We start from the raw sequence: 72,089 nt of genomic DNA, 5'->3' as shown, positions 1-72,089 counted from the left end.
GTGCAGGATGGGGTTGGTACATGGGGGGGCGTGGTGGCACCGGTGGGTATCCCAGACAGCGTGAGTGGGCCCCCCATCTCACCAGGGCCCCGGCACTTGCCTGGGTGCGCCGGGTGCTACGCCGGCCCTGCGTCTGTGATGGAGCCACCGTGCCAAAGTAAACCACTAAGGAGGAAAAGAGAGTCCTATCCGAAAAAACCCGTAAAAAGAGTTCTTCGTTAAGACCAGATGGTAAAATGGAGTTCACTCGAAAGATCCATCTTGCTTCATGTTGCAAAAGTAGTCTACGTCGATCACCGCCTCTTTCATTGCCCGTCACTTTTTGTAGACCAAAAAGTTGAACATTAGTGGTTTTGCCTCCATGTGTAGTAAGAAAGTGCGATGCAACAGGCGGATACTGGAGGATACTGTGTGCTTTGTACTGTGTGGGTTGTTTGGACATTAAACACATTTGCTGTGAACTTTTCTGTGGTCCCTGCCTAGCTGTCACACTGCACCAACCCAGCTGCACTACATATGGTGGATAATGCAGGCAGTGTGAAATGAGACATAACCCAAAGCGTGCAGCATGTCAGTGATCAGGCCTGTAACGCTGCAGCCCAAGCCTGCTGACAAGATGGAGGAAATACTAAGACAGTTGTCACTTTCTCAAGCGCAACAGCAGAAGTTGCAGGAGTTTCAGCTGCAGCAGCTACAGCAGCAGCAAACCAACAATATGATTCTGCAATAGATTGCGGCTCTGCGTGAGACGTCCTTCCCAGTGACAACAGTCCGTACTAAGGCAACAGTACAAAGTCCGATCAGTGCTGAGGAAGATGGGTCCTGAGAAAGACATGAAGGCCTTACTCACGCTGCAGAGCGGGAGAGCTTGGCGTGTTCCCAGTGGGCTGAAGTGGTAGCCCCCTTTCTGACAGGAGATGCCCAGAAAGCCTACCTGGACTTCAGTCGGGATGATGCTCTGGACTATGAGAAACTGAAAAGTGAGATCCTTGCCAGACTGGGGGGTTAACACATATGTACGTGCACAACGTGTATTCCAAAGGTCTTTTGTAGAGTCTCGTCCTGCTAAGTCTCAGGCATATGACTTACTGCAGCTGGTAAAAAAATGGCTCCAGCCTTAGACCTTAACTCCTTTCCAGATGGTAGAGAGGGTGATGGTCAACTGGCTGGTGAGGGCTCTGACAGCAGCCATACAACGTTGCATGGGACAAGGGGACCCAGGCACTCTGGACCTGGTGGTTGGACTGGTTGAGAGGAATACGGCCATTCAGGACATTATACGGGACACTGCTCCACTTCGGCTGTCATGTTGCACCGTGCCAGCCCAGGAGCCAGGGAAAAGTCCATGACCCTCTACTGGGGCTAATCAGAACCAAGCCCGTACTGAGGGGGTATCCCGAAGTGAGTGAGAATGACAACAGACCCGTTTCCCCTAAATCGGCCCCAAGGTCCAGTCGTGCCGCAGCTATTAAGTGTTGGTGGTGCCAAGGGCTCAGACATGTGGTTTCCAACTGCCCCCTAACAACTGAACCCACGGACTGCGGGAATACTCTCTGAATGTCTATGTACGCCCACCCGGTCTGCACCGCAACTACAGGCACGGCCGTCAGCGAACCTCAATTGTGCCAGGTACTTGTCAATGAATGCCAAATGGAGGCTCTCTTGGACTTGGGGAGCTTAGTGACTCTTGTCTATGGGTCCCTTGTTGCTGGGGACAATTCCAATGAACGGAAAGGCAGGAGAGGTCGAGGAGACCCCACTGATCCCCGAGTTGAAAGTGTCCCCTGGTAAGTTTGGGATAGCTCAGCTCCAGGATCCCACTCTGCCCCACGCATGGGAAAATGCTATCGAAGTAAATGTGGTGGCTCAGTAACCTATGCCACATAAGAGTGTCATTGAGCACATGGCCAATATGTAGGACGGAATTACAGCACTCATGCCTATAGTAAAAGAGCATTTGGTGGATGCTCAGGCAGCGCAGGGCCGTGTATATAACAAAAAGGCCACGGTCCGCTCCTTTAAAGCAGGAGATTGGGTATTGTTTTTTGTGTCCACCACCAAAAGCAAGCTTATGGCCAAGTGGTAAGGGTCGTAGGAAGTGTGGGAAAAAGTGAAGTAAACTACCAAGTTTACCAGCCCAGGAAAAGAAAACCCGAACAGTTGTATCACGTTAATGTGTTGAAAGCGAGGAAGGACCGGAAGTGTATTCTTACAAAGATGACTCATAGCATGTCATCTAGGAACCCTCTGATATCGGCCCGGATGGAGGCCGAGGGAGAGGTAAAGATAGTAAACACCCTCTCAAAACTGCAGCGGCGAGAGGTGTGGAAATTGGTACAAGAGAATATGGTCGTACATCTATCATCCAGCATGACATTGTCATCGAGTCTCACATAAGGGTACAAATGAAACCATACTATGTGCCCAAGGCCCGGAGACAAGCCATTATGAGTGAGGTAAGACAAGTGCTCCAACTGGGAGGAATTGAGGAATCCTGGAGTGACTGGGCTAGCCCAACTGAGATAATCCCAAAGCTGGACGGGTCTTTATGGCTCTGTTATGACTTCCATAAATTATATGAGGTGTCAAAGTTTGACCAGTACCCAATGCCCCGGGTGGACAAGCTGATCGAGTGACTGGGTCTGGCCCAGTACTTTACTACGCTCGATCTGACCAAGGGTTATTTGCAGGTGCCGCTTACGGAATTGGCAAAGGAAAAAACAGCCTTCATAACACTGGAGGATCTGTACCACTTTTTCATCCTCCTGCCCTTTGGACTACATGGGGTCCCAGCTACGTTCCAGAGGCTAATAGACATAGTGCTGGCACCTCATCGGAAGTATGCATCATTGTACTTGGAGGACATCTTCATCTTTAGTACTGACTGGCATACCCACTTGTCCCAGGTTCAAGCGGTAGTAGATTTGTTAAGAACCGCGGGCCAGATAGCGAATCCCAAGAAATGTGCTGTAGAGCTTGAGGAAGCCTGGTACTTGGGATACGTGATCAGTCATGGGGTTATCAAACCCCAAATAAATAAAATCGAGGCTACTCAGAACTGGCCCCAACCTGTTACCACCAAACAGGGGAGAGCATTTCTAGGCATTGTGGGGTATTACACAAGGTTTATACCTAATTTTCGGGGAGAACAACACCCCTAACCAATCTCAAGGGAAAGAAATTGAAATTGGTCATAGGACATTATTGCAAGAAAGCTTGCCTGATTGAGTAGATTACACAAGAAGTAAGACACGCAGCAAGTCAGCAGGATCTAGGAGCAACATGGCAGATGTGACAACCCACATGGTGAGCTGCAACATGTGCTATATGTTCACAGATCGACCAGAAAAAGAATCCAACTTCACCTGCCAGAAGTGTAGATTAGTGGCCCTTTTAGAAGAAAAGGTGCGTGGTCTGGAAAAAAGAATTGCAACTTTGAAATTCATCAAAGAAAATGAAGACTTCCTAGACAGAACAGAAGCATCTCTACTGGTCACAGAAGGTGAAGAAAGTGTCAGAGAACCTCCAAAAGCAGACGAGTGGAAGCATGTGACCAAAAGAAGCAAGAAGACCATAGAGACATCACCAACCACACAACTGACAAACCGATACCAAGGCCTTGCGGAGGATGACAATGGTACACCTAAGGATGAGGCACAACCAGCAAGCAAAGAAGAAAAGGGCACACAGCAACACCCAGAAGAGACAACAAAAAGTACAGCCAAGAAGCGAAGAAGAGTGGTAGTGGTGGGAGACTCACTACTGAGAGGCACAGAAGCAGCCATCTGCAGACCGGATATAACCGCAAGAGAAGTATTCTGCCTCCCAGGTGCGAAGATCAAGGATGTGACCGATAGGATACCAAAGCTCATCAGTTCCAAGGATGTCCACCCATTTCTTCTGATACATGTTGGCACCAATGACACGGCAAGGAAGGACCTACCGACAATCTGCAAGGACTTTGAATAGTTGGGGAGGAAAGTAAAGGAACTGGATGCACAGGTAGTTTTGTCTTCTATCCTTCCAGTAGACGGGCATGGCACCAGGAGATGGAACAGGATCCTTGATGCGAACAACTGGCTAAGACGATGGTGCAGACAACAAGGATTCGGATTCCTGGACCACGGTGTGAATTACCTGTATGATGGACTCCTCGCCAGAGATGGACTACACCTCAACAAACCTGGGAAACACACATTCGCCAGAAGACTTGCTACACTCATCAGGAGAGCGTTAAACTCGAAGATGAGGGGATGGGAAGAAAAACGTTAGACACGAACATGAAACCAGATATTATACTGATGAATGATATGAGGTGTGGCAATGAAGATCCAAGACAACATACTCAGAAGGGAGGGAAGAAAATTTCTAAAACAATCAACAGGGAGGAGATTGGAATAAAGCAAAATTCTCTAAAATGCATGCTCGCAAACGCCAGAAGCCTGACAAACAAGATGCAAGAACTAGAAGCAGAAATATCTACAGGTAACTATGACATAGTGGGAATAACTGAGACATGGTTAGATGAAAGCTATGACTGGGCAGTTAACTTACAGGGTTACAGTCTGTTTAGAAAGGATCGCAAAAATCGGAGTGGAGGAGGGGTTTGTCTTTATGTAAAGTCTTGTCTAAAGTCCACTTTAAGGGAAGATATTAGCGAAGGGAATGAGGATGTCAAGTCCATATGGGTCGAAATACATGGAGGGAAAAATAGTAACAAAATTCTCTTTGGGGTCTGTTACAAACTCCCAAATATAACAGAAATCATGGAAAGTTTACTACTAAGGCAGATAGATGAAGCTGCAACCCATAATGAGGTCCTTGTTATAGGGGACTTTAACTACCTGGATATTAACTGGGAAACAGAGACCTGCGAAACCCATAAAGGCAACAGGTTTCTGATAATAGCCAAGTATAATTATCTTTCAAATTGGTGCAGAATCCAACCAGAGGAGCAGCACTTTTAGACCTAATACTATCTAACAGACCTGACAGAATAACAAATCTGCAGGTTGTTGGGCATCTAGGAAATAGCGATCACAATATTGTACAGTTTCACTTGTCTTTCGCTAGGGGGACATGTCAGGGAGTCCCAAAAACACTGAACTTTAGGAAGGCAAAGTTTGACCAGCTTAGAGATGCCCTTAATCTGGTTGACTGGGACAATGTCCTCAGAAATAAGAATACAGAAAATAAATGGGAAATGTTTAAGAACATCCTTAATAGACACTGTAAGCTGTTTATACCTTGTGGGAATAAAAGGACAAGAAATAGGAAAAACCCAATGTGGCTAAACAAAAAAGTAAGAGGGGCAACTAACAGTAAAAAGAAAGCACTTAAACTACTAAAGCAGGATGGCAACGTTGAAGCTCTAAAAAATTATAAGGAGAAAAATTATTTATCTAAAAAAATAATTAAAACTGCCAAAAAGGAAACAGAGAAGCACATTGCTAAGGAGAGTAAAACTAATCCCAAGCTGTTCTTCAACTATATCAATAGTAAAAGAATCAAAAGTGAAAGTGTAGGCCCATTGAAAAATTGTGAGGAAAGTATGGTTGTAGATGATGAGGAAAAAGCTAATATATTAAACACCTTCTTCTCCACGGTATTCAAGGTGGAAAATGGAATGCTAGGTGAAATGCTGAGAGACAAAGAAAACCCTATATTAAGGGTCACCAATCTAACCCAAGAAGAGGTGCAAAACTGGCTAAATAAGATTAAAATAGATAAATCTCCGGGTCCGGATGGCATACACCCACGAGTACTCAGAGAACTAAGTAATGTAATAGACAAACCATTATTTCTTATATTTAGAGACTCTATAGCGATGGGGTCTGTTCCACAGGACTGGTGCATAGCAAATGTTGTACCAATATTCAAAAAGGGCTCTAAAAGTGAACCTGGAAATTATAGGCCAGTAAGTCTAACCTCTATTGCTGGTAAAATATTTGAAGGGTTTCTGAGGGATGTTATTCTGGATTATCTCAATGAGAATAACTGTTTAACACCATATCAGCATGGGTTTATGAGGAATCGCTCCTGTCAAACCAATCTAATCAGTTTTTATGAAGAGGTAAGCTATAGACTGGACCAAGGTGAGTCATTGGATGTGGTATATCTTGATTTTTCCAAAGCGTTTGATACCGTGCCACACAAGAGGTTGGTACACAAAATGAGAATGCTGGGTCTGGGGGGAAAATGTGTGTAAATGGGTAAGTAACTGGCTTAGTGATAGAAATGACAAACTGGGTCTGAGCAGAAAAAGTAATTTAATGTGCATGCAAAATGTAATTGCATATGAACACATGACCTTTACACAGAGAAAACCAAAAACAAAACACAAAACAAATATCCTGGAATAAAAAAGTAAAAAAATATATATTGCAAAAATTGCATGAAGGTAGTAATAATAGTAATAATAAGGGTATTTAGTTAACATAATTTTGATCAAAATAATGTAGAAGCCATCCCGCCACGTCATGGCAACCCTTGTGTGCCATCCCACAAGGGTTGCCGTGACGTGGCGGGATGGCTTCTACATTATTTTGATCAAACTTATGTTAACTAAATACCCTTATTATTACTATTATTACTACCTTCATGCAATTTTTGCAATATATATTTTTTTACTTTTTTATTCCAGGATATTTGTTTTGTTTTTGGCTTTCTCTGTGTAAAGGTCATGTGTTCATTTGCAATTACATTCTGCATGCACATTAAATTACTTTTTCTGCTCAGACCCAGTTTGTCATTTGTTTCATTGTGCATTCTGTGCATATAAGGGTGTGACCGCCCTGTTTCTGAGTTGGAAAATCCATCCTGTCTGGCCTATACTATTACTGGCGGTTCAGTCCCTCTGTCCTTGTTCACATTTACGTCATTTGACAAGTGGAAAGGTTTTAAATACAAGAGTTAGGACTGTCCCACAAGGGTTGCCGTGACGTGGCGGGATGGCTTCTACATTATTTTGATAAAAATTATGTTAACTAAATACCCTTATTATTACTATTATTACTACCTTCATGCAATTTTTGCAATATATATTTTTTTACTTTTTTATTCCAGGATATTTGTTTTGTGTTTTGTTTTTGGTTTTCTCTGTGTAAAGGTCATGTGTTCATATGCAATTACATTTTGCATGCACATTAAATTACTTTTTCTGCTCAGACCCAGTTTGTCATTTGTTTCATTGTGCATTCTGTGCATATAAGGGTGTGACCGCCCTGTTTCTGAGTTGGAAAATCCATCCTGTCTGGCCTATACTATTACTGGTGGTTCAGTCCCTCTGTCCTTGTTCACATTTACGTCATTTGACAAGTGGAAAGGTTTTAAATACAAGAGTTAGGACTGTCCCACAAGGGTTGCCGTGACGTGGCGGGATGGCTTCTACATCATTTTGATCAAAATTATGTTAACTAAATACCCTTATTATTACTATTATTACTACCTTCATGCAATTTTTGCAATATATATTTTTTTACTTTTTTATTCCAGGATATTTGTTTTGTGTTTTGTTTTTGGTTTTCTTAGTGATAGAAAGCAGAGAGTGGTTATAAATGGTATATTCTCTTACTGGGTCGCTGTGACCAGTGGGGTACCGCAGGGGTCGGTGTTGGGACCTATTCTCTTCAACATATTTATTAACGATCTGGTAGAAGGTTTGCACAGTAAAATATCGATTTTGCAGATGATACAAAACTAAGTAAAGCAGTCAATACAAGAGAAGATAGTATTCTGCTACAGATGGATCTGGATAAGTTGGGAACTTGGGCCGAAAGGTGGCAGATGCGGCTTAACAATGATAAATGTAAGGTTATACACATGGGAAGAAGGAATCAATATCACCATTACACACTGAACCGTAAACCACTGGGTAAATCTGACATTGAGAAGGACTTGGGGATCCTAGTTAATGATAAACTTACCTGGAGCAGCCAGTGCCAGGCAGTGGCTGCCAAGGCAAACAGGATCATGGGGTGCATTAAAAGAGGTCTGGATACACATGATGAGAGCATTATACTGCCTCTGTACAAATCTCTGGTTAGATCGCACATGGAGGACTGTATACAGTTTTGGGCACCGGTGCTCAGGAAGGATATAATGGAACTAGAGTGGGTACAAAGGAGGGCAACAAAATTAATAAAGGGGATGGGGGAACTACAATACCCAGAGAGATTAGCAAAATTAGGATTATTAGGAGGGGCGATCTAATAACTATGTATAAGTATATAAGGGGACAATACAAATATCTCTCCGAGGATCTGTTTATACCAAGGAAGGTGACGGTCACAAGGGGGCATTCTCTACGTCTGGAGGAAAAAAGGTTTTTCCACCAACATAGAAGAGGATTCTTTACTGTTAGGGCAGTGAGAATCTGGAATTCCCTGCCTGAGGAGGTGGTGATGGCAAACTCAGTCGAAGGGTTCAAGAGAGGCCTGGATGTCTTCCTGGAGCGTAACAATATTGTATCTTACAGTTATTGTTAGGTTCTTTAGAAGGACGTAGATCTGGGGATTTATTCTGACAGCATTTTATAGGCTGAACTGGATGAACTAATGTATTTTTTCCGCATTACTAATTATGTTACTATGTATATGTTACTATGGTTAGGTGGAACCCCCAGGTAGAGGAAGGGTACTAATCCATGAAAGTGACGCTGTGTGGACAATCCGTCCTCATTAGCCTCAACTTCCAGAAACACATCATTGTACAGATGGATGCCTCTAACATAGGCCTGAGTGGTCTTGTCGCAGGAGGTGAATGGGGAGGAACACCCAGTCATCTACCTAAGTAGGAAACTCACCCAGGCAGAGAAAAATAATAGCATAGTGGAAGAGTGCCTAGCCATTAAGTGGGGCTTGGAGTCCTTACACTATTATTTACTTGGTCTACTGTTTTTCTTGGTGACAGATCATTCACCCTTGGTATGGATGAGAAATACCAAGAAGACAACTACTTGAGTCACCAGATGGTTTCTATCCCTGCAGAATTTTAATTTCTCTATTGACCATCGGGCAGGGAAATCGCATGTAACTGCAGATGCCCTGTCATTGGCACAAGTTTGAACAGGGGGGTGAATATGCGAGGCAGTGAGGGTTGATATGTATCCCACAGGATGTGGATAGAGTCCTATTAGACCAGCTAGAGGGCCTTGTAGTCACAGCAGGATGACTGTGTGCCACAGGGCAAGGTAAAAGTAAGTGTGACCTGGACAAGCTTTTTGGCCAAGGCATTGTTCAGGAACATCCATTAAGGGATTTTATTTTTGAAGCTGACTCAGGATGGTAGTGGAGTGGTCCACTTCCTCCAAGTCGGGTCTTACATGTGACCCATGTTCACAGATTCTAGTTAAATACCCTGCAGTAAAGAGTTTGGATGTGTCAGTGTTTCTTTGCAAGTAGCAGAGCAGGTGGCTCTGCAGCATCCAGCCTTTGTGAGGTAACAGAGAGCCAAGAGCAGCGAACGCCTGGCACCCTGCAGCGTGATACGGTGGCGCAGTCAGCCTTGGCAACAGGTATCATATATGGACTATTGTGATGTCCCGGCTGCGATCCGGAGGATACCGTGTGCTGTGCACTTTGTGAGTTGTTTGGACATTAAACACGTTTGCTGTGAACTTTCCTGTGGTCCTTGCCTGTCTGTCACACTGCACCAACCCGGCTGCACTCCAGTCCATACATCCACAATTAGCCGTATACGCCATGGAGGTAGCCTTTATGGAAGAGTGTGCAGAAAAAAAAGCCTTTACTTATTTAAAAAAAATTGTAAGGCGCATTTTAAGTTTGCCCAAAGACTTGTGGGAGACTCCCCAAATGTAAGAAGGAAGGTGCTGTATGTCAGATGAGACCAAAGTTGAATCTTTTTGCTCTATCTGACACCAAACCACCACAGCAAGAACATCATCCCCATAGTGAAACATCCGTCCGAGTCTAGTGGAAGATGTATAGTGCAAAATGCAGGGATATTCTTGAGTAAAACCTGTTTCAGTCTGTCAGTGATTGGAGACTGGGATGGAGGTTCACCGTCCAACAAGACAACGTCCCAAAGCATATTGCTAAAGCAACATTCGAGTAACTTAAGAGGAAAAGTGTAAATGTTTTGGAGTGACTTAGTCAAAGCCTAGACCTTAAATCAATTGAGAATCTGTGTCAGACTTGAAGATTGTTGTTCACCAGAGGAAACCATCTAATTTAAAGGAGCTGGAGCAGTTTTGCCCTTCAAGAACGGGTAGAGATGGGTAGAGATGGGCGAGCTCGAACAGTAAATTTCAGCATCCATACTGAACACCTACTGTTCAGGCACAAACACCGAACACCGACTTCATCGGGTGTATGTTGCACTGTCAGGGGCGGACACAGACAGTAGTTGGCCCCTGTGCAAGAAATTTTTTGCCCCCATCCCCTCGCCCTTCATAGGGCAACAAAGTTATTTGTTATTTGTTGTTATCTAATATTGAGGCTATGCAGGGCTGGATATAATATCTGTAGAAAAAAAGAAAAGAGAAGCCAGCGTTGCCAAGGTCTGAACGCATAACATAAAAGCTTTATTTAATTGTGCACCTGTATCTGAACCTGCATTGCCCTTCATCTATGCTTGCTGGTCAGGCAATGTGTGGAGGCTAAACCTGACACGTCTGCATTCAGACCTGGTTGGCCTTCATCCACACTTGCCTTTTCTGGCATCATGGGAGCGATCCAGAAATGCTCAGGTACAGATTGCATTTAAAGTGGTCTTGCTTTTAATGTATCTAGGAGGCCGTAATGGCACAGTGTTTATTAAAAACGTAGAGTAGGACCCCCCACATGAGATTGCCTTGGCGCGGCAGGGTGGCTCAATTGAATTGATCAATTTTTTTGCTAAATATCTCATTTTGAATACAGTTAGATGTTATGTGCAAATGCACTTTATGTTATGCGTTCTGACCTTGGCAACGCTGGCTTCTCTTTTCTTTTTTTGTACATTGGTATGTGGCTGACCACCACTGTTGCCGTGCGCGCTGGGTTGTGTTCGCCATTTTTTCTGTGTTCACTGTGATGGATCTAGGCTGCTGTGCACACATACACAGCAGCCCCACCCTGCCCCAAGCTTTATTTAATTGTGCACCTGTATCTGAACCTGCATTGCCCTTCATCTATGCTTGCTGGTCAGGCAATGTGTGGAGGCTAAACCTGACAAGTCTGCATTCAGACCTGGTTGGCCTTCATCCGCACTTGCCTTTTCTGGCATCATGGGAGCGATCCAGAAATGCTCAGGTACAGATTGCATTTAAAGTGGTCTTGCTTTTAATGTATCTAGGAGGCCGTAATGGCACAGTGTTTATTAAAAACGTAGAGTAGGACCCCCCACATGAGATTGCCTTGGCGCGGCGGGGTGGCTCAATTGAATTGATCAATTTTTTTGCTAAATATCTCATTTTGAATACAGTTAGATGTTATGTGCAAATGCACTTTATGTTATGCGTTCTGACCTTGGCAACGCTGGCTTCTCTTTTCTTTTTTTTATAATATCTGTAGGGTGCTGCTGGGCTGTATTTATTATTTGCCAGTTGCAGCCTCCAAATTATATATACAGGCCAGCACAGCCTCCAAATAACATATATAGCCCACTAGCCCAGCATTGCCTCTAGTTGCTAACATATACAGCCCAGCACAGCCTCCAAATAAAATATGGTATACAGTCCAGCATAGTTTTCAGTTAATATATACAGCCCAGCACAGCATCCAAATAACATATACACCCCAGCATAGCCTCCAGTTAATATATACAGTCCAGCAACAGCCTTCAGGTAATATATACAGCGCCCAGCACAGACTCCAAGTAATATATACAGCCCAGCACAGCCTCCAGTTAATATATACAGCCCAGCACAGCCTCCAGTTAATATATACAGCCCAGCACAGCCTTCAGGTAATATATACAGCCCACCACAGCCTCCAGGTGATATACACAGCCCAGCATAGCCTCCACTCCAGATAATATATACAGCCCAGCACAGCCTCCAGTTAATATATACAGCCCACCACAGCCTCCAGGTAATATATACAGCCCAGCATAGCCTCTAAATAACATATATAGGCCAAGACAACCTCCAGGTAATATATATTGGCACCCCCGTTTCCCTTTGCTTCAAAATGATCTCCCCATATGTGGTCTACTTCTGGCATGATGCTTCTAGCCCTATGTGGCCCCCCAGTTTATGCTGCATCTCCCCATGTGCCCCCCAGTTTATGCTGCTTCTCCCCCTATGTGGGCCACCCGATTCATGTTTCTTCTCCCCCCATGAGCCGCCCCATTCATGAGCAGCCAAGCATCTCTCCCAGGGGCCCCCCCATTCATGAGCAGCCATGCTTCTCCCCAGGCCAGGGGCCCCCAATTCATGAGCAGCCAGGCCATGCTTCTCCCCAGGCCAGGGGCCCCCCATTCATGAACAGCTAGGCCATGCTTCAAGTTCTCTCCAGGCCAGGGGCCCCCCATTCATGAGCAGCCAGGCCATGCTTCTCCCCAGGCCAGGGCCCCCCCATTTATGAGCAGCCAGGCCATGCTATAAGTTCTCCCCAGGCCAGGGGCCCCCACATTCATGAGCATCCAGGCCATGCTTCAGTTCTCCCCCAGGATGGAGCCCCCCAAAAAGCATGCCTGCCATGCTTCAGTTCTCCCCCAGGAGCCCCCCAAAATCATGCCTGCCTTGGTCCCAGTCCCTCAGTCCTGCTCAGCTCTGGTATTCTTACCTGGAGCAAGCAGGGCAGGCCAGTCCAAGAGGATGCATCCACTGTCCGCACTTTCCTGAGCTGCAGCATTTAGTTATGGAGCACGGCACACAGTGACTTCACAGACACACACTGATGCTGACGCTGCAGCTGCAGCCACCGGCCGGCGCCACACCCACAGTGAGTGACAGTCAGTCTGTCTCCTCCTCTCCTCCCCCACAGTGGCAGTGCAGCACAACACTGATGCTGATCTCACCTCAGGGATGGCTCCTCTGCACCGGCGCTCACATTCTCAGGACCCGCTCCCACGTGCCTCCCACAGTGCTGCTCTCCTCCTTGCACCTCGGATCCGCGGTGCTCCACATGGTAAATTTGAACAGGTAAATAATTAGCATACCTCCCAACTTTTGAAGGGAAAGAGGGACAAAGGCTGCGGCGCAAGTGTTAGGCCATGCCCCGACCACACCCATTTTGCAACTAGTCACACCCATATCCACGCCCAGCTGCACCCATTTAGCACTGCTGATCACACTGATTGCTATTAAGGGCATAGTGGCTGGCATTATGGGCACAGTGGCTGGTACTGTGGGCACACTGACTGGTATTAAGTAAAAGATAGAAAGAAAACAGAGAGAAAAAAAAGAAAATAGAGAGAAAGAAAGAAAGAAAGAAAAAGAAACAAGAGCGAGAGAGAAAGAAAAAACAGAGAGAGAAGAAAGTACAGAGAGAAAGAGGGGAAAGAAAGAACAGAGAGCGAAAGAAAGAACAGAGCGAGAGAGAAAGAGGGGAAAGAAAGAATAGAGAGCGAAAGAAAGAACAGAGAGAAAGAAAGGGGAAAGAAAGAACAGAGAAAAATAAAGAGGGGAAATAAAGAAATAACAGAGAAAAGGAAAGAAAGAACACAGAGAGAAAGAAAGTGGGGACAGAAAAAAACAGAGAGAGAAAGAAAGAACAGAGAGAGAAAGAAAGAGGGGAAAGAATGAACAGAGAGAGAAAGAAAGAGGGGACAGAAAAAAAACAGAGGGAGAGCGAAAGAAAGAAAGAGGGGAAAGAAAGAATAGAGAGAGAGAAAAAGAAAGAACGAGAAAAAAAAGAAACAAAGAACAGAGAAAAAGAAAGAAAGAGGGATAGAGAGAAAGAAAGAGGGGAAGAAAGAGCAGAGAGAAAGAAAGGGGAAAGAAAGAAAGAACAGAGAGATAGAGAGAAAGAAACAACAGAGAGAGACAGAGAAAGAACAGAGAGAGAAAGAAAGAACAGAGAGAAAGAACGAAAGAGAGGAAAGAAAGAAAGAACAGAGAGAAAGAAAAAAAAGAAAGATTAGAGAGAGAAAGAAAGAAAGAACAGAGAGAGAAAGAAAAAAAGAAAGATTAGAGAGAGAAAGAAAGAAAAAGAGAGGGAAAGACAGAACAGAGAATGAGAAAGAACAGAGAAAGAAAGAAACAGAGAGAGAAAGAAAGAAAGATTCTATAAAGATACTATAGCAGCCCAGCTCCCATTGTAATGCCCATCTTAGCCCATGATCCGCTCACATGGCCAGCATCCCTGATTCCAAGGCGATCCTGCTGTCCGCGCTGTCAGAGGAGGACATGGTGAAGGATCTGAAGCATTCCTGGTTCCGTCACAATCTCCTCATGAAATTGCCTCATTTCCGGTCAGCTTCCAGCACATCACTTCCGGTGGAACGTCATGTGCGAGTTTTAAAGTGCTCCTCGGGGCTCTGCCGTGTACTCCTGTGTCCGTGGGAAAAGCCCACTTTGTATGCCTCGTACACACTTGGCTCCGCTCCATACATCCAGTACACATATGGCTCCACTCTGTACACACACGGCTCCGCATACCCCATACACATGCGGCTCCGCTCCATACACCAAGTACACACACGACTCTGCTCCGTACACCTCGTACACATGCGGCTCTGCTCCGTACACCTCGTACACATGCGGCTCCGCTCTGTACACTTCGTACACATGCGGCTCCACTCCGTACACCTCGTACACATGTGGCTCCGCTCCGTACACCTCGTACACATGCGGCTCCGTTCCGTACACCTCGTACACACGCGATTCCGCTCCGTACAAATTGTACACACGTGGCTCCGCTCTGTACACCTCACACACACGGGGCTCCGCTCCATACACCTCGTACACGTGCGGCTCCGCTCCGTACACCCGTGGCTCTGCTCCATACACCTCATACACATGCGGCTCCGCTCTGTACACCTCATACACACGTGGCTCTGCTCCGTACACCTCGTACACACACGGCTCCACTCCATACACCTCGTACACACGCGGCTCTGCTCCGTACACCTCATACACACACAGCTCCGATCTGTACACCTCGTACACACACAGCTCCGCTCCGTACACCTCGCGCACACACACAGCTCCACTCCGTACACCTTGTACACGCGCAGCTCCGCTCTGTACACCTCATACACACGCGGCTCTGCTCCGTACACACACGGCTCTACTCCATACACCTCGAACACACATGGCTCTGCTACATCCACACTGTAAAACCAGAGTCCTGACCCCACACAGAAACTTTACCTCATCCAGCCAGCACCATGAGAACCAGCACAGCAGGGTCCTGCAGAGTGCAGACAGACACAGAGGCAGACACGGCCCCTGATCATGTGACCCCTGACTCCTCCCCTCTCACAGGTCCTCTGCGCACAGAACACACACAGCCCAGCCACATCATTGCAGGCTGCGGTGTGTCTATATGGGACGGCGAGCATGGCGTCAGTGGTTGGGGGGCGTGGCGGCGGGGGTGTCAAAAACGGGACTGTCCCGTGGGAATCGGGACGGTTGGAACTTGGGAGCCATGAATTAGCCATGCGGTGCTGGAGGGGCCCCCTCTCCCCCGGGGCCCTGTTCAATGAACGGGTTGCATGGGCGGTAGGTCCGCCCATGTGCACTGTCATGTGCATGACAATGTGGCAAACACTGCTTCTGATCGGTGGAAAAATCATCATCGCCGGTCAGACAGATGCGGTCAAATGACAATGTGAGTTTACCTCTGGTCATTATCATCCGCTGATGGGACTACTGCTCCCATTAGACAACGCCTGCTGTGATGGCAGGAGCGGCTGATGGGAGTATTCATCAGCCAGCGCCTGCACTGTAAATAAATAATTAGGAAAAAAAAAAGGGCATGGGTTCACCTGTATTTTTGATAACCAGCCAGGCAAAACTCACAGCTTGGGGCAAGGCAGGTTATCAAGAACAGAGGGGTCCCCATGCCATATTTTTTAATTATTAAAATAAATAGTGTCACCTTTGTTTTGTCTATTAGACATCTCTCCATTACTAATCCTATGGTTGTAATGTAAATAAAGACACAGCCAGTCTTTTATTTGAAATAAAAACAAAACACACTTACTTTTTTATTTAAAAATTACAAACACCATTATACTCACCTAATGACCATTCCATTGAATCACTTGTCTCCTGTAATAAAACAAAAATAAAAAATCCACAATATCCCTCACCTGTCCATTGTTCTGTCCCACTCCATAATCCATGTCCGGGGGATAAACAGTTTTCAACCTGGATGGTGCCAAGATGCGACCATCCAGACCGAGTACCACTGATGTCATTGAGGTTACTGTTGATCACTGAGGCTACGTTCCCAGGCTGGCTAATGAACTACGGTGACCTCGGTTAGATCCTCACTAGCACAGTGAGAAAAAATCTCATGGTGCAGAGGTGAGTTCACCGCAGTTCAAATTCACTACAGTGAAATTTTCCCGCTAAACATATCTCCAAAAATTAAGGTCTGTGTTCCTGTGTGCATTTGCAAACATCTGGCTTTTTTACGTTTCTTTTGGAGCAATGGCTTCTTTCTGGCAGAGTGACCTTTCAGCTCATGTTAATATAATACTCGTTTCACTGTGGATATTGATACAATCTTACCAGCTTCTGCCATTATCTTTACAAGATCTTTTACGTTTGTCTTTTGGTTGATATGCACATGTTGGACCCAAGGACATTCATCTCTGGGACACACAACAATTTCCCTTCCTGAGCGGTATGATGGCTGGAAATTCCCATCTTGTTTGTACTTGCGTATAATTGTTTGTACAGATGAACGAGGCACCTTCAGGTATCTTGAAATTGTATCCAAGGATAAGCCAGACTAGTGCAAGTCCACAATTCTCTTCATGATATCTTGGCTCATTTCTTTAGACTTTCCCATTATGCTACACAAAGAAGCAGTGTGTTTCATGTGTGCATTAAAATAAATCCATGGCAAATAATAATTATGGTAATCCTAATTGACCTTAAACAGGAAATGTTTATTCTAATTTCATGTCAGATATTGAGAAAAACATGCATATGTGTCTTTTTATATACTATATGTAAACTTCTAGTTTCAACTGTACATGCCACAAAGTTTGTAATTTAATCCTTTTACTGAAATTTTGGTGCTGCACTTCACACAACCAGAAGAAATTTCTTTTTCACCTTCCCATACTTACTATTTAGGCTACGTTCACACGTAGCGGAACTCTTGCGGAAATTACCGCGAGAATTCCGAATTCCATTCTGCGGGAAAATCGCATTTTAAATTCCAGCGATTTTCCCGCGGAAAAACTAGCATTTTGCAAGCGTTATTAGCTTGCAGAATTGCTAGCGTTTTCCAAGCGATCTGTAGCACCGCTTGGAGAACTGATTGACAGGTTGGTCACACTCGTCAAACATAGTGTTTGACAAGTGTGACCAACCTTTTACTATTGAGGCTGCCTATGCGGCATCAATAGTAAAAGATAGGATGTAAAAAATATTGTTATTCTTACCTTCCGGTGTCCCGCGCAGCCTTTCCGCCTCTCTCCACGCTCCCGATCACACTAATCCTTTGCGAGAATTACCGCAATGATGTCCTTTGTCACAGGATCGCGACGTCTCGTGGTCATTCGCGATGACGTCCCGCGAATGACAACAAGACTTCGCGATCCCGCGAGAACGGACGTCATCGCTTGCAAAGGATTACTGGGACTGGGAGCGTGGAGAGAGGCAGGAAGGCTGCGCGGGAAGTCAGAAGGTGAGAATAACAATATTTTTTATTTTAAATTCTATTTTTTACAGGGATATGGTACCCAAAGCCCGGAGGACAGTCACCTCTCCTCCGGACCGTGGGTACCATCCGCAAATGTTCTGCTTACTTTTCGCATGGTGTGCACAGCCACATGCGGAAAGTAAGCAGAACAATTCATTTCTATGGGTGCGGGATCGCCGCAATTCCGCTACATTAATGAGCATGCTGTGTTTTTTACCGCAAAGCGATTCCGCCGCGGTAAAAAACGCAGCATTAGCACAGCATTGCGGAATCCAATAGGAATGCATGAGATGCTTATTTTTCGCGTTTTTGTGGCAAAATCGCGTGGTTAAAACTGCCGCAAAAGCACGAAAAAAACGTCACGTGTGAACATAGCCTTAATGTTGACAACTATATTTTTTTCTATTTTTAAGTAAATAGATCTATATGTTCATGTCTTTTTCAAGATGAGCTGAGAGTTTTAGACACCATTTTGTCACACGCATGCGTAAGCACTACATTTATACTTATATCACATTTTATTGAGGGTTAAATGCAGGAAAAAAGTACCATATTTATTTAAAGGGAACCTGTCACCCCCCCCAGGCATTTTTAAGTAAAAGAGCCACCTTGTACAGAACTAATGCTGCATTCTGTCAAGGTGGCTCTTTTATTTAGCGTCCCTTCCACCGCCTAAATAATTGTTTTTAAAATTGGTCAGACATACCTGAAGTTTGACCAAGGGGCAGGTCTTTCCCCCCGGACAGAGATGCCTCACATCCATCAGTCATGTCCTGCTTTTGAATTTGGCGCCGCCTCCTCAGCGTTCATTTCTTTTTCTCGTGCCTGCACTGTAATATTCTTTCTTGGGCATGTGCAGTTAGCGCTGCCTATCCTATGACATCACATGATGTGACACCATGTGACCAGGAGGGGCGGAGCTCAGCAGGGCAGTGGTGCTGCAGGACCTGTGATGACGTCAGCACCATGTGACCAGTAGGGGCGGAGCTCAGCAGAGCAGTGGTGCAGCAGGACCTGTGATGATGTCAGTGTCATGTGACCAGGAGGGGCGGTGCTAAGTAGAGCAGTCGTGCAGTAGGACTTGTGATGACGTCAGCACCATGTGACCAGTAGGGGCGGAGTTGAGCAGGGCAGCGGTGCAGCAGGACCTGTGATGACGTCAGCACCATGTGACCAGTAGGGGCGGAGCTGAGCAGGGCAGCGGTGCAGCAGGACCTGTGGTGATGTCAGAATATTACAGCGCAGGCTTGAGAAAAAGAAATGAACGCAGAGGAGGTGGCGCCAAATTCAAAAGCAGGACATGACTGATGGATGTGAGGCATCTGTGTCCGAGGGGGAAAGACCGTCCCCCGGTCAAACTTCAGGTATGTCTGACCAATTTTAAAATCAATTATTTCGGCGGTGGAAGAGACGCTAAATAAAAGAGCCACCTCGACAGAATGCAGCATTAGTGCTGCACAAGGTGGCTCTTTTACTTAAAAACGCCTGGGGGAGTGACAGGTTCCCTTTAAGCATTTTACCAATCTCTATTAAATTAAGTGTTCACTCTATAGTACGGGTTGTTACAGTTACAGGCATGCTAAATATGTATATGCTATTTTTTGTTTTGTGCTATTTCTTTCAAAAGTGTTTTTTAAAATGTGATTATTGTAATTGTTTTTGCATAGTTATTCTTGAAAAACTTTTTTGTTAAAAAATAAAGTTGTTTTAATTTTACTATAATATAATTATATTAAAATATACCTACGAAGATATAGAATAATATTTAGGTAGGAAAAATAAATCTGTATCAACAGTGCAGTCTATGGCTCACTGCTAGAGTTTCTGCCAACAATTCTAGAGGTCACATCAAAGAACAAGTAAATATAAGCAAAAAAAAATATTAAAATGATAAAAGCATCTGCTAAGCTCAATCAGAGTGCTAAGGAAAAGAGGACCTCCTCCTTCTGTGATGTCAGAGGAGAATCTTCAGGGAGAAATGAGAGAGCAGCGTCCTATTTCAAAAACTGCACTATACATATGTATTGTGATTACAATGATGACCATTCAAGCCAAGTACAGGCACCCGGCTCACCCTTGGCATGGCCAAACATTTAAGTGTACCTTCACACCTACTTTTTTCCACCTATCTCCACCCTTTTCGGGCTCTATAAATCTAGAGCTGCCGATGCCATAGATGCTGATACAGTTGAAAGCAATAATGGAGGAGAGAGCGTTAGATGATGCTCCCTCTCCCATCATTCCTCTCTGCCTCTGACACTGTGGGTGCGCGATGACGTCATTTCATGGAGCACCTGCTGTGTGTCGGGCAGACGGCAGTGCAGCTGCTGTTACCGGAGCAGAGCCGGGAGCAGCAGGAAATGAGGAGGAGAGGTGAGTATTGTGTGTGTGTGTGTGTATATATATATATATATATATATATACAGTGGGGAAAAAAAGTATTTAGTCAGTCAGCAATAGTGCAAGTTCCACCACTTAAAAAGATGAGAGGCATCTGTAATTTACATCATAGGTAGACCTCAACTATGGGAGACAAACTGAGAAAAAAAAATCCAGAAAATCACATTGTCTGTTATTTTTTCATTTTATTTGCATATTATGGTGGAAAATAAGTATTTGGTCAGAAACAAGCAATCAAGATTTCTGGCTCTCACAGACCTGTAACTTCTTCTTTAAGAGTCTCCTCATTCCTCCACTCATTACCTGTAGTAATGGCACCTGTTTAAACTTGTTATCAGTATAAAAAGACACCTGTGCACACCCTCAAACAGTCTGACTCCAAACTCCACTATGGTGAAGACCAAAGAGCTGTCAAAGGACACCAGAAACAAAATTGTAGCCCTGCACCAGGCTGGGAAGACTGAATCTGCAATAGCCAACCAGCTTGGAGTGAAGAAATCAACTGTGGGAGCAATAATTAGAAAATGGAAGACATACAAGACCACTGATAATCTCCCTCGATCTGGTGCTCCACGCAAAATCCCACCCCGTGGGGTCAGAATGATCACAAGAACGTTGAGCAAAAATCCCAGAACCACGCGGGGGGACCTAGTGAATGAACTGCAGAGAGCTGGGACCAATGTAACAAGGCCTACATAAGTAACACACTACGCCACCATGGACTCAGATCCTGCAGTGCCAGACGTGTCCCACTGCTTAAGCCTGTACATGTCCGGGCCGTCTGAAGTTTGCTAGAGAGCATTTGGATGATCCAGATTAGTTTTGGGAGAATGTCCTATGGTCTGATGAAACCAAACTGGAACTGTTTGGTAGAAACACAACTTGTCGTGTTTGGAGGAAAAAGAATACTGAGTTGCATCCATCAAACACCATACCTACTGTAAAGCATGGTGGTGGAAACATCATGCTTTGGGGCTGTTTCTCTGCAAAGGGGCCAGGACGACTGATCCGGGTACATGAAAGAATGAATGGGGCCATGTATCGTGAGATTTTGTGTGCAAACCTCCTTCCATCAGCAAGGGCATTGAAGATGAAACGTGGCTGGGTCTTTCAACATGACAATGATCCAAAGCACACCGCCAGGGCAACGAAGGAGTGGCTTCGTAAGAAGCATTTCAAGGTCCTGGAGTGGCCTAGCCAGTCTCCAGATCTCAACCCTATAGAAAACCTTTGGAGGGAGTTGAAAGTCCGTGTTGCCAAGCGAAAAGCCAAAAACATCACTGCTCTAGAGGAGATCTGCATGGAGGAATGGGCCAACATACCAACAACAGTGTGTGGCAACCTTGTGAAGACTTACAGAAAACGTTTGACCTCTGTTATTGCCAACAAAGGATATATCACAAAGTATTGAGATGAAATTTTGTTTCTGACCAAATACTTATTTTCCACCATAATATGCAAATAAAATGAAAAAAAACAGACAATGTGATTTTCTGGATTTTTTTTTCTCAGTTTGTCTCCCATAGTTGAGGTATACCTATGATGTAAATTACAGATGCCTCTCATCTTTTTAAGTGGTGGAACTTGCACTATTGCTGACTGACTAAATACTTTTTTTCCCCACTGTATATATATAATGAGTGAGTGAGTCCTGGTGGCCATAAGACTGTAGGACTGTGAGGCTAGATTATATTCTACGGGGGTCGACTACATTATATTCCATGTGGGGCTGCATTATACTCTATGTGGGTCTACAATATATTCTGTCGAAGGTGGTGCATTATACCCTATGAGAGGGGCTGCATTATACCCTATGAGGGGGCTACATTATACCCTATAAGGGGGGGCTACATTATACCTTAAGAGGGGGCTGCATTATACCCTATGAGGGGGCTGCATTATACCATATGAGGGGGCTACATTGTATTCTGTGGTGGGCTGAATTATATTCTATGGGGGTCTACATTATTTTCTATGAGGAGGGCTACATTATATTCTGTGGGGGGCTGCATTATATTCTATGATGGGGGCTACTTTATATTTTATGAAGGGGCTACCCCAAAACCTAGTGCTACATAATTAAGACGTGAACTACCTTATATTATACCCTGACATTAGCTAGTTTTACCACACAATTGATGGTCTTGTATTTATTTCTATGTAGCTACATAGTGGGCCCTAAGAATGATTTTCTCTGGTGGGCCCAAGGTGCTCCAGTCCGATACTGCACAGGTGCTCTGTGTATAGTATATAATGTATAATGTACAGGTAATACAGGGATAACCAATGACCTTATGCACAGGAACCCTGTATATACTATGTTGAGTAAGTGTACAAGTAGTATAGTGAGTTATCAGTGATGTCTCAAGCTGAAGTAATTTATTTTCACTTTTCCTCTCCATCTAGGGCAAACTGCTATCATTTCTTCCTGCCAGGACGTGTTTTCTGCAGAAAGTAACACACATCTATTGCTGATTGCTTCTAGAGAACATTTTCCTCTTCTCCTTCTACACTGGGCTCTTCCTGTAATAATGTGTAAAAAAAACAAAACTTGGCACTCAAAAGGATAACTCTATTTGATTTTAATTGCAGTCCAGAAACAACTACAAATCATTTCGGTTTAAAATGACCTTCATCAGGGTACCAACTGCACCGGCAAAGAGGGGGCAAGGGAACACAGTGTCCAACAGAAAGGATGTTCCAAATCCAAATAGACCACAATTAGAAAATAACGTGTTGAACGCGGTATCCACTGCTTGTTCTAGTGTACGCCAGTAATGCACCTTCCAGTAATATTGTCCCCAATCCTGGTCCCCTTCCTGCAATAATGTCCTCCATTCTAGACCCCGACTGGTATCATTTTCTACATCCTGGACTCCTTCCTATAATAATGTCATGAATCCTGGTTCCTTTCCTGTTATATTGTGCCCTATCCTCTAATAATGTCCTCCATTCTAGTCCCTTTCCTGTAATATTGTGCCCCAATCCAGGTTCCTTTGAGTAATAATATCCCCCATCCCGGGCCCTTTCCTATAATAATGTCCCCATCATGGGCCCATTTATTTAATAATGTTCTCTCTCCTGGATCCCTTGGCTATTTATTTAATAATGTCCTCTAGGCTGAACCCCAATCCTGGTTCCCTTCAATTTAATAATGTCCACCATCCTGGGCCATTTTTGTAGGCCCCTTTATTTGAAAATGACAAGGCACATGGCAGGACTGTCATACACCGTCTGTGACGGGCACGTCGACGTCAGTCGCCATTTTAGCTATTGTAGTGCACGAAGTCTGTGGCTTTGTGCATCACAATACATGTCCTCAGATGCACATTCAGTGGAAACCAGCACTATTACCGGGGACCCCCGAATTTTCAGGACATGATCAGGGCACTGCTATTTGTTGGTTCAGCAAATTGGCTATAATTTTAATAACCGGTCCCACCGAACCGGTAAGAACCCCTGCATTTAGATTTTCTTCTTCTTTAAAAATATTTTCCTCCATAAAATTCTTTAAATCATCATTTATTTTTTATTGCTAGATTCTAGTTATCTTGGCTTGCTGCTGCACTGTCGTCTGCCTTGTTTTTCTCTATCATTTTTACCTCTCCATCTGAAAGTGACATCACTAATGCATCGGAACAGGCACGTACTATGTGAACAAAACATCTGACCTGATTTTCATGGGTGACAGAACAATGTACATGGAGGTCAATCTAGGTCCCTCAGAAATGCTACAATTATTATGGGTGAACTGCACAATATGTGTCTATGAAAAAAAATCAACATGTCAACTAGATATTAATTAATCTATTACCTCTCTTCTATCTGCCTGAATTATGCTAAACCCGGAGTCAATGTGGTTGGTATTAACTATACAAATACTGATGGGCTTTGAATAGAAATGTAAGATTAACTCCTAGATTATTATATCTAATTTGCTTGCAGTAATAAGGATTAGGACATTTGTGAAGTAGGATCTGCAGTAGAAAATTGGAATCAAACATATAACAAAATAAAAGATCTGAGATCCATGTTCAGGATGAAATAATATGCAGGAAAATGTTTTGGCTTTTTATTTGTTGTACTTGTCACCACAGAGCGGCATGCTAGCTGGCACTTTCTTGGAGAGTAAAATCCAAATAGTGGCTTTGGCTCCCTCAAGCAGTAGAAAAGTGAAGTTTAGCAGCATTTAGATTCTGATCTGTCTAGTTGGAAAATTAACTCTTTGATAAAGTTTCAAAAGACATGAGCTACCCAAATAATGTTTAAAAAAAATAAAAGTTTTTACTTCACTTCTCGAGCTGCAGACCTTGGGAAATACTGTAGATGTAATGATAGAGATAAGCATAATGTTTGACTTCTTTTGTAGCATTAGGTTACACAATATATGTGGCAGAAATCAAACTTTCACACTCATATTTCTGTCACTGATTCTTTATAAAAAAAAATCCATTCCTAATTTGACTATGGGAAATCTGAAATGTGTGTCTGTCTGATACAAGTCAGTGAGGGAGGTCTTAGCTACAGTAAATGCTCCAGAATTTTGAAGCAATTTGAAAAATAAAACTGTTGTGATTTGCAGAGTGTTTATTACCGTATGTATTTTAGACACTTGTGGCTTCACTAAAAAGGCATGTGGTTTATGATAAATGGACGTGTCCTAAAAATTGACACTGGGTGACCAAAAATAAACCAAAATTTTGTCACACATTTTTAGCACAAAGTAAGCCACCTAATAAAGTAAGAAAGGAAAGGGGGAAGGCATAAGTTCTAACACCGTGGAAAAATGTGTTAGGTTAAAAATCACATTTATTAGTAAAGCTTACTTCATTAAAAATTGTACGAAAAAATAAAAGAAACTGCCACAATTTGACCACTCACTGTGCCCTGGACAGGACAGTGAGTGACAGCTCAGCTGCCCTATAGAATCAGAGCTGTGCTGAGTCAGTATTGTGAGTGACAGCTCCGCCGTCCAATCTGGGGAATGGGCATTTTGAGCTGCCAGTATTGTGAGTGACAGTCCAGATGCCAATCAGGGCAGGTATGTGCTGGGTTTCTCCAGGTGTCTTGCATTCTGGGTGATTACCTGGTTATTTAGTTGTCTATCACTATCTAATTATTGCCAGTCGTAGCTTGAGCTCAGTGGTGTGTGTGCCTTATTTTCCACTGCTCTGTTGCTGATGTTTCACTGTCTGACTTTGGACTTTGCCTTTGACCATCCGTTTACCTAACCCCTATGTCATGATCTGCTACTTTCCTGGAATTCTGACCTTGGACTGTGACCCTATTACGTCTTGGTCTTACTCCTCTGTTTATAATGAGCTCTTTTGGTATCTGACCCTGGACTTCCTGGCTAAAGCATCTCATGGTTTGTCTATGAGTATTGACTTGGCATCACATATGTGACTCAGCATCACAGAAACGAGGAAAAACGCATATGAACTTCACATGTTTCGGACCATAGCGAGTTCTTATTCATAGGTAATGAGTCCTATGAATATGGACTTGCTGTAGTCCAAAACACGTAATCCCTTTAAGAATGATCCAACGTGACCAAGTGACCTTTTTAAATCAGAAGTTGTAGTTTGAATAGCGGTGGCTTTATTTTCCATTGAATTAATATTCCCTGAATTATAGGTTTCTAATTGAGCAACTAAGAGTCAGATTGCCCCATGTTTGCAACCAAATATTGTCAGTTATAAGCTTTTTTTTCCTTACCAAGTCGAACAGGGGAGGTGAAGAGAGCAATAGTGACAGTGGCTGGTTTCCTGCATAATAAGGAGGCAGCTGTTATGTTGGAAGTAAACAGTTCGTACACAACACCTGCTAATTGATTTATTTGTGGTTACAGCTCCTGTCCTGTGCTGAACACAGGCTTTAGGATGAAGGGCACTAGGGTAGAACAAGAGCAAGAAAATGAGAGCCCGCTAAGTGAGGAGATCCATAATTACATCGTCTTGAGAAGTTCCTCTTAAAGCAATTAGGCTGACCTCACTGCATGGCCTGTTTTTTTTAATTGCCTGCAGCTATTTTGCATCAATAGCTCCCATGAGTTTATTTAAGTTTACAGGGTATTAGTAAAAGTAAATTTAATTCTTAGATGTCAGAAATTACACTTTCTTACTTTAATGTTTTATGGGGTTTTTTTTAAAGGCATATACATACTGTATGTGCTTGCATTCATTTTAAAGAGAGAAGAAAAATCAGTGCTTCATCTCAAAAGATGCCTAGGCTACATTCTCACATCCTTTTCCATTATTACATCTGAAAAAATGAATCATTTTTCTCCCATGTGTCACCCATTTTTAATGATTGGTGAACTTGTGCATGTTCGGGTCCGGCGGATTCGCCCAAACATCTAAAAAAAAGTTTGGTTCAGGTACCAGAACTCAAATTCCATTCAGATGAATGGGAGCCTGAAAATTCGTTGTTTGCCATGCTATCATTTGCAGATGACAGATGACAGTGTGAGCTAGCAGCTGTGACCGGCCATAAAAAGATTACTGATGATCACAGGCATCAGCTGATGAGAGAGTACGACTTTCATCAGCTTACGCCTTCTGTTGCTGATAACAACAAAAGCAGGTGCCACTTATGGGAATATTCATAAGCTGAAGCCTGTGCTATAAATAAATTAATTAAAAAAGAAAAGACCTGGTGTCTCTTCTATTTTTGATAACCAGCACAGGCAAAACTAACAGCTGGTTGCTGCAACCCTTAGCTGTCAGCTTCATCATGGCTCGTTATCAAGAATAAAGTGGTCCCACGACAGAAATAATTAAAAAAAATTATGTGAGGCACTCCCCATTTTTGACAACCAGTCAAGCTAAAGCAAACAGCTGGAAGCTGGTATTCTGAAACTGGTAAGAGGCTATCAACATTGCCCCCCTCAGTCTGTTAGATGCGCCAATTCTGGTGCCTTCCCACTTGACTTGGTATGGTGGCAAGTGGGGTAATGGTTGTGTTTTATGGCCGCTGACATCAAACCCACAGGTTAGTAATGGAGAGGCATCATTAAAATGCCCCCATTACTAACCCCATAGTTTAATTGTAAAAAATACACAACCAGAATAAAATCTTTTGATGGAAATATTGACACATGCTCCTTTATTTGAAATAAAAATAAAAAAGCACTTATACTCACCTTTACGGCTAATCACTGAAGTCCATGTCACCTGTAAAAAAGCAGAAAATAATGAACAGCCATAATACTCATCTTTAAGCCTAATTTACTGTTGCCCATGTCGCTTGGAAAAGAAGAAACATAATAAACAACCATATCCATCACCTGTCTGATGTGAAGATAATTTATACTGTCCAACGACAATCTGGATGATTTGGATAGCTGTCACATCAGTAATGCAACCGTTCTCCCCACCAGCCGGCTCACACTTGCACAGTAGTGTAGTCGCTCCTCCAGTGTCTAGCACTGAGCTGCCATGAGAAAGTTCACCTGCATTCATAGCTCACCCTATCTCCACCCCTGGGAGTAGTTTACATTGTAAAATGGGACCTGTTTATCTCACACATGGTTCTATGTATGGAGGTACAGTATATAGACTCTTGGATTGTGTGGCTTTTGCTAAAGGACTAAGAAGCTGGACTCTAAGCCAAGCAGGTGAACCAGCACTATTGCATGGAGTCTTTACTTTGTACTTTACTTTGATCCTTCAATGTAGTATATTGGTGATGTGGAAAAAAAACAGTGAGTGTGCTAAAAATTTTACTGTTCGGCCACCACCATGCTGCAAATGGAGGATACTGGAAACTATTTGCTATGTGACATAGAGCATTTTTTGAATACAGAATGTATAACTGTCAGCATAGCATATGCAGTCAGCTGTGTATTGTACCCTCCATACAGTAAATAGCCAAAAAGGAATCCGGTTTGCCCACTAGTCTCACACTCATAACTTAGTAATACTAACAACTAGGATATATGCCATAAATTGGTTACTTGTATTCTGTACTATAGATATTTTCACAATAAGTATAATTTAATGGACTGGGTGGTGGAACCACTGTGCCAAAGCCCAAGGAAGACCTGGAGGGGCGTGACTAGGAGCCTCACCCAATCTGACCATGGATATGCAACAGTGTACAACACAGAGATCCGATGAGAGACAAGGGATGTTGTCCAGGGGCTACTCCAGGACTGACCATGGGTAAATGGCAGCTGACCCCCTTAGAACAGGTAGCTGGGATGGCCCAAGGGAATTTCCAACAGATGCAGGCAGGCGGAGTAAGATGGCAGGAACCACAGAGGCAGAAGGGACCGTCAGACGAAGAGATGAGCACTGGCAAGTGCAACTGGACCAGATGATGTTGAGATAAGCTTGGCAAGTGCAGCGGAACCTGCTGACGTTGAGATGAGCATTGGCAGTTGCAACTGGACCGGCTGATGTTTAGATGAGCTTGGCAGGTACAACTGGACTGGCTGCTGTTGAGATGAGCCCTGGCGGTTGCAGCTGGACCGGCTGATGTAGAGATAAGATTGGCAGGTGTAGCATACTGAGATAAGAGCACAGAGACCTGAGAACTCACAGGAGTGTTAGGAACTAAACTCACAACATTGCACAGGCACCTCCATGTTGGAGGAAGTGCTTTTAATAGTAAGTGTCCTCTAGCTACTTAAGCACAGTGCCCGGGGACCTGTGTGCGGTGCACGCACCCGGGGTAGCAGCAGACCCAGATGGAGCAGAACGTGAGCTGCTGCAGTGAGAATGTTTGTGTATCTGCAGGGAGAAAAGGACTGCAGGCAAAGACGCCAGCGCTACAGTACATCCCTCTTCCGCTCCCTCTTTTTCAAGCCTGCCAGAAATTTCTCCAGAAAGAAAGGGGCATAGATGTTCTTCCTTGGGCTCCCAAGATGTCTCCTCAGGCCGAACTCCTTCCAATCCACAAGAAAGAATCCTTTTCCTCTTATCCTCTTGGTTCTCTAACTCAAAAGCGTCCTTAATGCTGACAAGAGCCAGAGAGGTACCAGGAACCTTGAAGAGACACATGGAAGGAATTGGGGATTCGCAAAGACGCCGGGAGTTTGAATTTGTAGGCTACTGGATTAATTTGTTTCAACCCCTCGAATGGACCGATGAAGTGAGGACTCAATTTAAAGGATGACATCTTGAGACAGACATACTAGGATGAAAGCCAGACCTTATCTTCAGGAAGAAACAGAAGCGAATCCAGACGTCTGTTGTCCGTGTGCCTTTCAATTCACTTGGAGGATTTTTCTAAGGAAGTCTTGGTGGCATTCCAGAATTCTGAAAAGTTCCTGACAAGGAAATTGGTAGCAGGAATATCGGAGGTGATAGCCACAGGAAACAGGACTGTCAGGAACACCGCACTGCACTGGCTCACTGAGCTAGTGCGCGTGTCCTGAGTACAAATACAGTGCTCAAAGATACCTGTGGTGCGGGACAGCAGCAGTGACGATGCATGCTTCAGACTATCAGGACCTGAAGCACGTGACTGCTGGGGGCATGGCCTAAGCTCCACAGAGTTACAGTAGGAGCTGCAGGGAAACTCCTAGAAAGATAACTATGGGACAAGGTACCAAGGGGCAAAAACAAGATCAAGTCGGGGTCAAAGCACGAGATAGCAGGACAGAACCAAAGGGTTAGACAGAGCGGATAGTCAGGACATAGCAATAGATCAGAAAACCAGAACGGGCAATGGACGGTACAATAGGGACAAACTGTAACGGAGTAACAATAGCCAAGCCAGGAGGTCAGAACTGGAGAAGACAATGGTACCAAAACGAGAGACGAAGTTCAGAGTGAGGGGACAGACCGGGTCATACACGGGAATCAAACAAGCAATGCAGTATCCACGCACACCAGGGGGGTCAGAAACACAGCCAGAATAACAGTATAGCTGACAGGGAATCCTAGTCTGGAGTGAGTATAAATACCCCTCCCAGATCCAAAGAGAGGCCGGCAAAAGTTAACCCTGTGAGAACAGGACATTAACCATGCCCTAACCATGACAGTACCCCCCTCTTAATGGGGGGCCACTGGACCCCCAGGTTTCTCAGGGTATCTGGCATGAAAAGCCTGCACCAGGCGATCAGCGTGCACCAAACTGGCCGGAACCCATGACCGATCCTCATCGGAATATCCCTTCCAATGAATAAGGTACCGAAGTCTCCGGCGCACTCACCGTGAATCAACGATGCACCCTACCTCGTACTCCAGTTGACCCTCTACCAACACTGGTGGAGCCACGGATGAGGGATCTTCTCTAACGGTCCCCACAGGTTTAAATAGGGACCTGTGGAAGACGTTAGAGATTTTGAAGGAGGTGGGCAACTGTAATCTGTATGCAACCGGGTTGATCATCTCTACAATCTTGTAAAGGCCAATAAATTTGGGGCCCAACTTCATAGAGGGTATTTTAAGTTTGATGTTACGGGTGGACAACCAGACTTTTTCCCCCACTGTCAACGCAGGAACCACCCCCCTCCTCCTGTCCGCAAAATGTTTGAACTTCTTCTGAGCTTTGGAGATGTTCCCCTGCACCTCCTTCCAGAGGGTTTTTAACTGTTGTACCATCCCCTCGGCACCAGGGCAATCTGAATCCATACGGGAAAATTCCCCAAACTGCGGAACAAACCCATCATTGACCTGAAAGGGAGACTTTCCGGTTGACTGATTAATCCAACAGTTGAATGCAAATTCTGCCATGGGTAATACCTCACACCAGTCTTCCTGCCTGGAGGAGGCCAGGCATCTCAGAATCTGCTCCAATGACTGGTTGGTGCGTTCAGTTTGTCCGTTGGATTCTGGGTGATAGGCAGAGGAGAATGACAACGTGACCCTCAACTTCATACAAAAAGCTCTCCAAAACCTGGCCACAAATTGCACACCATTGTCAGACACCACGTTCACAGGCACTACATGCAGCCGAACAATGTGCTGTATAAACAAGCGGGCAAGGTTTCAGCAGATGGTAATGCAGGTAATGGCACAAAGTGGGCTTGCTTAGAAAATCTATCAACCACTACCCATACCACTGAGTTGCCCTTGGAAGATGGAAGATTAGTGATAAAGTCCATGGACAGGTGTGTCCATGGTTTATCCGGAATTGGCAAAGGCACCAATGCCCTGGCCGGCCAGACCTGAGAGCTTTTAGCGCGAGCGCACGCCCCACAAGTATTTACAAACCTTTTTATATCAGTACCCATAGAGGGCCACCAAAAACCCCTAGCTACTGCCCCCCAGGTAGCTGCAATACCAGGGTGTGCACTTAACACAGAATCATGAAATTCTTGAAGGAGTGTGAGACGGAATTGTTCGGGTACAAACAATTTACCTGGGGGTTTATTCCTGGGAGCTTGTGCTTGTGCTTCCAGAATCTCTCTCTGTAGCTCAGAGGAGATTTCGGCTACATCCACACCCGGTTGAAGAATGGAGGAAGGAGGTTCTGGAGGGGACACAAAATCAAAACTTCGGGATAAGGCATCCGCCCTTACATTTTTAAACCCTGGTCGGAACGTGATGGTAAAATGAAATCGAGAAAAAAAAAGTGCCCACCGAGCCTGTCTGGGGGTCAGTCTCTTAGCAGACTTGATATAGGCCAGGTTTTTATGATCAGTGATGACCGTAATGGGATGAGTGGCCCCCTTCAAAAAATGCCTCCATTCTTCGAAGGCCAATTTAACTGCTAACAATTCCCTGTTAACGACATTATAGTTTCTCTCAGCCGAAGAGAACTTCTTAGAGGAAAAGGCACAGGGTTTCAGGTTAGTCAGGGTAGGGGGGCCCTGTGACAATACTGCCCCCTCCTCCGAAGCGTCGACCTCGACGATAAAAGGTCTTGACGAATCAGGTTGTACCAACACAGGGGCTGTAGTAAAACACTTTTTTAATATAAGGAAGGAATTTTTTGCGGCCACGGACCAATTTTTTACATCTGCCCCTTTAAGAGTGAGAACCGACAACGGTTTCACCACCTGCGAGAACCATTTAATGAACTTCCTATAATAATTAGCGAAGCCCAGAAATCGCTGCAACCCCTTCAGGTCATGAGGCTGCACCCAATCTGTAATAGCCTGAACCTTCCCTGGATCCATGCGGAATCCCTCCCCGGATACAATTACACCCAGAAAAGATAGCTCTTGCATAAAAAATGAGCACTTCTCCAGCTTAGCATACAAATGGTTCTCCTGGAGTCTCATAAGAACCGTAAGTAGATGGTGTAAGTGTGACTGACTGTCTTCAGAGTAAATCAAGATGTCATCCAGGTAAATGACTACTTAATGTCCAATCAGGTCAGAAAAAACAACATTAATAAAGTTCTGAAAAACAGCAGGAGCATTAGTGAGGCCGAAGGGCATAACCAGGTTTTCAAACATCCCTCAGTTGTCAGGAATGCTGTTTTCCATTCGTCCCCCTCCCGGATCCTTATAAGGTTATAAGCACCTAGTAGATCGAGCTTAGAAAACCATTTGGCCCACGTGAGTTGGTTGCATAGATCAGGAATCAACGGGAGAGGGTACGTGTTCTTAACAGTAATTTTGTTCAGTTCCCGAAAGTCGAGGCACGGTCGCAACCCACCATCTTTTTTCTTTACAAAGAAAAACCCCGCTGCCACGGGTGAGACCGAGCGCCGAATATGCCCCTTGCGAAGGCTTTCTTTGATGTACTCTTTCATAGATTGGCGCTCAGGCCCGGACAAATTAAACAAATGAGCCTTGGGTAATTTGGCTCCAGGTACTAAATCGATAGCACAATCATATGGTCTATGTGGTGGGAGCACCTCAGCCTCGCTTTCGGAAAACACATCTTCAAAGTCTCTCAGGTACTCCGGAATACCCTCCAGACCGACAGATGACACAGAGACAGATTTTATCGGATTGACAAAAGGAACCGGGTTACAACACAGACCATTATCATTAAATCCCCATTGGGTGATCTCCCCCTTCACCCAATCAATAAGAGGATTGTGGCATTGCAACCAGGGCATTCCCAACACCAGTCCTGAAGGCAGATTATTCATAATGAAACAACTTAAATTTTCCACATGAGTGGAACCCACTTTCATAGAAAAAACTTCAGACATAAAACAAATTCCATCCCGGGTAAGAGGGGATGAATCCACAGCCACAATTTTAACAGGGTCTTTTAACCTGACTGTCCCTATCTTATTAAGAGTCACAACTTGGGCATCAATCAGATCAATGGAGGAACCACAGTCAACAAAGGCGGTGGTCATAATAGGACTGCCAGCAAGTTCCAATTCAACCTGGAGCACCATTTTTTCTACGTGAGAAAAAATGTACCTGGGAGTCTGGACAACCTCCTCGATTGCTGCCCAGACTCAGTCGTTTCTCTGAAGAAGGGCAGGAGGGGCAATTCCTTTTCCAATGTCCAGAGGCTCCACAGTAAAAGCATAGTAGATTGTCTCTACGGTGCCTTCTCTTTTTCTCCTTAACCGAGACTGACCCAACCTCCATGGGCTCAGATACAGGTGCAGTGTCATGCAATTTGGGGTACAAGGGAGACTCTTGTTGCATCATTCCTCTAGCGCGGAGTGTCTGGTCCATACAGAGTGCCTGCATCATGGCATCGTCCAGGGTATCAGGGGAGGATGTAATGCCAGAGCATCCTGCAGACGGTCAGACAGACCCCTGCGGAACAACCCCCTCAGGGCGGTGTCGTTCCATGATACTTCGGACGTCCAACGTCTAAACTTTGAGCAGAATGATTCAGCAGAGTGCCTCTCCTGTGTCACACTCATCACCATATCCTCTGCCAGATGCACTCTATCAGGCTCATCGTAAATGTGCCCCAGAGCCCCAAAGAACAAATTCACAGACATACGTTCAGGAGCAGAGGAAGAGAGAGAGAAAGCCCATGCCTGTGGAGCCCCCCGAAGTAGGGAAATGATGACCCCCCACCCTCTGGAACTCATCCCCGGAGGAGCAGGGCATCAGAGAAAAAAAAAGCTTGCATCCTTCTCTGAACGAACTGAACTCCCTTTTATCCCCTGAGAAAGGGTCTGGCAATTTGACCGGAAATTCGGGGGATGCCAATAACACATCTCTATCCCCAGCACTAGGAGCCCCTGCAGCGACAGCCCCCTGCACAGTATCCACCAACTGTTGCTGGGTATGGGCCATCGTGCGCTGTTCCACATTAAGTTTGTGGAACATTTGGTTCAGGTGCTTGACCTGATCAGCCAATGCTTGTATGAGATCCATGAGGATAACACACTTTTTTTTTCCTTCAGAGGAAAGAAAAACTGAAATGGTCAGCTATAATGTCAGGAACACCGCACTGCACTGGCTCACTGAGCCAGTGCGTGTGTCCTCAGTACAAAAACAGTGCTCAAAGATACCTGTGGAGCGGGACAGCAGCGGTGACGATGCGTGCTTCAGACTATCAGGACCTGAAGCACGTGACTGCTGGGGGAGTGGCCTAAGCTCCACAGAGCTAGAAGCTGCAGGGAAACTCCTAGAAAGGTAACTACGGGACAAGGTACCAAGGGGCAAAAACCAGATCAAGCTGGGGTCAAAGCACGAGATAGCAGGACAGAACCAAAGGGTTAGACAGAGCGGATAGTCAGGACGTAGCAACAGATCAGAAAACCAGAATGGGCAATGGACGGTACAATAGGGAAAAACTGTAATGGAATAACAATAGCCAAGCCAGGAGGTCAGAACTGGAGAAGACAATGGTACCAAAACGAGAGACGAAGTTCAGAGTGAGGGGACAGACCGGGTCATACACGGGAATCAAAAAAGCAATGCAGTATCCACACACACCAGGGGGGTCAGACACACAGCCAGAATAACAGTATAGCTGACAGGGAATCCTAGTCTGGAGTGAGTATAAATACCCCTCCCAGATCCAAAGAGAGGCCGGCAAAAGTTAACCCTGTGAGAACAGGACATTAACCATGCCCTAACCATGACAGTACCCCCCTCTTAATGGGGGGCCACTGGACCCCCAGGTTTCTCAGGGTATCTGGCATGAAAAGCCTGCACCAGGCGATCAGCGTGCACCAAACTGGCCGGAACCCATGACCGATCCTCATCGGAATATCCCTTCCAATGAATAAGGTACCGAAGTCTCCGGCGCACTCACCGTGAATCAACGATGCACCCTACCTCGTACTCCAGTTGACCCTCTACCAACACTGGTGGAGCCACGGATGAGGGATCTTCTCTAACGGTCCCCACAGGTTTAAATAGGGACCTGTGGAAGACGTTAGAGATTTTGAAGGAGGTGGGCAACTGTAATCTGTATGCAACCGGGTTGATCATCTCTACAATCTTGTAAAGGCCAATAAATTTGGGGCCCAACTTCATAGAGGGTATTTTAAGTTTGATGTTACGGGTGGACAACCAGACTTTTTCCCCCACTGTCAACGCAGGAACCACCCCCCTCCTCCTGTCCGCAAAATGTTTGAACTTCTTCTGAGCTTTGGAGATGTTCCCCTGCACCTCCTTCCAGAGGGTTTTTAACTGTTGTACCATCCCCTCGGCACCAGGGCAATCTGAATCCATACGGGAAAATTCCCCAAACTGCGGAACAAACCCATCATTGACCTGAAAGGGAGACTTTCCGGTTGACTGATTAATCCAACAGTTGAATGCAAATTCTGCCATGGGTAATACCTCACACCAGTCTTCCTGCCTGGAGGAGGCCAGGCATCTCAGAATCTGCTCCAATGACTGGTTGGTGCGTTCAGTTTGTCCGTTGGATTCTGGGTGATAGGCAGAGGAGAATGACAACGTGACCCTCAACTTCATACAAAAAGCTCTCCAAAACCTGGCCACAAATTGCACACCATTGTCAGACACCACGTTCACAGGCACTACATGCAGCCGAACAATGTGCTGTATAAACAAGCGGGCAAGGTTTCAGCAGATGGTAATGCAGGTAATGGCACAAAGTGGGCTTGCTTAGAAAATCTATCAACCACTACCCATACCACTGAGTTGCCCTTGGAAGATGGAAGATTAGTGATAAAGTCCATGGACAGGTGTGTCCATGGTTTATCCGGAATTGGCAAAGGCACCAATGCCCTGGCCGGCCAGACCTGAGAGCTTTTAGCGCGAGCGCACGCCCCACAAGTATTTACAAACCTTTTTATATCAGTACCCATAGAGGGCCACCAAAAACCCCTAGCTACTGCCCCCCAGGTAGCTGCAATACCAGGGTGTGCACTTAACACAGAATCATGAAATTCTTGAAGGAGTGTGAGACGGAATTGTTCGGGTACAAACAATTTACCTGGGGGTTTATTCCTGGGAGCTTGTGCTTGTGCTTCCAGAATCTCTCTCTGTAGCTCAGAGGAGATTTCGGCTACATCCACACCCGGTTGAAGAATGGAGGAAGGAGGTTCTGGAGGGGACACAAAATCAAAACTTCGGGATAAGGCATCCGCCCTTACATTTTTAAACCCTGGTCGGAACGTGATGGTAAAATGAAATCGAGAAAAAAAAAGTGCCCACCGAGCCTGTCTGGGGGTCAGTCTCTTAGCAGACTTGATATAGGCCAGGTTTTTATGATCAGTGATGACCGTAATGGGATGAGTGGCCCCCTTCAAAAAATGCCTCCATTCTTCGAAGGCCAATTTAACTGCTAACAATTCCCTGTTAACGACATTATAGTTTCTCTCAGCCGAAGAGAACTTCTTAGAGGAAAAGGCACAGGGTTTCAGGTTAGTCAGGGTAGGGGGGCCCTGTGACAATACTGCCCCCTCCTCCGAAGCGTCGACCTCGACGATAAAAGGTCTTGACGAATCAGGTTGTACCAACACAGGGGCTGTAGTAAAACACTTTTTTAATATAAGGAAGGAATTTTTTGCGGCCACGGACCAATTTTTTACATCTGCCCCTTTAAGAGTGAGGACCGACAACGGTTTCACCACCTGCGAGAACCATTTAATGAACTTCCTATAATAATTAGCGAAGCCCAGAAATCGCTGCAACCCCTTCAGGTCATGAGGCTGCACCCAATCTGTAATAGCCTGAACCTTCCCTGGATCCATGCGGAATCCCTCCCCGGATACAATTACACCCAGAAAAGATAGCTCTTGCATAAAAAATGAGCACTTCTCCAGCTTAGCATACAAATGGTTCTCCTGGAGTCTCATAAGAACCATAAGTAGATGGTGTAAGTGTGACTGACTGTCTTCAGAGTAAATCAAGATGTCATCCAGGTAAATGACTACTTAATGTCCAATCAGGTCAGAAAAAACAACATTAATAAAGTTCTGAAAAACAGCAGGAGCATTAGTGAGGCCGAAGGGCATAACCAGGTTTTCAAACATCCCTCAGTTGTCAGGAATGCTGTTTTCCATTCGTCCCCCTCCCGGATCCTTATAAGGTTATAAGCACCTAGTAGATCGAGCTTAGAAAACCATTTGGCCCACGTGAGTTGGTTGCATAGATCAGGAATCAACGGGAGAGGGTACGTGTTCTTAACAGTAATTTTGTTCAGTTCCCGAAAGTCGAGGCACGGTCGCAACCCACCATCTTTTTTCTTTACAAAGAAAAACCCCGCTGCCACGGGTGAGACCGAGCGCCGAATATGCCCCTTGCGAAGGCTTTCTTTGATGTACTCTTTCATAGATTGGCGCTCAGGCCCGGACAAATTAAACAAATGAGCCTTGGGTAATTTGGCTCCAGGTACTAAATCGATAGCACAATCATATGGTCTATGTGGTGGGAGCACCTCAGCCTCGCTTTCGGAAAACACATCTTCAAAGTCTCTCAGGTACTCCGGAATACCCTCCAGACCGACAGATGACACAGAGACAGATTTTATCGGATTGACAAAAGGAACCGGGTTACAACACAGACCATTATCATTAAATCCCCATTGGGTGATCTCCCCCTTCACCCAATCAATAAGAGGATTGTGGCATTGCAACCAGGGCATTCCCAACACCAGTCCTGAAGGCAGATTATTCATAATGAAACAACTTAAATTTTCCACATGAGTGGAACCCACTTTCATAGAAAAAACTTCAGACATAAAACAAATTCCATCCCGGGTAAGAGGGGATGAATCCACAGCCACAATTTTAACAGGGTCTTTTAACCTGACTGTCCCTATCTTATTAAGAGTCACAACTTGGGCATCAATCAGATCAATGGAGGAACCACAGTCAACAAAGGCGGTGGTCATAATAGGACTGCCAGCAAGTTCCAATTCAACCTGGAGCACCATTTTTTCTACGTGAGAAAAAATGTACCTGGGAGTCTGGACAACCTCCTCGATTGCTGCCCAGACTCAGTCGTTTCTCTGAAGAAGGGCAGGAGGGGCAATTCCTTTTCCAATGTCCAGAGGCTCCACAGTAAAAGCATAGTAGATTGTCTCTACGGTGCCTTCTCTTTTTCTCCTTAACCGAGACTGACCCAACCTCCATGGGCTCAGATACAGGTGCAGTGTCATGCAATTTGGGGTACAAGGGAGACTCTTGTTGCATCATTCCTCTAGCGCGGAGTGTCTGGTCCATACAGAGTGCCTGCATCATGGCATCGTCCAGGGTATCAGGGGAGGATGTAATGCCAGAGCATCCTGCAGACGGTCAGACAGACCCCTGCGGAACAACCCCCTCAGGGCGGTGTCGTTCCATGATACTTCGGACGTCCAACGTCTAAACTTTGAGCAGAATGATTCAGCAGAGTGCCTCTCCTGTGTCACACTCATCACCATATCCTCTGCCAGATGCACTCTATCAGGCTCATCGTAAATGTGCCCCAGAGCCCCAAAGAACAAATTCACAGACATACGTTCAGGAGCAGAGGAAGAGAGAGAGAAAGCCCATGCCTGTGGAGCCCCCCGAAGTAGGGAAATGATGACCCCCCACCCTCTGGAACTCATCCCCGGAGGAGCAGGGCATCAGAGAAAAAAAAAGCTTGCATCCTTCTCTGAACGAACTGAACTCCCTTTTATCCCCTGAGAAAGGGTCTGGCAATTTGACCGGAAATTCGGGGGATGCCAATAACACATCTCTATCCCCAGCACTAGGAGCCCCTGCAGCGACAGCCCCCTGCACAGTATCCACCAACTGTTGCTGGGTATGGGCCATCGTGCGCTGTTCCACATTAAGTTTGTGGAACATTTGGTTCAGGTGCTTGACCTGATCAGCCAATGCTTGTATGAGATCCATGAGGATAACACACTTTTTTTTTCCTTCAGAGGAAAGAAAAACTGAAATGGTCAGCTATAATGTCAGGAACACCGCACTGCACTGGCTCACTGAGCCAGTGCGTGTGTCCTCAGTACAAAAACAGTGCTCAAAGATACCTGTGGAGCGGGACAGCAGCGGTGACGATGCGTGCTTCAGACTATCAGGACCTGAAGCACGTGACTGCTGGGGGAGTGGCCTAAGCTCCACAGAGCTAGAAGCTGCAGGGAAACTCCTAGAAAGGTAACTACGGGACAAGGTACCAAGGGGCAAAAACCAGATCAAGCTGGGGTCAAAGCACGAGATAGCAGGACAGAACCAAAGGGTTAGACAGAGCGGATAGTCAGGACGTAGCAACAGATCAGAAAACCAGAATGGGCAATGGACGGTACAATAGGGAAAAACTGTAATGGAATAACAATAGCCAAGCCAGGAGGTCAGAACTGGAGAAGACAATGGTACCAAAACGAGAGACGAAGTTCAGAGTGAGGGGACAGACCGGGTCATACACGGGAATCAAAAAAGCAATGCAGTATCCACACACACCAGGGGGGTCAGACACACAGCCAGAATAACAGTATAGCTGACAGGGAATCCTAGTCTGGAGTAAGTATAAATACCCCTCCCAGATCCAAAGAGAGGCCGGCAAAAGTTAACCCTGTGAGAACAGGACATTAACCATGCCCTAACCATGACAGTACCCCCCTCTTAATGGGGGGCCACTGGACCCCCAGGTTTCTCAGGGTATCTGGCATGAAAAGCCTGCACCAGGCGATCAGCGTGCACCAAACTGGCCGGAACCCATGACCGATCCTCATCGGAATATCCCTTCCAATGAATAAGGTACCGAAGTCTCCGGCGCACTCACCGTGAATCAACGATGCACCCTACCTCGTACTCCAGTTGACCCTCTACCAACACTGGTGGAGCCACGGATGAGGGATCTTCTCTAACGGTCCCCACAGGTTTAAATAGGGACCTGTGGAAGACGTTAGAGATTTTGAAGGAGGTGGGCAACTGTAATCTGTATGCAACCGGGTTGATCATCTCTACAATCTTGTAAAGGCCAATAAATTTGGGGCCCAACTTCATAGAGGGTATTTTAAGTTTGATGTTACGGGTGGACAACCAGACTTTTTCCCCCACTGTCAACGCAGGAACCACCCCCCTCCTCCTGTCCGCAAAATGTTTGAACTTCTTCTGAGCTTTGGAGATGTTCCCCTGCACCTCCTTCCAGAGGGTTTTTAACTGTTGTACCATCCCCTCGGCACCAGGGCAATCTGAATCCATACGGGAAAATTCCCCAAACTGCGGAACAAACCCATCATTGACCTGAAAGGGAGACTTTCCGGTTGACTGATTAATCCAACAGTTGAATGCAAATTCTGCCATGGGTAATACCTCACACCAGTCTTCCTGCCTGGAGGAGGCCAGGCATCTCAGAATCTGCTCCAATGACTGGTTGGTGCGTTCAGTTTGTCCGTTGGATTCTGGGTGATAGGCAGAGGAGAATGACAACGTGACCCTCAACTTCATACAAAAAGCTCTCCAAAACCTGGCCACAAATTGCACACCATTGTCAGACACCACGTTCACAGGCACTACATGCAGCCGAACAATGTGCTGTATAAACAAGCGGGCAAGGTTTCAGCAGATGGTAATGCAGGTAATGGCACAAAGTGGGCTTGCTTAGAAAATCTATCAACCACTACCCATACCACTGAGTTGCCCTTGGAAGATGGAAGATTAGTGATAAAGTCCATGGACAGGTGTGTCCATGGTTTATCCGGAATTGGCAAAGGCACCAATGCCCTGGCCGGCCAGACCTGAGAGCTTTTAGCGCGAGCGCACGCCCCACAAGTATTTACAAACCTTTTTATATCAGTACCCATAGAGGGCCACCAAAAACCCCTAGCTACTGCCCCCCAGGTAGCTGCAATACCAGGGTGTGCACTTAACACAGAATCATGAAATTCTTGAAGGAGTGTGAGACGGAATTGTTCGGGTACAAACAATTTACCTGGGGGTTTATTCCTGGGAGCTTGTGCTTGTGCTTCCAGAATCTCTCTCTGTAGCTCAGAGGAGATTTCGGCTACATCCACACCCGGTTGAAGAATGGAGGAAGGAGGTTCTGGAGGGGACACAAAATCAAAACTTCGGGATAAGGCATCCGCCCTTACATTTTTAAACCCTGGTCGGAACGTGATGGTAAAATGAAATCGAGAAAAAAAAAGTGCCCACCGAGCCTGTCTGGGGGTCAGTCTCTTAGCAGACTTGATATAGGCCAGGTTTTTATGATCAGTGATGACCGTAATGGGATGAGTGGCCCCCTTCAAAAAATGCCTCCATTCTTCGAAGGCCAATTTAACTGCTAACAATTCCCTGTTAACGACATTATAGTTTCTCTCAGCCGAAGAGAACTTCTTAGAGGAAAAGGCACAGGGTTTCAGGTTAGTCAGGGTAGGGGGGCCCTGTGACAATACTGCCCCCTCCTCCGAAGCGTCGACCTCGACGATAAAAGGTCTTGACGAATCAGGTTGTACCAACACAGGGGCTGTAGTAAAACACTTTTTTAATATAAGGAAGGAATTTTTTGCGGCCACGGACCAATTTTTTACATCTGCCCCTTTAAGAGTGAGGACCGACAACGGTTTCACCACCTGCGAGAACCATTTAATGAACTTCCTATAATAATTAGCGAAGCCCAGAAATCGCTGCAACCCCTTCAGGTCATGAGGCTGCACCCAATCTGTAATAGCCTGAACCTTCCCTGGATCCATGCGGAATCCCTCCCCGGATACAATTACACCCAGAAAAGATAGCTCTTGCATAAAAAATGAGCACTTCTCCAGCTTAGCATACAAATGGTTCTCCTGGAGTCTCATAAGAACCGTAAGTAGATGGTGTAAGTGTGACTGACTGTCTTCAGAGTAAATCAAGATGTCATCCAGGTAAATGACTACTTAATGTCCAATCAGGTCAGAAAAAACAACATTAATAAAGTTCTGAAAAACAGCAGGAGCATTAGTGAGGCCGAAGGGCATAACCAGGTTTTCAAACATCCCTCAGTTGTCAGGAATGCTGTTTTCCATTCGTCCCCCTCCCGGATCCTTATAAGGTTATAAGCACCTAGTAGATCGAGCTTAGAAAACCATTTGGCCCACGTGAGTTGGTTGCATAGATCAGGAATCAACGGGAGAGGGTACGTGTTCTTAACAGTAATTTTGTTCAGTTCCCGAAAGTCGAGGCACGGTCGCAACCCACCATCTTTTTTCTTTACAAAGAAAAACCCCGCTGCCACGGGTGAGACCGAGCGCCGAATATGCCCCTTGCGAAGGCTTTCTTTGATGTACTCTTTCATAGATTGGCGCTCAGGCCCGGACAAATTAAACAAATGAGCCTTGGGTAATTTGGCTCCAGGTACTAAATCGATAGCACAATCATATGGTCTATGTGGTGGGAGCACCTCAGCCTCGCTTTCGGAAAACACATCTTCAAAGTCTCTCAGGTACTCCGGAATACCCTCCAGACCGACAGATGACACAGAGACAGATTTTATCGGATTGACAAAAGGAACCGGGTTACAACACAGACCATTATCATTAAATCCCCATTGGGTGATCTCCCCCTTCACCCAATCAATAAGAGGATTGTGGCATTGCAACCAGGGCATTCCCAACACCAGTCCTGAAGGCAGATTATTCATAATGAAACAACTTAAATTTTCCACATGAGTGGAACCCACTTTCATAGAAAAAACTTCAGACATAAAACAAATTCCATCCCGGGTAAGAGGGGATGAATCCACAGCCACAATTTTAACAGGGTCTTTTAACCTGACTGTCCCTATCTTATTAAGAGTCACAACTTGGGCATCAATCAGATCAATGGAGGAACCACAGTCAACAAAGGCGGTGGTCATAATAGGACTGCCAGCAAGTTCCAATTCAACCTGGAGCACCACTTTTTCTACGTGAGAAAAAATGTACCTGGGAGTCTGGACAACCTCCTCGATTGCTGCCCAGACTCAGTCGTTTCTCTGAAGAAGGGCAGGAGGGGCAATTCCTTTTCCAATGTCCAGAGGCTCCACAGTAAAAGCATAGTAGATTGTCTCTACGGTGCCTTCTCTTTTTCTCCTTAACCGAGACTGACCCAACCTCCATGGGCTCAGATACAGGTGCAGTGTCATGCAATTTGGGGTACAAGGGAGACTCTTGTTGCATCATTCCTCTAGCGCGGAGTGTCTGGTCCATACAGAGTGCCTGCATCATGGCATCGTCCAGGGTATCAGGGGAGGATGTAATGCCAGAGCATCCTGCAGACGGTCAGACAGACCCCTGCGGAACAACCCCCTCAGGGCGGTGTCGTTCCATGATACTTCGGACGTCCAACGTCTAAACTTTGAGCAGAATGATTCAGCAGAGTGCCTCTCCTGTGTCACACTCATCACCATATCCTCTGCCAGATGCACTCTATCAGGCTCATCGTAAATGTGCCCCAGAGCCCCAAAGAACAAATTCACAGACATACGTTCAGGAGCAGAGGAAGAGAGAGAGAAAGCCCATGCCTGTGGAGCCCCCCGAAGTAGGGAAATGATGACCCCCCACCCTCTGGAACTCATCCCCGGAGGAGCGGGGCATCAGAGAAAAAAAAAGCTTGCATCCTTCTCTGAACGAACTGAACTCCCTTTTATCCCCTGAGAAAGGGTCTGGCAATTTGACCGGAAATTCGGGGGATGCCAATAACACATCTCTATCCCCAGCACTAGGAGCCCCTGCAGCGACAGCCCCCTGCACAGTATCCACCAACTGTTGCTGGGTATGGGCCATCGTGCGCTGTTCCACATTAAGTTTGTGGAACATTTGGTTCAGGTGCTTGACCTGATCAGCCAATGCTTGTATGAGATCCATGAGGATAACACACTTTTTTTTTCCTTCAGAGGAAAGAAAAACTGAAATGGTCAGCTATAATGTCAGGAACACCGCACTGCACTGGCTCACTGAGCCAGTGCGTGTGTCCTCAGTACAAAAACAGTGCTCAAAGATACCTGTGGAGCGGGACAGCAGCGGTGACGATGCGTGCTTCAGACTATCAGGACCTGAAGCACGTGACTGCTGGGGGAGTGGCCTAAGCTCCACAGAGCTAGAAGCTGCAGGGAAACTCCTAGAAAGGTAACTACGGGACAAGGTACCAAGGGGCAAAAACCAGATCAAGCTGGGGTCAAAGCACGAGATAGCAGGACAGAACCAAAGGGTTAGACAGAGCGGATAGTCAGGACGTAGCAACAGATCAGAAAACCAGAATGGGCAATGGACGGTACAATAGGGAAAAACTGTAATGGAATAACAATAGCCAAGCCAGGAGGTCAGAACTGGAGAAGACAATGGTACCAAAACGAGAGACGAAGTTCAGAGTGAGGGGACAGACCGGGTCATACACGGGAATCAAAAAAGCAATGCAGTATCCACACACACCAGGGGGGTCAGACACACAGCCAGAATAACAGTATAGCTGACAGGGAATCCTAGTCTGGAGTGAGTATAAATACCCCTCCCAGATCCAAAGAGAGGCCGGCAAAAGTTAACCCTGTGAGAACAGGACATTAACCATGCCCTAACCATGACAGTACCCCCCTCTTAATGGGGGGCCACTGGACCCCCAGGTTTCTCAGGGTATCTGGCATGAAAAGCCTGCACCAGGCGATCAGCGTGCACCAAACTGGCCGGAACCCATGACCGATCCTCATCGGAATATCCCTTCCAATGAATAAGGTACCGAAGTCTCCGGCGCACTCACCGTGAATCAACGATGCACCCTACCTCGTACTCCAGTTGACCCTCTACCAACACTGGTGGAGCCACGGATGAGGGATCTTCTCTAACGGTCCCCACAGGTTTAAATAGGGACCTGTGGAAGACGTTAGAGATTTTGAAGGAGGTGGGCAACTGTAATCTGTATGCAACCGGGTTGATCATCTCTACAATCTTGTAAAGGCCAATAAATTTGGGGCCCAACTTCATAGAGGGTATTTTAAGTTTGATGTTACGGGTGGACAACCAGACTTTTTCCCCCACTGTCAACGCAGGAACCACCCCCCTCCTCCTGTCCGCAAAATGTTTGAACTTCTTCTGAGCTTTGGAGATGTTCCCCTGCACCTCCTTCCAGAGGGTTTTTAACTGTTGTACCATCCCCTCGGCACCAGGGCAATCTGAATCCATACGGGAAAATTCCCCAAACTGCGGAACAAACCCATCATTGACCTGAAAGGGAGACTTTCCGGTTGACTGATTAATCCAACAGTTGAATGCAAATTCTGCCATGGGTAATACCTCACACCAGTCTTCCTGCCTGGAGGAGGCCAGGCATCTCAGAATCTGCTCCAATGACTGGTTGGTGCGTTCAGTTTGTCCGTTGGATTCTGGGTGATAGGCAGAGGAGAATGACAACGTGACCCTCAACTTCATACAAAAAGCTCTCCAAAACCTGGCCACAAATTGCACACCATTGTCAGACACCACGTTCACAGGCACTACATGCAGCCGAACAATGTGCTGTATAAACAAGCGGGCAAGGTTTCAGCAGATGGTAATGCAGGTAATGGCACAAAGTGGGCTTGCTTAGAAAATCTATCAACCACTACCCATACCACTGAGTTGCCCTTGGAAGATGGAAGATTAGTGATAAAGTCCATGGACAGGTGTGTCCATGGTTTATCCGGAATTGGCAAAGGCACCAATGCCCTGGCCGGCCAGACCTGAGAGCTTTTAGCGCGAGCGCACGCCCCACAAGTATTTACAAACCTTTTTATATCAGTACCCATAGAGGGCCACCAAAAACCCCTAGCTACTGCCCCCCAGGTAGCTGCAATACCAGGGTGTGCACTTAACACAGAATCATGAAATTCTTGAAGGAGTGTGAGACGGAATTGTTCGGGTACAAACAATTTACCTGGGGGTTTATTCCTGGGAGCTTGTGCTTGTGCTTCCAGAATCTCTCTCTGTAGCTCAGAGGAGATTTCGGCTACATCCACACCCGGTTGAAGAATGGAGGAAGGAGGTTCTGGAGGGGACACAAAATCAAAACTTCGGGATAAGGCATCCGCCCTTACATTTTTAAACCCTGGTCGGAACGTGATGGTAAAATGAAATCGAGAAAAAAAAAGTGCCCACCGAGCCTGTCTGGGGGTCAGTCTCTTAGCAGACTTGATATAGGCCAGGTTTTTATGATCAGTGATGACCGTAATGGGATGAGTGGCCCCCTTCAAAAAATGCCTCCATTCTTCGAAGGCCAATTTAACTGCTAACAATTCCCTGTTAACGACATTATAGTTTCTCTCAGCCGAAGAGAACTTCTTAGAGGAAAAGGCACAGGGTTTCAGGTTAGTCAGGGTAGGGGGGCCCTGTGACAATACTGCCCCCTCCTCCGAAGCGTCGACCTCGACGATAAAAGGTCTTGACGAATCAGGTTGTACCAACACAGGGGCTGTAGTAAAACACTTTTTTAATATAAGGAAGGAATTTTTTGCGGCCACGGACCAATTTTTTACATCTGCCCCTTTAAGAGTGAGGACCGACAACGGTTTCACCACCTGCGAGAACCATTTAATGAACTTCCTATAATAATTAGCGAAGCCCAGAAATCGCTGCAACCCCTTCAGGTCATGAGGCTGCACCCAATCTGTAATAGCCTGAACCTTCCCTGGATCCATGCGGAATCCCTCCCCGGATACAATTACACCCAGAAAAGATAGCTCTTGCATAAAAAATGAGCACTTCTCCAGCTTAGCATACAAATGGTTCTCCTGGAGTCTCATAAGAAGTAGATGGTGTAAGTGTGACTGACTGTCTTCAGAGTAAATCAAGATGTCATCCAGGTAAATGACTACTTAATGTCCAATCAGGTCAGAAAAAACAACATTAATAAAGTTCTGAAAAACAGCAGGAGCATTAGTGAGGCCGAAGGGCATAACCAGGTTTTCAAACATCCCTCAGTTGTCAGGAATGCTGTTTTCCATTCGTCCCCCTCCCGGATCCTTATAAGGTTATAAGCACCTAGTAGATCGAGCTTAGAAAACCATTTGGCCCACGTGAGTTGGTTGCATAGATCAGGAATCAACGGGAGAGGGTACGTGTTCTTAACAGTAATTTTGTTCAGTTCCCGAAAGTCGAGGCACGGTCGCAACCCACCATCTTTTTTCTTTACAAAGAAAAACCCCGCTGCCACGGGTGAGACCGAGCGCCGAATATGCCCCTTGCGAAGGCTTTCTTTGATGTACTCTTTCATAGATTGGCGCTCAGGCCCGGACAAATTAAACAAATGAGCCTTGGGTAATTTGGCTCCAGGTACTAAATCGATAGCACAATCATATGGTCTATGTGGTGGGAGCACCTCAGCCTCGCTTTCGGAAAACACATCTTCAAAGTCTCTCAGGTACTCCGGAATACCCTCCAGACCGACAGATGACACAGAGACAGATTTTATCGGATTGACAAAAGGAACCGGGTTACAACACAGACCATTATCATTAAATCCCCATTGGGTGATCTCCCCCTTCACCCAATCAATAAGAGGATTGTGGCGTTGCAACCAGGGCATTCCCAACACCAGTCCTGAAGGCAGATTATTCATAATGAAACAACTTAAATTTTCCACATGAGTGGAACCCACTTTCATAGAAAAAACTTCAGACATAAAACAAATTCCATCCCGGGTAAGAGGGGATGAATCCACAGCCACAATTTTAACAGGGTCTTTTAACCTGACTGTCCCTATCTTATTAAGAGTCACAACTTGGGCATCAATCAGATCAATGGAGGAACCACAGTCAACAAAGGCGGTGGTCATAATAGGACTGCCAGCAAGTTCCAATTCAACCTGGAGCACCATTTTTTCTACGTGAGAAAAAATGTACCTGGGAGTCTGGACAACCTCCTCGATTGCTGCCCAGACTCAGTCGTTTCTCTGAAGAAGGGCAGGAGGGGCAATTCCTTTTCCAATGTCCAGAGGCTCCACAGTAAAAGCATAGTAGATTGTCTCTACGGTGCCTTCTCTTTTTCTCCTTAACCGAGACTGACCCAACCTCCATGGGCTCAGATACAGGTGCAGTGTCATGCAATTTGGGGTACAAGGGAGACTCTTGTTGCATCATTCCTCTAGCGCGGAGTGTCTGGTCCATACAGAGTGCCTGCATCATGGCATCGTCCAGGGTATCAGGGGAGGATGTAATGCCAGAGCATCCTGCAGACGGTCAGACAGGCCCCTGCGGAACAACCCCCTCAGGGCGGTGTCGTTCCATGATACTTCGGACGTCCAACGTCTAAACTTTGAGCAGAATGATTCAGCAGAGTGCCTCTCCTGTGTCACACTCATCACCATATCCTCTGCCAGATGCACTCTATCAGGCTCATCGTAAATGTGCCCCAGAGCCCCAAAGAACAAATTCACAGACATACGTTCAGGAGCAGAGGAAGAGAGAGACAAAGCCCATGCCTGTGGAGCCCCCCGAAGTAGGGAAATGATGACCCCCCACCCTCTGGAACTCATCCCCGGAGGAGCGGGGCATCAGAGAAAAAAAAAGCTTGCATCCTTCTCTGAACGAACTGAACTCCCTTTTATCCCCTGAGAAAGGGTCTGGCAATTTGACCGGAAATTCGGGGGATGCCAATAACACATCTCTATCCCCAGCACTAGGAGCCCCTGCAGCGACAGCCCCCTGCACAGTATCCACCAACTGTTGCTGGGTATGGGCCATCGTGCGCTGTTCCACATTAAGTTTGTGGAACATTTGGTTCAGGTGCTTGACCTGATCAGCCAATGCTTGTATGAGATCCATGAGGATAACACACTTTTTTTTTCCTTCAGAGGAAAGAAAAACTGAAATGGTCAGCTATAATGTCAGGAACACCGCACTGCACTGGCTCACTGAGCCAGTGCGTGTGTCCTCAGTACAAAAACAGTGCTCAAAGATACCTGTGGAGCGGGACAGCAGCGGTGACGATGCGTGCTTCAGACTATCAGGACCTGAAGCACGTGACTGCTGGGGGAGTGGCCTAAGCTCCACAGAGCTAGAAGCTGCAGGGAAACTCCTAGAAAGGTAACTACGGGACAAGGTACCAAGGGGCAAAAACCAGATCAAGCTGGGGTCAAAGCACGAGATAGCAGGACAGAACCAAAGGGTTAGACAGAGCGGATAGTCAGGACGTAGCTACAGATCAGAAAACCAGAATGGGCAATGGACGGTACAATAGGGAAAAACTGTAATGGAATAACAATAGCCAAGCCAGGAGGTCAGAACTGGAGAAGACAATGGTACCAAAACGAGAGACGAAGTTCAGAGTGAGGGGACAGACCGGGTCATACACGGGAATCAAAAAAGCAATGCAGTATCCACACACACCAGGGGGGTCAGACACACAGCCAGAATAACAGTATAGCTGACAGGGAATCCTAGTCTGGAGTGAGTATAAATACCCCTCCCAGATCCAAAGAGAGGCCAGCAAAAGTTAACCCTGTGAGAACAGGACATTAACCATGTCCTAAACATGACAAGGACTTTGGGGTGTTAACCGTACACCACAAAAAACAGAGATTTGGCAGAAGACTCACTCACATGGTTATTGTATGAGAATTTGGCCCAAGGCAGGAGTTCAGCCCAGTCACTGTGGTGAGCATTGACAAAGTGGCAGAGGAAATCAGTTAGTACCTGATTGACTCATTCCACTCATTTATTGGACTGAGGATGGTAGCATGATGAGAAATCTAAAGTAACATCCAGTAGTTTACAGGTGGCCCTCCAAAAACAAGATAGTAAACTGAACACCTCTGTCAGAGACTATGTGAAGCGGTAGGCCATGGAAGCGAAAAATATGAAGAATAAATTATTTTGCCAGTACTGGCGCAGATGGAAGACCACATAGCGGGGGTGAAGTGGGCCATCTTGGAGAAACGATCAACAACCTCCCAGATGACAGATGACTCCCAGTCGATACTGGCAAATCTGTATAAAATCCATGGAGATATTTTGTCAGGGGGCAGATGGCATGGGCAAGTTCAGCAACTGACCGGTCGTAAGTTGTTTGGGAGTCTTATTTTGGGCACACGAGGGACAAGCAGAGATGAAATTTGAACTATTTTTGCGCAGAGTCAGCCACCAATAGTGTCAAGAGATAAGGAGAGCTGTCTTCTTCTGTCTGGCATGGCTCACTGCCTTAGATGAATGACTCGAGAGAAGACCCTGCTTCCTATTAGGTTCAGCAACGTAAAGACCCAGTAACACTAAGCGAGATCGCTAGCAAGATGGCTGCTGAGTCACAAGTTTTGTGATGCAACAGCTACCTCAGCAGCGATCTCGCTACGTTTGACAGGTAGCAGCGACCAGGCCCCTGCTGTGAGATCGCTGGTCATGTCGGAATGACCTGGACATTTTTTGATCGTTGAGGTCCCGCTGGGTAGCATGCATCGGTATGTTTGACACCTTACCAAAGACCTCGTTAGGGACTCAGAAGCGAGACACATAGGCATGGATTTGCATTGCCTTTCCGTGCCCCCTCAGCTACGATTGGTGGTCGCTACTGTGTCCTGATTGGTGGCCTTGCCTTAAAAGAAGGCAACATAGTAGCGCTTCCGTTCTTTGTTCCTGACCGCGTGCTAGTTTGCAGATCGTAGTATAGTTCTCTGGCTGCGACTCCACGTCAATTTAACTATTCTTCAAGTAAAATGGAATCGCATTTGAGACCCCAAACGATACCTACCATGCACACAGAGTTTAGGTGTCAGAAGAACCATTGAAGAATAGATAAATCGATGTGGAGTCGCAGCCCCCCCACCAATCGATGCTGAGGTGGTGCGGAAAAGGCACCAGAAATCCACATCTGTGTGACTACAGCATCACACAGTACATCCCTCATCGTCAGAGTAGCTGCTATGTGACAGGGTCCCAACGACCGCCGACATCGTTACAAAGGTCACTACGGGTCGCTGTATCATTGCTGCGTCGTTGGGAAAATCTGACTGTTTGGTATCTCACCAGCGACCACATAGTGACGCAGTAACGATCCCTACCAGGTCGTATCGTTGTTGGGATCGCTGTAGCGTTGCTGAGTGTGACGGGAGCTTAAGTCTTCCTGGAGGGAAGACAAGATAATTTCATCGGAGCGACCGTGATTATTTTGGAGGGTTTGATGATGTGTTTAAGCTCGTCCTCCTGGTTAGAGGCCTGGAAGGACCCGGAGAGAGCATCCGCCTTGACTTTTTTATGGGGCCTTACGAAAATGGAGAGTAATGTTGAAGCAAGCAAAGACTAAAGACCACCTGGCTTGTCGAGGGTTAAGCCACTGTGCAGATTGCAGATAAGCAAGATTCTTGTGGTCAGTGTATATAACCACAGGGTGCAACGCTCTTTCCAGCTATATTGCCACTCCTGCAGATCTAGCTTGATCGCGAGCAGTTCTCTATCGCCAATAGAGAAATTGCATTCCGGTAAAGAGAAGAGCTTAGAGAAGAAGCCGTGCAACCAGATGAAGATCTTTGAGTAAGAACTGCACCGACCTCTGTGGAAGATGCATCCACCTCCAGGAAGAACTGCTTGATATGGTTTGGACTATACAGCATAGGAGCCGAGGAGAATGCCTGCTTGAGGGGTACAAAGGTGTCTTTTGCCTCTGGACCCCATTCCTTAGGATTAGGCCCTTTGAGGGTCAGGGCAGAATAAGGAGCAGTCCAGGAGGAAAAATGTGGAATTAATTGGCTATAATAATTTGCAAACCCAAGAACCCACTGGATAGCCTTAAGACTGTCCGGACGAGGCCACTTCAGTACAGTGTATAACTTCTCAGGATCCATGTTCAGACCGGTCTCAGAAATGACGTAACCAAGAAAGGAAGGGAAGTCTGTTTGAATATGCATTTTTAATATTTGGCATACAGACAAGCTTAATTCTTAACCTTAGCAGAACCTGGCAAACGTCCCTCCTGTGTGTTGGCAGATCGGAAGAGAATATCAAGATGTCGTCTATGTATACTACTACATATGTATAGAGCAGGTCTCGGAAAATGTAATTTACGAGTTCTTGGAAGGTGGATGCAGCATTACAGAGTCCAAACAGCATAATGTGATACCCGTAATGGCCATTGCGGTTGTTAAAAGCCATCTTCCATGCGTCTCACTGGCGAATCCGAATTAGGTTGTAACCCCCTCATAGGTCAAGCTTCGTGAAGACTCATGAATCTTCCAGGTGATCAAACAGCTCGGAGATGAGAGGTAATATGTATTTATTTTTAACCGTGATTTGGTTAAGGCCCCTATAAACAATGTAGGGTTGCAGAGAACCATCCTTCTTCACAAAGAAACACCCAGCTCCAGTCGGAGAGGAAGATTTCCAGATAAACACCCCAGCTAGATTCTCCTCAATAAGCTCGGACATGGCACAAGTCTCGACCTGGGACAGAGGATAGATTCAGCCTTATGGAGGTAATGAGTCAGGCAGAAGGTCAATTGGGCAGTAATACGGCCTATGAGGTGTCAAGATCTCAGCCTCTTTCTTGCTAAAGACATCCACATACATCCAATATGCCACAGGCATTAGCAGGCAAATTAGCAGGAAGAAGTAGGAGACTGGACAGGATGAATGGGAGCAAGGCAACTCTCATGACACCCTGAACCCCAACGTAGCACTTCTCCAAACCTCCAGTCAAAAACTTGCTTGTGTCTTTGCAGTGATGGGATACCTAGAAGCAGAGGATAAGATAAACCAGAGAGCACATAGAGAAAAATCTTCTCAGAATGGAGCATCCCCACCTGAAGATCCATGACCTCTCTTATGAACTGGATGATCTCGGGGAGAGGCTTTCCATCCACCAAAAAAATCATCAACCAATCCGGAAGATGTAGGATGGGATTCTATACAGCTCGACCACAGCCTGTTGAACTAAATTGCCTGCAGAGCCGGAGTCCAGGAGGGCCAATTCAACAAAAGACGTTTTGCCGCAGGAGACCAATACAGTCAGAGTCAATGATTGAGAGGAGGAAGTCTCACCCAAGGTAGCCTCTCCTACAGGCCCTAGGCACTGGCGCTTTCCAGTCTCTCGGGGAAAGACCAGATAAAGTATTTTGAGATACCACAATAGAAGCATATTTATTCAGCGCAGCGAGCCTCCTGGCGGCATTGAGATCATAGAATCATAGAATCGTAGAGTTGGAAGTGACCACCTGGGCCATCTGGTCCAACCCCCTGCTCAAAGCAGGATTCGCTAAATTATCCCAGACATGTCTGTCCAGCCTCTGTTTGAAGACTTCCATTGAAGGAGAACTCACCACTTCTCGTGGCAGCCTGTTCCACTCATTGATCACTCTAACTGTCAAAAAGTTTTTTCTAATATCTAATCTGTGTCTCCTCCCATTCAGTTTTACCTGGTCAATTTGCATGGGTTCAAGGAAGGATGTCGCAGCAGGAACCTGCTTAGTGATCAACCATTGAAAGGTGGTAGCTAAGTGCACCGATCTCCTTTTTTGGTTCACCTCTCTGGTCTGCTCCTGGAACCTGATGTCAATCTGGGATGCCAGGAACACCAGGTCATCCAGAGTGGTGGGTATCTTCTGACCAGCCAGTTAATCCTTGATCCACCCGGAGAGGCCGTCCCAGAAGATTCTTGGTCCCAGTGGCAACTTCTCCCAAGCTCTAATTGACACACCTGGACCTGGGTGTTTATAGACTTCCTGTCTGCTTCTGGAAATCACGTGTTATTTCCATTTCCCCCTGTTGAGGCTTGGAGCTATCTTCCTCTTGGTGCTGTTGGAGGATGTCTGTGTTATCTCCTGGAGTCTACTCAAGATAAGAGTTTCCCTTGTTTGTCTATCCCAGCTATCTTTAATTGTAGTGGGGATTGACTAGTGCCCAACCCGTCCATCCCTAAGCAGGGCTTGCATCTCTGGAGGAACAGAAGGACTGTAGGCAGAGATGCTGGCGCTACACGCAAGTTTACAAATGGATAAATATCTGCAGTTTACACGAGAGTCGTCATCACAGTAAACATTTTGTATGGTAGATTACATAGTTGTTGTAAGTAATACAAATAATTAGAGCAATGCCATCTTTTTTATCTTCATTTTCTGCTTGAATAACACTTTTTGGCAGAAATCTATCTCATAAAATGCTGTTTTGGAATATAATTTGATTGCTCTACTAAGTCTTATTTGATTGGTTGCTAAGTATCCACCAATACAGCATGTTAGGAGAGCTGATCAAAGGCTGGCAAACTTTGTAGACCATATAATCCATATCTTCCAAGTCCCACTTCAAGACTGCACTAAGTGAAGCATTCATAATAAATACAGATTGTATCTTGTACTTTTTCATGTTGGGGAATGAAATAATAGTCATTCAAGAATGATGTAATAAATAAGTGCTTGCCCTCTCCTCATATCTGGACATATATTTGCAATGTCGTGTGTTTGTTCCTGATATAGATTGACTAGCTATGAACCCGTTCTACACCTGGGTGGCAAGCATTTTTATTGGTATATGGTCTCCCATCCTGATATGTGTGCCCCCCTCCTATTCTGGTATGCATGGCACCCCTGATCCCTATCCTGGTATACATGGTACCCCTCACCCCTATCCTGGTATGTATAGCCCCCTCATCCCTATAATGGTATGCATGACCCCCTCATCCTTATTCTGGTATGTATGGTCCCCTTACCCCCGACCCAATCCTGGTATGCATGGCACCCCATTCCTCATACTGGTATGCATGGTCCCCTCACCCCCCAATCCTGGTATGCATGGTACCCTCTCAATCCCTATCCTGGTATGCATGGTCCGCTCACCCCCCTATCCTGGCATGCATGGTCCATCCTCATCCCTATCGTAGGATGTATGGTACCCCCTCACCCCCCAATCCTGGTAACCATAGCCCCCTCATCCCTAATCCTGGTGTACATGGCACCCCTTACCTCTCAATTCTGGTATGCATGGTCCCCTCATCCCCAATCCTGATATGCATGGTACCCCTCACCCCCCCTATCCTGGTATGCATGGTACCCCTCATCCCCCAATCCTGGTATGCATGCCCCCCTCACCCCCAATCCTGGTATGCATGGTCCTCTCACCCCCATCCTGGTATGCATGGTCCCCTCACTCCCCTATCCTTGTATGCATGGTCCTCTCACCCCCCTATCCTGGTATGCATGGTCCCCTCACCCCTAATCCTGATATGCATGGTCCTCTCACCCCCATCCTGGAATGCATGGTCCTCTCACCCCCCCTTTCCTGGTATGTATGGTCCCTTCACCCCCCAATCTTGGAATGCATGGTCCCCTCACCCCCTATTCTGGTATGCATGGTACTCTCACCCCCCATCCTGGTATGCATGGTCCTCTCACCCCCCCTTTCCTGGTATGTATGGTCCCTTCACCCTCCAATCTTGGAATGCATGGTCCCCTCACCCCCCAATCTTGGTATTCATGGTCCCCTCACCCCCCAATCTTGGTATTCATGGTCCCCTCACCCCCCAAGCCTGGTATGCATGGTCCCCTCACCCCCCCTTTCCTGGTATGTATGGTCCCTTCATCCCCCAATCCTGGTATGCATGGTCCCCTCACCCCCCAATCCTGGTATGCATGGTCCCCCCTCATCCCCCAATCTGGCATGCATGGTCCCCTCACCCCACAATCCTGGAATGCATGGTCCCCTCACCCCCCAATCCAGGTATGCATGGTCCCCTCACCCCCCCAATCCTGGTATGCATGGTCCCCTCATCCCCCAATCCTGGTATGCATGGTCCCCCCTCATCCCCCAATCCTGGTATGCATGGTCCCCCCTCATCCCCCAATCTTGTATGCATGGTCCCCTCACCCCCAATCCTGAAATGCATGGTCCCCTCACCTCTCAATCCTGGTATGCATGGTCCCCTCACCCCCCCATCCTGGTATGCATGGTCCCCTCATCCCCCAATCTTGTATGCATGGTCCCCTCACCCCCCCAATCCTGGAATGCATGGTCCCCTCACCCCCCAATCCCGGTATGCATGGTCCCCTCACCCCCCAATTCTGGTATGCATGGTCACCTCACCCCCCAATCCTGGTATGCATGGTCCCCCCTCATCCCTATCATAGTATGTATGGTACCCCCTCACCCCCCCAATTCTGGTATGCATGGTCCCCTCATCCCCACTCCTGCTATGCATGGTATGCCTCATGCCCCAATCCTAGTATAAACCAAAAGCAAAACACAAAACAAATATCCTGGAATAAAAAAGTAAAAAAATATATTGCAAAAATTGCATGAAGGTAGTAATAATAGTAATAATAAGGGTATTTAGTTAACATAATTTTGATCAAAATAATGTAGAAGCCATCCCGCCACGTCACGGCAACCCTGGGACAGTCCTAACTCTTGTATTTAAAACCTTTCCTCTTGTCAAGTGACGTAAATGTGAACAAGGACAGAGGGACTGAACCACCAGTAATAGTATAGGCCAGACAGGATGGATTTTCAAACTCAGAAACAGGGCGGTCACACCCTTATATGCACAGAATGCACAATGAAACAAATGAGAAACTGGGTCTGAGCAGAAAAAGTAAATTAATGTGCATGCAAAATGTAATTGCATATGAACACATGACCTTTACACAGAGAAAACCAAAAGCAAAACACAAAACAAATATCCTGGAATAAAAAAGTAAAAAAATATATTGCAAAAATTGCATGAAGGTAGTAATAATAGTAATAATAAGGGTATTTAGTTAACATAATTTTGATCAAAATAATGTAGAAGCCATCCCGCCACGTCACGGCAACCCTTGTGGGACAGTCCTAACTCTTGTATTTAAAACCTTTCCACTTGTCAAGTGACGTAAATGTGAACAAGGACAGAGGGACTGAACCACCAGTAATAGTATAGGCCAGACAGGATGGATTTTCAAACTCAGAAACAGGGCGGTCACACCCTTATATGCACAGAATGCACAATGAAACAAATGAGAAACTGGGTCTGAGCAGAAAAAGTAAATTAATGTGCATGCAAAATGGAATTGCATATGAACACATGACCTTTACACAGAGAAAACCAAAAGCAAAACACAAAACAAATATCCTGGAATAAAAAAGTAAAAAAATATATTGCAAAAATTGCATGAAGGTAGTAATAATAGTAATAATAAGGGTATTTAGTTAACATAATTTTGATCAAAATAATGTAGAAGCCATCCCGCCACATCACTGCAACCCTTGTGGGACAGTCCTAACTCTTGTATTTAAAACCTTTCCACTTGTCAAGTGACGTAAATGTGAACAAGGACAGAGGGACTGAACCACCAGTAATAGTATAGGCCAGACAGGATGGATTTTCAAACTCAGAAACAGGGCGGTCACACCCTTATATGCACAGAATGCACAATGAAACAAATGAGAAACTGGGTCTGAGCAGAAAAAGTAAATTAATGTGCATGCAAAATGTAATTGCATATGAACACATGACCTTTACACAGAGAAAACCAAAAGCAAAACACAAAACAAATATCCTGGAATAAAAAAGTAAAAAAATATATTGCAAAAATTGCATGAAGGTAGTAATAATAGTAATAATAAGGGTATTTAGTTAACATAATTATGATCAAAATAATGTAGAAGCCATCCCGCCACGTCACGGCAACCCTTGTGGGACAGTCCTAACTCTTGTATTTAAAACCTTTCCACTTGTCAAGTGACGTAAATGTGAACAAGGACAGAGGGACTGAACCACCAGTAATAGTATAGGCCAGACAGGATGGATTTTCAAACTCAGAAGCAGGGCGGTCACACCCTTATATGCACAGAATGCACAATGAAACAAATGAGAAACTGGGTCTGAGCAGAAAAAGTAAATTAATGTGCATGCAAAATGTAATTGCATATGAACACATGACCTTTACACAGAGAAAACCAAAGGCAAAACACAAAACAAATATCCTGGAATAAAAAAGTAAAAAAATATATTGCAAAAATTGCATGAAGGTAGTAATAATAGTAATAATAAGGGTATTTAGTTAACATAATTTTCTGCTCAGACCCAGTTTCTCATTTGTTTCATAGTGCATTCTGTGCATATAAGGGTGTGACCGCCCTGTTTCTGAGTTTGAAAATCCATCCTGTCTGGCCTATACTATTACTGGTGGTTCAGTCCCTCTGTCCTTGTTCACATTTACGTCACTTGACAAGTGGAAAGGTTTTAAATACAAGAGTTAGGACTGTCCCACAAGGGTTGCCGTGACGTGGCGGGATGGCTTCTACATTATTTTGATCAAAATTATGTTAACTAAATACCCTTATTATTACTATTATTACTACCTTCATGCAATTTTTGCAATATATTTTTTTACTTTTTTATTCTAGGATATTTGTTTTGTGTTTTGCTTTTGGTTTTCTCTGTGTAAAGGTCATGTGTTCATATGCAATTACATTTTGCATGCACATTAATTTACTTTTTCTGCTCAGACCCAGTTTCTCATTTGTTTCATAGTGCATTCTGTTCATATAAGGGTGTGACCGCCCTGTTTCTGAGTTTGAAAATCCATCCTGTCTGGCCTATACTATTACTGGTGGTTCATTCCCTCTGTCCTTGTTCACATTTACGTCACTTGACAAGTGGAAAGGTTTTAAATACAAGAGTTAGGACTGTCCCACAAGGGTTGCCGTGACGTGGCGGGATGGCTTCTACATTATTTTGATCAAAATTATGTTAACTAAATACCCTTATTATTACTATTATTACTACCTTCATGCAATTTTTGCAATATATTTTTTTACTTTTTTATTCCAGGATATTTGTTTTGTGTTTTGCTTTTGGTTTTCTCTGTGTAAAGGTCATGTGTTCATATGCAATTCCATTTTGCATGCACATTAATTTACTTTTTCTGCTCAGACCCAGTTTCTCATTTGTTTCATTGTGCATTCTGTGCATATAAGGGTGTGACCGCCCTGTTTCTGAGTTTTAAAATCCATCCTGTCTGGCCTATACTATTACTGGTGGTTCAGTCCCTCTGTCCTTGTTCACATTTACGTCACTTGACAAGTGGAAAGGTTTTAAATACAAGAGTTAGGACTGTCCCACAAGGGTTGCCGTGACGTGGCGGGATGGCTTCTACATTATTTTGATCAAAATTATGTTAACTAAATACCCTTATTATTACTATTATTACTACCTTCATGCAATTTTTGCAATATATTTTTTTACTTTTTTATTCCAGGATATTTGTTTTGTGTTTTGCTTTTGGTTTTCTCTGTGTAAAGGTCATGTGTTCATATGCAATTACATTTTGCATGCACATTAATTTACTTTTTCTGCTCAGACCCAGTTTCTCATTTGTTTCATTGTGCATTCTGTGCATATAAGGGTGTGACCGCCCTGTTTCTGAGTTTGAAAATCCATCCTGTCTGGCCTATACTATTACTGGTGGTTCAGTCCCTCTGTCCTTGTTCACATTTACGTCACTTGACAAGTGGAAAGGTTTTAAATACAAGAGTTAGGACTGTCCCACAAGGGTTGCCGTGACGTGGCGGGATGGCTTCTACATTATTTTGATCAAAATTATGTTAACTAAATACCCTTATTATTACTATTATTACTACCTTCATGCAATTTTTGCAATATATTTTTTTACTTTTTTATTCCAGGATATTTGTTTTGTGTTTTGTTTTTGGTTTTCTCTGTGTAAAGGTCATGTGTTCATATGCAATTACATTTTGCATGCACATTAAATTACTTTTTCTGCTCAGACCCAGTTTGTCATTTGTTTCATTGTGCATTCTGTTCATATAAGGGTGTGACCGCCCTGTTTCTGAGTTGGAAAATCCATCCTGTCTGGCCTATACTATTACTGGTGGTTCAGTCCCTCTGTCCTTGTTCACATTTACGTCATTTGACAAGTGGAAAGGTTTTAAATACAAGAGTTAGGACTGTCCCACAAGGGTTGCCATGATGTGGCGGGATGGCTTCTACATTATTTTGATCAAAATTATGTTAACTAAATACCCTTATTATTACTATTATTACTACCTTCATGCAATTTTTGCAATATATTTTTTTACTTTTTTATTCCAGGATATTTGTTTTGTGTTTTGCTTTTGGTTTTCTCTGTGTAAAGGTCATGTGTTCATATGCAATTACATTTTGCATGCACATTAATTTACTTTTTCTGCTCAGACCCAGTTTCCCAATCCTAGTATGCATGGTCCTCTCACCCCCCCCATCCTGGTATACATGGTCCCCACACCCCCTATCCTGGTATGCATGGTCCTCTCACCCCCCTATCCTGGCATGCATGGTCCCCTCACCCCCCAATCCTGGTATGCATGGTCCCCTCACCCCTAATCCTGATATGCATGGTCCCCTCACCCCCCATCCTGGTATGCATGGTCGTCTCACCCCCCTCTCCTGGTATGTATGGTCCCTTCACCCCCCAATCTTGGAATGCATGGTCCCCTCACCCCCCAATCTTGGTGTTCATGGCCCCCTCACCCCCAATCCTGGTATGCATGGTGCCCCCTCATCCCTATCGTAGGATGTATGGTACCCCCTCACCTCCCAATCCTGGTATGCATGGTCCTCTCACCCCCCATCCTGGTATACATGGTCGCCTCACTCCCCTACCCTGGTATGCATGGTCCTCTCACCACCCTATCCTGGTATACCTGGTCCCCTCACTTCCCTATCCTGGTATGCATGGACTTCTCACCCCCCTATCCTGGTATGCATGGTCTCGTCACCCCCCCTAGCCTAGTATGCATGGTTCCCGCACCCCCTATCCTGGTATGCATGCTACCTCCCACCCCCCCTATCCTGATATGTATGGTCCCCCTCACCCCTATTAAACTGCACACATACAAAACAAACAACATTTGTACTCACCTTTCTTCCCTGTGCCCCAGCGCTGTCCCATTCTGCCGGAGGTCGGGGGAGGAGTGTGGTGTCGGAGTACGCGCATGCCCATACCGCGCGGTTCGGTGCCCTATTGCTGAAGACACACTGCAAATGTGTCTACAGTAAAATGGCGCCGGATAGCGCTCTGCGCATGCTCGATGCGCACTCCTGCCCCTGTCTCCAGCGAGAAGAGAAGCACCGCGGCAACGCTCCTACCGGTCAGGTAAGTATGTAAGTATGGCGCCGGAAATCGCGGTATGCATTCAGTGTCTACGCGTACAGTGATCTCCGGCGCCATACACACTCCTCTTACCTGTAATGGATGCCGTCTTCTGTCTGGAGCCAGACTGCGCAGGCGCCTCATGCTTGCGCAGTCTACAAAGGCTTCGGACAGAGTGACGCTCCCCGTGTTATATTATAGATATCTTATATACAGTGGGGCAAAAAAGTATTTAGTCAGTCAGCAATAGTGCAAGTTCCACCACTTAAAAAGATGAGAGGCGTCTGTAATTTACATCATAGGTAGACCTCAACTATGGGAGACAAACTGAGAAAAAAAAATCCAGAAAATCACATTGTCTGTTTTTTTTTTCATTTTATTTGCATATTATGGTGGAAAATAAGTATTTGGTCAGAAACAAAATTTCATCTCAATACTTTGTGATATATCCTTTGTTGGCAATGACAGAGGTCAAACGTTTTCTGTAAGTCTTCACAAGGTTGCCACACACTGTTGTTGGTATGTTGGCCCATTCCTCCATGCAGATCTCCTCTAGAGCAGTGATGTTTTTGGCTTTTAGCTTGGCAACACGGACTTTCAACTCCCTCCAAAGGTTTTCTATATGGTTGAGATCTGGAGACTGGCTAGGCCACTCCAGGACCTTGAAATGCTTCTTACGAAGCCACTCCTTTGTTGCCCTGGCGGTGTGCTTTGGATCATTGTCATGTTGAAAGTCCCAGCCACGTTTCATCATCAATACCCTTGCTGATGGAAGGAGGTTTGCACTCAAAATCTCACGATACATGGCCCCATTCATTCTTTCATGTACCCGGATCCGTCGTCCTGGCCCCTTTGCAGAGAAACAGCCCCAAAGCATAATGTTTCCACCACCATGCTTTACAGTAGGTATGGTGTTTGATGGATGCAACTCAGTATTCTTTTTCCTCCAAACACGACAAGTTGTGTTTCTACCAAACAGTTCTAGTTTGGTTTCATCAGACCATAGGACATTCTCCCAAAACTCCTCTGGATCATCCGAATGCTCTCTAGCAAACTTCAGACGGGTCCAGACATGTACAGGCTTAAGCAGTGGGACACGTCTGGCACTGCAGGATCTGAGTCCATGGTGGCGTAGTGTGTTACTTATGGTAGGCCTTGTTACATTGGTCCCAGCTCTCTGCAGTTCATTCACTAGGTCCCCCCGCGTGGTTCTGGGATTTTTGCTCACCGTTCTTGTGATCATTCTGACCCCACGGGGTGGGATTTTGCGTGGAGCACCAGATCGAGGGAGATTATCAGTGGTCTTGTATGTCTTCCATTTTCTAATTATTGCTCCCACAGTTGATTTCTTCACTCCAAGCTGGTTGCCTATTGCAGATTCAGTCTTCCCAGCCTGGTGCAGGGCTACAATTTTGTTTCTGGTGTCCTTTGACAGCTCTTTGGTCTTCACCATAGTGGAGTTTGGAGTCAGACTGTTTGAGGGTGTGCACAGGTGTCTTTTTATACTGATAACAAGTTTAAACAGGTGCCATTACTACAGGTAATGAGTGGAGGAAAGAGGAGACTCTTAAAGAAGAAGTTACAGGTCTGTGAGAGCCAGAAATCTTGATTGCTTGTTTCTGACCAAATACTTATTTTCCACCATAATATGCAAATAAAATGAAAAAAAAACAGACAATGTGATTTTCTGGATTTTTTTTTTCTCAGTTTGTCTCCCATAGTTGAGGTCTACCTATGATGTAAATTACAGACGCCTCTCATCTTTTTAAGTGGTGGAACTTGCACTATTGCTGACTGACTAAATACTTTTTTGCCCCACTGTACAAGCATTCACAATTATGTTCTTTTGTAAAGTTGGCCAAAGACAGCAAGTTTCAAAACTCTATTAGTTGAAATTTCCATAATTTCAATCACATATCAGACTCAAGTGACATACTGATTTATAAAGGGTCAGTCAGGTTTTGATCAGTTGTCAACATCTTTGATAGGGAAAGAGCTCTCTATTTAACACCTTTTCTCCAACAAAAAAGATTTAAATCTTTAATGAAGGCTGCAAATCAAGTCTCCAACAAAGACATGAACCCAAAAAATGGCTATACAATCTACCCTGAAATAATTAAATATCATAAATAAATCATTGTATTAAAATTACATAGTCCTTTAGTAATTACTAGGTTTTATATTAAGGTTATATGTCATCCTGAGGGCAGTACAGCGGTGCCTCATTAAGTAGACTGTGCGTTATGACTGGGGAGATACACCACAGGTGTTAAACCTGCACACCACAAGTTTGTATACAGACTTGGAAAACCCTTAAACTGACCCAGATTTGTCCCTGTCTGACCGTGGAGGTTGGCACGCTAAAATTATGTAATGGCGCCCCCACTGAACATCGGCTGACCCTGAGTGTCCTTAACGGCACCCTCAACTATTCAAAGAGTAAAATTCAAAAAGACAACAACAGAATGGAGTGCACACAGACATAGGGTGAGGCATAGAGTTAAGGACGTGTTCACATAGTCAAATATGAAGGACGGAAGAAAGGCACCCAAAAAGATCTTTAGTATATGTGAAGACTCTCAGATTCTGAATACAGCAACATGGAAAAAGAGTACAGCGGCATGTAAAAGTTTGGGAACCCATGGTCAAAGTTACTGTTATTGTGAAGAGTTAAGCAAGTTGAAAAAGAAATGATCTCTAAAAGGTCTAAGGTTAAAGAATACACATTTCCTTTGTATTTTAAGCAAAGAAAAAAAATATAGTAATTTTTTACATTTTAAAAATTACAAAAAAGAAAATGGGCCTATGCAAAGGTTTGGGCATCCTTGGAGATTTGTGTGCTCAGATAATTTTGACCAAGACTTCAGACCTTAATTAACCTGTTAGGGTTATGGCTTGTTCACTATCATCATTAGGAAAGGCCAGGCGATGCAAATTTCCCACCTTTATAAAAACTCAGCCTCCCCTAACCTTGTGCCAAAAACAGCAGCCATGGGTTCTTCTAAGTAGCTGTGTAACAGTCTGGAAATGAAAATGGCAGAGGCCCACATAGCAGGAGAAGGCTATAACATGATGGCAAAGCATTTCATGCTGCCCTTTCACGTTTGGAGGTCATCAAGATAAGGTCTAGAAGACCAAGCAAAATTCAGTGAGAGATGGTCATAGGACTGCTTGACTGAAAAAGACATTCAGAAAGACTTAGCAGACTCTGGAGTTGTGGTACATTGTACCACTGTTCAGAGACATGTGCACAATTAAGGCCTTCATAGAAGAGTCAATAGAAGGAAACCTCTCCTGAGTCCTCATCATAAAATTCAGCATCAGAAGTATGCAAAAGAACATTTAAACAAGCCTGATCCATTTTGGAAACTAATTCTATTGACCGGAGAGGTTAAAATAGAACTCTTTGGCCACAAAAATCAAATAGGTGTAGAGAAATACAGGCACAGAATTTCAGGAAAACAACATCTCGCCAAACATTAAAGCGAACCTGTCACCAGGCTTGGCCGATATGAAGTAAGGCCACCACCTTTCATGCCTGATATACAGCATTCTATAATGTTGTATATCTGCTCCCATCCCAACCTGAAAGAGAAGAAAAAGACCTTTTATTATACTCACCTGCGAAACAGTCCAGTTCGAGCGGTTTGAGGGGTGTTGCTGGTCCTCGTCTGGCTCTCAATAAACAGAGCTGAAGGTGGTGGTGACGGTTCAGAAGATGCAATATATATTTTGAGCAGAGACCGGTGAAACACATTATGAATCCTAAAAATAGGTAGAAGAGCAAGACGGAACGCTACAGGATTGACAACAGCCACAGTCTTCCAAAAATCGATGAACCTGGGACCAGTTTCCAAGAAGGAGCCTTTAACTTAATGTTCCTCGGTTTCTCGTGGAACACCAAATCACCAACACAGGTCAGGAACCAACCAAACCTATCCAATCATCCAAACTCTTATATTTAAACCCCATCTTCATCCATGATTAAGAAGCCCTTGCCACACAGACATAATAGATGATGAAAACCATTCCTCTTCAGGTATTCCCTGGGAACTATAGTTGAGCGAATTTGGTCGGATTGGGTTTCATGAAACAAAATTTGTTTCAGATGAAACTGGTCCGACTAGGGCAAAAAAAGTCATCCACTCAATGCCGACTTTTATTCCCCATTGACTTGCATTGGGGTCGGGTTTCGGACGAAACTCCGACTTTTTTTGCCCTAGTCGGACCAGTTTCATCTGAAACAAATTTTGTTTCATGAAACCCGATCCGACCAAAGTCGCTCAACTCTACTGGGAACGATTTCTATTAAAAGAGCTGAACTGAGGATGAAACTCGTAAGCACGAAGAACGGGTATGTAACACCTGCCAGCTCCTCCGCATGGTTCCCCTCCTCCCACCATGCAGGCAGACCGGCTTACTCACCGTGTTAGAAGCTGCCTCCCACCCCTGTGCACGTGGCACTGCATTCCAGCAGCGTGCCTAGTGTGCACATGGAGAGACGCAGACAGACTAGTAAGAGGGGACGTAGAATGCACACACACACTACAGGCATCTGCATACTGCCGAACATCCTGATGCACCCCAGACCACCAAAAACACCAGGTAAGGAGATCTGTGGTGACTTTACTACCTGGGTGTCTGGCCAAGACCAAATCATGATGTTCACTTATAACTTTAAGATGGAGATTCACAGGCATGAACAGTTTACCTAAAGGCCAGGCATCAGGGGAGTTCCCCAGAGCCTCTACAACCTCTTTATCCAGGTCAGAACTTATAGTTATAGCTGCAATAATTACCCCTTTCTGTAGTATAGGAACTGGTTCATAATTATCTCCACCCCCAGGAAAACAACGGAAAAGGCATCCGTCTTAACATTCATATTTTCCAGCCTGTATGCAGCAAAAAAGTTGAAACTGGTGAAGAACAAAGACCACCTTGCCTGTCTGTCTTGCCTGTCAGACACTTAACAGATTCTAAATATAAAATATTTAATATTTTAATCAGTGATTACCATAACCGGATGAACTGCGTATTCCAGAAAATGCTGCTCTTCAAAAGCCCACTTGATTGCCAAGAGTTCCCTGTTACTAATGTTATAATTTTTCTCAGCTGACAATAATTTCTTAGGAAAATATACACGCGGACGTCATTTACTAGGAAATGCAGCCTGCAATAATACAGCCCCCACTTCAGATGCATCAACTTCTACTATAAATGGCTGAGTAATGTTTGGCTGTATAAGAATTGGCGCAGTTGCAAAACATCTTTTCAAGGTGTCAAAAACCTCCCAGGCCAGACTGGACTATTTGGAAAAGTCTGTCCCTTTCCTGGTTATATTCATCATGGGTTTGGCCAGTTTTTGATGAACTTAATAGTAGTTGGCGAAACCCAAAAGCCTTTGTAAGGCATTTAAGTCCTCAGTACAATCGCAATCAATCATCTCCCACACTTTTGCCAGATCCATGTGAAAACCGGTGGATGATAAAAAAAAAAAATAACCCAGAAAAGGGATCTCCTGAGCCAAGAACATGCATTTCTCTGGTTTGACAAATAATTTATTGTCTCTGACTATCTGAAGGACCTGCCTGACATGTACCTGATATGACTCGAGATCAGGTGAATAAATCAAAATGTCATCAAGGTAGATCACAACAAACCTACTTGCCAAGTGACTAAAAATGTCATTATTAACAGTGTTGAAAGATTTCGGGAACATTAGTCAGCCCAAGTGGCATCACAAGGTTTCTTAGTCTCCGTCAGGAATATTGAAGACTGTCTTTAACTCATCCCCCGCCTTGATACAAATGACATTATAAGCCCCACCTGAGATCCAGATTAGAAAACCATTTGGCTCCCACAATCTGATTAAAGAGGTATGTGATAAGGGAGAAATGGTTTGGATCCCAGAGTTCTCAAAAGTCTAAGCAAGGGTGTAACCCCCCCATCTATTTTCTTGACAAAGAAAAACCCTGCAGCAATGGGAAATGAAGTAGGTCTGATATGACCGTTTGCCAAACTTTCAGCAATATAGTCCTTCGTGGCCTGCCTCTCTGGACCTAAGATATTGTATAACTAGCTTTTTGGCAGCTTGGCCCCGGGATTCAGATTAACGGCTTAATCATAAGGACGATGTGGAGAAAGTCTTTGGCACCCCCATGGATGAAGCTCCACTGTCTTATGGGCCCAAATAATGCTCCAAACATAATGGGCCCCATTTCTAATGCTCTAGTGTATAATGGGCCCTGTAAATGCTGCTCCAGTGTCTGATGTCCACCTTTGGAATGTTCCAGTGTATGGTGGGCCCCATCTATCATTCTCCAGAGTATAGTGCTCCCCAAAAATTGCTGTCCCAACATTGAAAACAATGAAATAAGTCTCCAGTGAGAAAGGGTACCATATCCCCAGATAACATGTATGGATAGCGTACACATTCAAAATATATGTCTATACATCAGGAGGCAGGCTCAGACGGTGTCAAGCACAGTATGGATTGCACGTGATTGCACAAAGGTTAGAAAGGGTACCGTATCCCTGGATAACATGTATGGATAGCGTACACATTCAAAATACACTCACTGGCCACTTTATTAGGTACACCTGTCCAACTGTGTGTTAAGACTTAATTTCTAATCAGCCAATCACATGGCGGCAACTCAGTGCATTTAGGCATGTAGACATGGTCAAGACAATCTCCTGCAGTTCAAACCGAGCATCAGTATGGGGAAGAAAGGTGATTTGAGTGCCTTTGAACGTGGCATGATTGTTGGTGCCAGAAGGGCTGGTCTGAGAATTTCAGAAACTGCTGATCTACTGGGATTTTCACGCACAACCATCTCTAGGGTTTACAGAGAATGGTCCGAAAAAGAAAAAAAATCCAGTGAGCGGCAGTTCTGTGGCCGGAAATGCCATGTTGATGCCAGAGGTCAGAGGAGAATGGGCAGACTGGTTCGAGCTGATAGAAAGGCAACAGTGACTCAAATTGCCACCCGTTACAACCAAGGTAGGCAGAAGAGCATCTCTGAACGCACAGTGCGTCGAACTTTGAGGCAGATGGGCTACAGCAGCAGAAGACCACACTGGGTACCACTCCTCTCAGCTAAGAACAGGAAACTGAGGCTAAAATTTGCACAAGCTCATCGAAATTGGACAGTAGAAGATTGGAAAAACGTTGCCTGGTCTGATGAGTCTCGATTTCTGCTGCAACATTCGGATGGTAGGGTCAGAATTTGGCGTAAACAACATGAAAGCATGGATCCATCCTGCCTTGTATCAACGGTTCAGGCTGGTGGTGGTGGTGTCATGGTGTGGGGAATTTTTTCTGGGCACTCTTTGGGCCCCTTGGTACCAATTGAGCATCGTTGCAACGCCACAGCCTACCTCAGTATTGTTGCTGACCATGTCCATCCCTTTATGACCACAATGTACCCAACATCTGATGGCTACTTTCAGCAGGATAATGCGCCATGTCATAAAGCTCGAATCATCTCAGATTGGTTTCTTGAACATGACAATGAGTTTACTGTACTCAAATGGCCTCCTCAGTCACCAGATCTCAATCCAATAGAGCATCTTTGGGATGTGGTGGAACGGGAGATTCGCATCAGGGATGTGCAGCCGACAAATCTGCGCCAACTGTGTGATGCCATCATGTCAATATGGTCCAAAATCTCTGAGGAATGCTTCCAGCACCTTGTTGAATCTCTGCCACGAAGAATTGAGGCAGTTCTGAAGGCAAAAGGGGGTCCAACCCCTTACTAGCATGGTGTACCTAATAAAGTGGCCAGTGAGTGTATATGTCTCAGGAGGTAGGCTCAGACGGTGTTAGGCCCAGTATGGATTGCACGTGATTGCACAAAGGTTAGAAAGGGTACCGTATCCCCGGATAACATGTATGGATAGCATACACATTCAAAATATATGTCTCAGGAGGCAGGCTCAGACGGTGTTAGGCCCAGTATGGATTGCACGTGATTGCACAAAGGTTAGAAAGGGTACCGTATCCCCAGATAACATGTATGGATAGCGTACACATTCAAAATATATGTCTCAGGAGGCAGGCTCAGACAGTGTTAGGCCCAGTATGGATTGCACGTGATTGCACAAAGGTTAGAAAGGGTACCGTATCCCCGGATAACATGTATGGATAGCGTACACATTCAAAATATATGTCTCAGGAGGCAGGCTCAGACGGTGTTAGGCCCAGTATGGATTGCACGTGATTGCACAAAGGTTAGAAAGGGTACCGTATCCCTGGATAACATGTATGGATAGCGTACACATTCAAAATATATGTCTCAGGAGGCAGGCTCAGACGGTGTTAGGCCCAGTATGGATTGCACGTGATTGCACAAAGGTTAGAAAGGGTACCGTATCCCCGGATAACATGTATGGATAGCGTACACATTCAAAATATATGTCTCAGGAGGCAGGCTCAGACGGTGTTAGGCCCAGTATGGATTGCACGTGATTGCACAAAGGTTAGAAAGGGTACCGTATCCCCGGATAACATGTATGGATAGCGTACACATTCAAAATATATGTCTCAGGAGGCAGGCTCAGACGGTGTTAGGCCCAGTATGGATTGCACGTGATTGCACAAAGGTTAGAAAGGGTACCGTATCCCCAGATAACATGTATGGATAGCGTACACATTCAAAATATATGTCTCAGGAGGCAGGCTCAGACGGTGTTAGGCCCAGTATGGATTGCACGTGATTGCACAAAGGTTAGAAAGGGTACCGTATCCCTGGATAACATGTATGGATAGCGTACACATTCAAAATATATGTCTCAGGAGGCAGGCTCAGACGGTGTTAGGCCCAGTATGGATTGCACGTGATTGCACAAAGGTTAGAAAGGGTACCGTATCCCCGGATAACATGTATGGATAGCATACACATTCAAAATATATGTCTCAGGAGGCAGGCTCAGACGGTGTTAGGCCCAGTATGGATTGCACGTGATTGCACAAAGGTTAGAAAGGGTACCGTATCCCCAGATAACATGTATGGATAGCGTACACATTCAAAATATATGTCTATACATCAGGAGGCAGGCTCAGACGGTGTCAGGCACAGTATGGATTTGACGGCCCAGATTACACAGCGGAGGAGCAGGGAGAGGTAAAGATTGCAAATGCTGGGGCCCTGCCCAAGCAAGGGGGGCCCACTCGTGGGCGTCGGTACTGGCACTGGGCCCCTCATAGTACAGCGGTGTGTCTGACGGCGGGTGTGCACCACCACCGTCAGAGACACTTGATTGCACTATGAGGGACCCTGTGCCAGTGCCCGCGCCCAAGAGTCGGCCTACCCACCTGTCCAGGCAACGGCACTCGCACGGTGTCGTGCGCTAGGTGGTGACCCCGGCCTTGGGGGGGGAGGCAGCACAGTTAGGGAGTTTTAGAAAGTGGCATATGTTGATGTTGGACATTCAGCTGATGCAAAAGGCGAAATAGGTGAAGTACCAGGAAGAGGTGGACCAAAGCAAGCCATTTTTCTGTCACCCTATGTGTCATCAGGGGAAGGTGGGACAAAATCCTTGGAAACCCATGCGTGGTTCATTTTAATGAAGGTTAGATCATCCACATTTTGGGTTGACAGACGGGTCCTTTTTTCTGTCAGGATTGATCCAGCTGCACTGAAGACTCTTTCCGATAGCACACTTGCAGCTGGGCAAGCGAGCTCCTGTAAGGCATATTGGGCCAATTCAGGCCAGGTGTCCAGTTTAGCGGCCCAATAGTCAAAGGGGAATGACCTGTGTGGGAGAACATCGATATGGGAGGAAAAGTAGTTTGTAACCATAGTTGACAACTGCTGTCTCCTGTCACTTTCCATCGATGCAGTATTACCAGTTGTGTGAGCGGTATTTGAAAAATCAGTCCTCAACATTGTCATGAAACCCCTGTCTCCAACGCCACTTCTGCTGTGTGCACCACGAACACCTATGCCAAGCTGCCCCCGGCCCGTACGGCTCGTGTGAGAACCATCACCGCTGCTGTGTGCTGGGAATGCCTCAAGCAACCGATTTAGCAGAGTTGCTTGTTTATTAGCCAATATTAGGTCAAGGTTCTCCTGTGGCATGATGTTTTGTAATTTGCCTTTATAGCGTGGATCCAGGATGCTGGCCAACCAGTAGTCGTCATCGTTCATCATTTTGGCAATGCGGGGGTCCCTTTTTAGGATCCGCAAGGCATAATCTGACATGTGGGCCAATGTTCCCGGTGTCAATGATGCACTGCGAGTGCTGGTTGGAGGAGCACTTTCTGGCAAATCCACATCCCTCCAGTCACGCACAAACCCTGTACCAGACCTTGCCACGCCAACATTTTCACTTGCCCCACGAGATGCATCCTCCTCCCCTAAGTAATCATCCCCATCATCATCCTCCTCCTCCTCTTCTTCCTCCACCTCGTCCAGGAGAGGTCCCTGAGCAGACAATGGCTGAATGTCATCAAGGATTCCCTCCTCCTCTTCCTCCTCATCAACATTGGCTGCAGACGCCTGCTCCTTAAGGTGCGTCAAAGTTTGCATGAGCAGACGCATAAGTGGGATGCTCATGCTTAGGATGGCGTCGTCTGCGCTTACCAGCCGTGTGCATTCCTCAAAACACTGAAGGACTTTACAAAGGTCTTTCAGCTTCGACCACTGCACGCCT

Source organism: Dendrobates tinctorius, unplaced genomic scaffold (genome assembly GCF_039654945.1).
Source record: "Dendrobates tinctorius isolate UK_male_01 unplaced genomic scaffold, ASM3965494v1 ptg000060l, whole genome shotgun sequence".
NCBI lineage: Eukaryota > Metazoa > Chordata > Amphibia > Anura > Dendrobatidae > Dendrobates > Dendrobates tinctorius.
Note: the sequence above shows the minus strand (reverse complement) of the source record.